The sequence below is a fragment of the Bactrocera tryoni genome, chromosome 5 (genome assembly GCF_016617805.1).
Source record: "Bactrocera tryoni isolate S06 chromosome 5, CSIRO_BtryS06_freeze2, whole genome shotgun sequence".
Classification (NCBI taxonomy): Eukaryota; Metazoa; Arthropoda; class Insecta; order Diptera; family Tephritidae; genus Bactrocera; species Bactrocera tryoni.
The window spans coordinates 11178790-11250878 of NC_052503.1; the positions used below are offsets into that span (position 1 = coordinate 11178790).

Below are 72089 nucleotides of genomic sequence, written 5' to 3' on the forward strand. Positions count from 1 at the left end.
CTACTACGACAAAGGCAAAAATGCATGTCAAGCCGCCAATAAAATTTTTGCAGTGTATGGACCCGATTCAGTTTCCATTTCCAAAGCACAACGATAGTTTCAACGTTTTCGTTCTGGTGTAGAGGTGGTCGAAGATGCGCCACGCTCCGGAAGGCCTGCCGTCGAAAATTGCGATAAAATCGCTGAATTGGTCGAAAGAGACCGGCATAGTAGCAGCCGTAGCATCGGTCAAGAGCTAGGCATGAGTTATCAAAAATTCATTTCAATTTCATTAAAAAAAAAACAAATTCAATAATAATACCGCAAGACTTTTTCGACAACCCATTATATCATGAATTGATGATTTTTATGCCATACTTGGAATATAGACATAAGGACTTTCAAATGTTGAACAAAGGATTGTAGAAAGATAATAATTTTTCTTTAAAAAAAAAAAGTATTAATAAAAAATAAATCATACAAATTTTACAGTTACTAATATACAACCCTAAAATCTGTTCCTTTTTCAAAAAACTCTCGGTCAGAGTTCACAGTTGTCTCCATCTATTTTTCTGTTATCTACCGAAGCATAAGGGAATATGGAAAACTTTAACTTTGGCTGCTTTTAGAGTCTACGATGCCTACAAATTTCCTAGCAACCTTAGAATACCCTATTCAAGGTATAAAAATTACAAAATTCTACAATTTCACAAACTCTATGCATAGTTAAAAAGCCGCATTTCCATAATTTTTCAACAACAAACCTTTATTCAAAGTATAATCTGCAAGCAAACACCTCCCACTTATCGATTTTTTCCTTTCGGTACAAACCCTTGCAGATTATTTTTTATTGAATTTCAGCAATTTTATCATTTTGCCAGTCAATTTAATACAGGCAATTCGATTTCCTTACATAGTGCTCATCGTCACCGAGGATAAATTTGGCAAGCATGTAATATACATAAATAAATACCTATGTCACCCCTTCCGACTCAAACGGAATGAATCAAGCAAAGGCAAACAGATTCCAATCGAATTATGTCAACTCAATTCCACCTCGACGCTGAAGCTCAACGACGCACAGTTGAACTGCCAAATGCCGAGTAGGCTCCCGACGAAGCGTCAATAACTGCCTAACGAAATTGTGTTGTCAGTTTTGAGGCGGGCACACATGTCACTATGTATGTATTATAGAGAAAGTAGCAGACGGAGAAAATTCGTACAACAGGAAGTTGAAAGAAGGTTGAGAAAATATAAAATGCTCAAAAATAATGCCTGGGATGGGCACATAAAAGTAAAAGAACTTACATACAATTGTATATTATGTATATGTATACAGATGTGTCTATAGTTAGCATGCAGGAATCAAATATGACGAAAAGGGTATATGAAGTAAACTTTCGAGCTTGAAATACCTAAGAAATAAGCTGTAGTTTAGTGAATATGTGAATATTTTTGAATGAAAAATGGAGAACGAAACAATTTGTGAAGCGAACTAAGAGCAGAGATTTTTCTTAAGTGCATTTTACTTGATAAAATGAAATAATAGCGTACATGGAGTATTCCAGTCCTCAAGCTAAATCCATTCCTACCACAAAAAAAATTTTTTTAGAAGCAAGCGTACTAATAGATATCTTCTCAATAGTTTTCAGGCCAATTCAAAACCCAAAAGAGAATAATTTTCATTCTTATTGTAACTACCACATTTTGTCTAAGTTTGAGCTTATAAATATAACAGATGTAGATAATAATTTTCTTTCTCCTAACTCTAAGCTTTTTGTTCAGGCTTTTCTTTATTTTTAATCGTTTTATAAATCTAGATAGCCTAAAAACGATTCATGAAAATTTCCTAAATATTCGCAGAAATAAGTTTTGCATAAAACCATAAAAACTTCAACCAAAAAAGTAAAACTAAACACCCAAAAGAGAGTTCAAGTTGGCACTCAGACTTCCTTTTTATACATTTCAAGTGGCGGGGGAAATTTGAAGTGGGATTCAGGCGAGCAAACACTAATGAAATTTTAATCAGTTAGCAAAGGCTGTAAAGTAAAGCTTCAAGCGAAGTGCAGGTAGGCGCACAGAAAGAAAAAAACTGCGAGGCAAACCACCAAGGAACGCCGATTGCAGCCACGCCGCTGAACTTGCGGCAAAGTCTATGAATATATTACTGCATAGTTTTAGGTGCTGTCAGCAGGCAATAGCATGTCATTGGGCAAATAAGCGCAAGTTAACTTAAGTAAAATACCTGCGAGGTTCATTAGCAGCGAGCACTGAATGAGCACAGCCAGCGGCAAACGCCAAAGGTTGAAGAGCAACAACAAACATAATAAGCAGTGAAGATATGGCGGGAATTACAAGGTGAAAGATGAGTAAAGGCTTGCGCGTCGCAGCACAGTTCGTGCGGTGGTTGACGCTTCGGCTGTTAATTAGAAAGTTTCATAGCAGGCGAAGCGCGTGCGCCCGACGTGGCGTATAAGTAACCAGGCATTCATATGCAGAACTTCCCAGCAGGCAGCAGTGAGTATGGAAGTGTGGAATAATTTAATGCCAGCGACTTCAAAGGAAACTAAAAGTATGCAAAGCAGCTTACTCTTACATTGTGTTGTTGCTTTTGTTGTTGTGCTCGCCAAATCGCTGCTATTTATGCCAGCTGCCTTGCATTAAATCACATTTACTGAGTTTAAACGCTCATTCAACGCTGACATTTATCACTTTTTATGAGTGCGCGGAAATTCCTTTTCAACTTTTTTCGGTGTGCTGTGTTGTTTTTCAGCTTAATTTGCTGGCTTATGTTGTCTTCACACATACATTGTATGTATATATGTGTGTAAAAGCACACAAGCGACAGCTGCCGCATAGACCACATACGTTAAATTCTCATTTAATTTTCATAAGCAATTTGTGCCAGACAAAAACAACATAAAATGCTTTATAAATTAATCGCAGACATGCAAATCGTAAGAAAGTGCCGGTCTAAGCTGCGCCTCTCAGTCGGTGCGCCCTCAAACAGCTTTTCTTTAAAGACATTGGTGAAGAAGTGGAGCGAAAAAATGGGTGAGTTTAAGTGCCGAAGCGAGTGACTTAGGCGGCGTAATGCCTGTGGTGTGGTAAACGTAAATTAAGCGAGATCTCTTCGTATGCAAAATATGTGGTTATTATGGCCGGCACTCTAGTTTAAGCCTCGCGTGCCGGAAATTTTGATTATGGATTTTTTTCACCATTAACTTAATGAGAAATTATTTGCTAAAATGGCGTTCAAAATATATTTAAGCAATTTTTAGGTCAAAAAATTTGAAGACTGATTAATTTTATCAAAACGTTAATATTTACGATATTATTGTCAAAGCAATTTTCAAAAAATTTTCAAGTTAGTGGCGTTGATATAACTTAAATCACAAACGAAATCATAAAAAAAACCTAAGTAAAATTTTACGATTATTTACAACATTTAGTAGCTTTAAAATTTCAAAATTAGACGAAGAGATCTGAATTATGTAAAATTCAAAGAATATATTTTTAGAAAATGCCCTTCAGAAATATCTTATTTTACTTAACAGGACTAAAAATACATCAAGCATACATATACAAGCTGAAAAAATATCCTACAAGCAACAAAAATTGCAAACATTTCCTGTAACACTCAATTCGCTGGCACTGCCTGCACCGCTACAACACTCACACACGCACACATATTCTAGCTTAACATTTTTTATTGCTTTGTCGTTCAGCGCTGTGTTTGTTTTGATTTTTTCTAAGCACCTTCCTCCGCATTCACTTCCTTTTGGCGCTTAGCCCTCTTCGCAGGTGGAGTGAATAATGTTTGCTCTGCACGACAAATAATTATTTTTCCACGCGCCGCCGGAAGTCGCGCACAACCAATATCCCCAAACGAGGGAATGAGGCGCCGATCCTAAAGCTTCTGCCAATTTCAATGCCTAAAAGGAGTGTCAGGCGGTGCCAAATAGTGCCACAGCACGCCATTTGCGTACGAAAGCCATTCGTAGTACTTCCTTCGTGCACATGCACACGCACACACAGACACAGCGGCACAGCGTGAATTAAATAATGTCGGCAGCGCTGCTGTGCCGTGACTCCCAAAACTGGACTATTAAATTTTGCAAACTGCGTTCGGCACTACTTGGCCCCGGGCTGCCTTTAGTCATTCTTATGTTTTACTTCGAAACGTTCTGCAATCTTTGTTGCTCGCACTGTTGATATTTGTTGTTGTTGTTAGGGTTTGTCGATGTTTAGGAAATGTTCTAAATGGGTTTTGGCAGCCAAGCAACACAGTGCTGTCGAAAACGTTTTAGGCCATTCTGCATTTTAGCACGTTTCGAAATGAAATCACTCCCACTCTTCCACTGGCTAGGAAGGAAGGAGGAGTGTGTGTAGCAGTGTGAGTGACGCTTTGGTAGCGGTTCATAAGCTCTACACCCACGAACAAAATAAATTATTGGTACGTGTTTATGAAATTTAAGGCATTTTTAGGATTAGTCTAAAAAAAAATCAGGAAATTTTGAGTAAAGGTGATGCAAGGATATTTTTAATAAACTTTCGGATTAAACTTTGAAATGTTGCTGTTGCATCAAATAAATTTAATGGCGTTAGGTTGTATCAATCAATGCAAAGAACTTTTAGTCGATATACCCTGTGATCAAATATGACCCGGACTGAAGTAATTGAATCGCACGCAAACCGAATCGATGAAAATGATTAGTAAAGTATTTTTAGAGGTCTACTCTACCACGAACACAGGTACTTGAGTGGCACAAAACACTCAGAGAAAAACGGGAAGCCATCGAAAACTTGTCTCATATGAGTCAATGGCCCAGCTCTATTCAATATGTTCACGAATATCCAAAAAGTTAATGAAAAAGTAACTAAAATGATCCTGTTGGCATTAGAGAGATAATAGAAAATCTCAATAGCTCTTATGGTGACACACATTTTGTGCCGCTGAAGGCACTGAAAGGCATCCTATGTAGTCTAGGCTTATTACAAGTGTACGGAAAATTAGGTTCAGCGTTGGCTTGCTTGTCTATAAAGATTAGCATTACAAATGCCTGAAAATCTAGTTTTTTTTTGTCAGTCCAAGGAAAATCACTACTCGATGGATTTGGAGAAAAATTAAGATAAGTGTCTTACGATTCACTTGGTACTAATTTCTCGGTTCGAAGAAGATACATAAACATTTGATACTTTTAACTTTTAAATTCTTTTAGGAAATTATTTATAATCATTGACTAATTCTCTGCTGCAACGAATTGATGTCTGAGATGGCTTGTATACGTGACTGAAGTACCGATGCACTCAAAATAATATTCCTGCTAGTGAAAGGACCAAATACATGACGACTTCTGAGAGAGCCCAGGCCGAATTCATAATTCAAGATCTTCAATAGCTAGAGAATGAGGAGTCTAACGACTGATATCAGATATGTATTCGATATCTTAGATAGATATATAGTCAAATTGAAGTTTTGCACTGCGACCTACAGTCTATTATGGCCTATCCCATATACGATATGGTCACCAAGGTCCAGCATTCCGAACAATTTCAGGACACTGCTGAGCGCGACTGAGGTGATGTGATACCTGTCCACGTAGATGGCACTTAGGGCTTTAAGCCTGCTTCTCCAAATTGCTGTGCAATGCAGAATCAGCCATTCTGGAGTTTCCTACCCATGTCACATAACCGGGCAGTTTGCGCAAGTTTGGTACTAAGGAAGAAGATTGATAGTTCATAACCTAAACATTTTCGAACGAAGAAAAAATCGATTACAATATGTATCATCGCCACAAAGTCGAACAATTTTCTGCTCATCAGCAATACTAAAGCCACCTTCTTACCTTTCTGAAGAGAAATCAGAATATTTTGCTACATTAAAGTATAAAAATAAGTTTTTACACCTTTTACACGTCGGTGCCATTTTATGGGCATGTCATTGACTTGCTAATTTTGACCCATAAACGCCAACTCTGTCTCTTGGCTGTAGTCAAATAAGCAGCCATTCTCTCTCAAAACTCCAAACTTCGTTTTAGAGCACTATTACTATGCTCTCCTATTCCCAAAATAGCGCCACACATATCTACACAAACCTAACGTAGCTTTCATGATGCTTTCCAACAACTGTCGTTACTTTTAATGATGTTGATATGAGCTTTTTGACACTTTTTTTTGGTTTTATTGTCAAACAAAGAATTTTTTGTCATTTTAATTGCCTTGTGTCATTAACAACTCGAAACAGAAGTATGTGTATTGTCTCTACACAAAATAATGAAAGCACCCACTCACACACACACACACACACACAAAGTGTGCAAAAACCCGTTGTTTCCGCCGAACATCGTCATTACCCAAACCTCGGCGCTAAGGAGCTGATGGACGGTTTAATAGTGAGCAAGGGAACAATGGCACCTGTCAACATTTCGACACCTACACACAGCACTACAACTACAACACGATAGCAGCAATAACAAGCCAACAAAACATAGTTAGTGTCAAGATAATTGCAATTCCAGCAAAAAACGAACTAAAAGCGCCTAACATCGTATAACAGCGTTTGACGGGATGGACGGGTATAACGAAGAGTGCAGAGGAAGACCACTAAACGCTGGAAATACTTGCTGCTATCACAACATACTTTGCACAGTCACGCAATTTGAAAATTTGTTTAAATACCCGCAGTCATTACTACAAACAAGTCGAGGCGAATGGCATTTCCAGGGTGGGGACACTCTCTAACTTTCCATCATTCAGGCGCGTTGTGGACGCCAACGATTTTTCATTTTATTCTCCCAAAACTAATTTTTCCACCCACAGCACTCTCATTTAATGGCAGCGTTGTGGGTTGATAGTAGAAGTGCGATACTTAGGTTCCCACCTGGGGAGTCATATGAAGGGTGGAAAAGCAAAGGAAAGTGAATTTTGCATTTAGCTAACGCTTCTAAGCTTAATTATTACATAAATATAATTAAATTGTCTTAGTTACTTTTTGTCATAATAATTTAAGTTTCTTAAATTTTCTAAAATACTTTTTAAAAGTCAATATTCATAACACAAATATATAAATTCATTCGTTAGTAAATTAAGTATAAAGCAAAGTCTTTTATAATAGTCCAAGGGCTAACTGCTTCCCGTGGTACCAGATTTAAATCTTCGGTCAGACCTTGTAGCTTTTGCTACTACCATTTGAGCACCCATTCAACTCAATGACTGGTAACATTTGTCGCTTAAACTTCAAATGTCTTTTCATTATAAGGAACCTCATTCAAAGTCTATAATAGTACTAGTTCAAACGGAGTATAATAGAACTATTTTTGACTAGACTACGAGTATACCGAAATTTTGAGGCAACCTAAATAATATAGACATGGGATGACAGTCCATCAAAAACAACAGTCTATTCGATGAAAAATGCCTCAATATTTCCGAGCTTAGGGAACTGTCCTATCGTTGTTGAGACACGCGATAAGAAGAGATTGATTGACTGTCGAAGGGAAAAAGAATAATCGAAACCCATAAGTTACTGATATTAGCGATTTCTATTAGAAACTGACTGGCTTATTCACGGAAGATTATCAGCCACCTTGAGACATTATTCATTAAGCAGTGAAGAAAATATAACAGAAGTAGTTGAGAATGTACGCGAATACCACGTAGAGTCGATTCGGCGGCGTTCGCAGCAACTCGGACTGACATATGAAACGCCTTGACGCCCCTTTTACGTCGAGATCTTAAATAGAAAGCAGCTCGACCTTCCCAAATGGCATCGCTTCACTCAAAGACTCTTGAGAAGTTTCATTTGGGACGAATAGCAACTTGATCAATTACAAGAGCGGCAATTTCATCTAGAAAAAACAACGGTTTGGTAGAATCATTGGTCCATATTTCTTCAAAAATGATGCCGGTGAGAACGTAACCTTCAATGGCGACCATTATGGCGCCATGACAACAAACTATTTGATGCCTGAAAATGCAGCCCGTGATCTTGGCGAAATTTGTTTTCAATAAGACGGCGCGACTTTCCATAAAAGAAGAAGTAGTACTTGCCCTTAACTTTCTTATTCTTGATCTTAAATCTACATATATGGTGCAGTAGTGGATATTGAAAAAATTTAATGAAATGGAATCGAGGGTGTTTAGACAGCGGATGTGAACTCTCAATATAAAAATTTAGAGAAGTTTGGTGATAGCAAAGGAAGGTTAGCTCCTGTTGAGAATAATTGTGGTTTAATAAAGAAAAAAACATTTAAAATAAAGAGCCGCAAGTATTTATTTCGCTTTGGTTGCAAGCAAACAGGTACAATCTTCGCTGTGTATAATGAAATTATTTTCCTATTTTTAAGCTTCAATCGTAAGAGTGTAAATAAAGTTAAATATTTTGCCTCTATAAATAAAGAGCTTACCTTTTAAGCTTGCAATAAATCAGTTAAATACATTCCAAACGATTAAGACACAATCGAATGCAACGTGAGGCAAAGTAATATCGGATTTTCGTTTTCCAAAGGTTCACCAACACTTTCATACACATAAACAGGCATACTCAGAAGAATTTATAGAATCGAGGTAGCCAACAATTGGCGTGTTCGTCAGTGAAACTCAAGCAATTAAAGCTAAATCTCGCATTGGAGCAAGAGCAGCACTACGAAAACGAAATATACAAAACAACATATAAACACAACTACATATGTACATGTGTATGTGTGTATGCATAAATAAATGTTTTGCCTGCACAATCAGCAGGAACTCAAGGCGCGCAAAAGCTATTGCTTGTGGTGTTTTGAGCACATCGATTGAGTTGCCAGAGAAATGCACGTGGTTGTGTGTTTATATATATAAAAAGCTCTGTGTGTGTGTGTGTGTGATGCTCGTCAGCAGTTGCGTGGAGGCATTGCTGGAAGCTGTGCGGAGTTTCCGTTTCATTTGTAATTAATTAAATTACTTCCGTTTGAAGGCTGTCGTGTTGGCAGGCGTCTGTCGGCACTTGCCAAGCTTACCCTTAACCGTTGATTTCCACCATGAACGCTAGTGGACGCGTTTGTTGTTGTTGCACGTTGAATTACTTACGCTAAAATTGTTGCAATTTTTTGTTAATTTTCTCTCCTTTTTTGCACGGCTTCACAACTTCGCCCTTTACCGTTATATTGCCTGGCCTTTAGCCCGGTCATTGGCTCGCACACTTTCGTATGCCGATGTACAAGTCCAATACTCGCTGCCGATCGCTCGTTCCGCCCTTTGACCCGTCAGTCACACACTGATTTCTCTCATCGCCCTTCAAGCGTCGCCCGCCCTCACCCCGCCACCACAGCGCTGCTCGTTAGCTCGTTGTGAAGTAATTAAGAAGACATTTGCGCCGAGTATCCTTTAATCTCTGCCAATTTTTCTATTTTCTCATTTTGCATTTATTTTTCACACAAACTTGCACACATTTTATTTGTTGTTGTATGTTATGTATATTCATTTGTGTGGACTGTGTGTTTTGGCAACAACATTCTTTGTGGTTATTTTCCACCGTTGCATTTTTCGCCTTTAGCCGCATTAACGCTTGAATGAGTTCTGGTTTATTCATAGTGCCGGCCATTTACTCAACCGTTAACAACCGACAGCCGACTCTCTAGCACTACATGCCACACATACACACACACATACATGTGCGCATTCTCCATCGGCTTTGTGCCGGTACATCCTTTGGGACTTGGTGTTAATGATTGCGGCCGTCGCAACTCTTCTTTTATTCACAGCCAGTTTCATTAACTTTGTGGCGGGTTTCGATGGGGTTGCACGACCGTTTACTCACGAACTACAGATGATTATTTGTAAAGAACTATCTTTTTTGCTTTCGAAGTTATTTGCATGTGTTTGTGGGGCTTTTTCCTCCATAAAAAAGTGTATATTACACGCTTACAATCAGATATATGTAAGTATGTTAGTATGTATGTCTGCCGCAAAGCCCTGAAAAGGTTGTGATTTCGTTATTTTGTGCATGACACAGCTGATTAGCTGCCCAATGAGCTGTTCGTCGATTATACCAGGCAACCATTTCGCCAAAAGAGCGTGTATATTTACTTAGGCATATTATATTTGTTATGTGGTGCTCAAAACAAGTTAGTTTACGCAAATATTTATTTTTCGGGTTTCTGTTCTTATTATATCCCAGCCGTTTTGTTGTTTTCTCAGCAGACTTATATACGGATATTGGTATGTGCATAAGTATTAGTATTAGTGACTTACTAGCCTATTTTAAAAATACACACCAGACTATTTAATTTAGTTATTTATAAATATAATATACATATGTAGAATAATATCAATTCAAAGACTTGGAAGCTTGGAATGTTTTGTGGAGTATATGGAAGAGTATTACCATTAAGTCCCAACTGACGGCTTCATTAAAAGTTCAAAACTTTAGTAGATTACATTTCTTACATCAGCCATTACTATTTGTTATGCAAATAAATATTATTTTGGAACTGCCACAGGTGATCTAGTGACTGATGCTAAGAGCATACTAAAATGCTGGAGGGAACACTACTCCAGGCCATTGGCAGGCCATGATGAAGTTCGAATAACAATTACCCGTCTGAAGAACAAATTGCCGGCCGAACAATTCAAAGACGGCAGCGAAGAACTCATAAGGAGCATGCATCAGCTTTTTTGTAGAATATGGTCAGACGAAAGCATGCCGTACGATTGTAATTTAAATGTGCTCTACCAAATTCACAAAAAGGGGGACCCCACAATTTGCACCAACTTCCGTGGGATAAGCTCTCTTAACATTGCATATAAGGTTCTATCGAGCATAAAGATTAAAGCCTACCGTCAACAAACCGATTGGACCTTATTAGTGTGGCTTTAGGCATGGAAAATCAACAGCTGACCGTCGTGAGTGGAATCTTGGAACAAAACCCGTGAAAAGAGAATCGACACATACCACCTTTTTGTCGATTTCAAAGCTGCTTTTGGCAGCACGAAAAGGAGCTGTGTTTTTGGCATTTTGTCTGAATTTGGTATCCCCCCAAAACTAATACGGCTGCGTGAACTAACTCTGGAAGGACCTCTCCGAGCCGTTCGATACCAGACGAGATTTCAAACAAGGCGATACCCTTTCGTGCAACTTCGTCAATCTACTCTTGGAGAAAATAATAATAAAAAGTTAGTTCTGCTTTTTCCAGACTGGATAAGGAAGCAAAACAAATGGGTCTGGTAGTGAACAAGGGTAAGACGAAATATCTCCTGTCATCACACAAAAAAATCGTTGCATTCGCAGTTTGGCTCCTATGTCACTGTTGACAGTCATAACTCCAAGTCGATGGTTTCGTCTATCTTAAAACCAGCATTAACACCAACAACAACATCAGCGTCGACATTCAACGTAGAATAACTCGTGCTGCTTTGGACTCAGTGGTTGGAGAAAGCGGATCCGCTGGTTATGTCATGTCATCCGGATGGTCGGAAACACTTCAGCTCAAAAAGTATTCGACGCAGTACCCGCCGGGGGAAGCAGAGGAGGATGAAAATCTCTTCGTTTGAAAATACCCTTTGGAGAAGGACTTGGCTACGCTTGGAATCTCCAATTGGCGTCAAACATCAAAAAAGAAGAATAAAGAATAATGAGCCAATTATGTTCGAAAATAAGAAAAATATTATAACTTCGGTTATAATACTGGCAATTTTTTCTAGATTGGTGCAACCTTTTATTATGTTCATTTGAAGTTTGATCTTCTCATAGCCATTAGCAATTTTCACCTTTGAAAAAAGTTTAACAAATAGTTTGTTTGCTGTTGAAAAACACTCACTGCATCACTCCATGTCTCACTATAATATAAAACTTTATATTTCACAAAATATGAAGATGATTAGAAATAAAAACAGTTTATAAAACAATTATCTGGTCGCAGTTTATTTTAAGAAACTTCGTTTTTTTTTGACGTGGAAGTCAACATTTGTAACAATATTTTTAATCAATTTACTTATTTTTGTTCTAAAAACTAAAGATTAACTAAGCAGCCTAGTTAAGTTGAGTCGCTATTTTCAAGTTTAGCTACCAAGTACCTAGTGGATATTTACTGGTTGTAGCAGTCTAAGATTAAAGTAGAAAATTTCAAAAATTGTTCTGGTAAAAATTAAATATTTTCTTAATACACTAGGCAGTTGGTTTTCTTTTACTAAAATAATTGAAGAGTAAAATTGAATTAATTTTTTTGGGTCTAATGTTGAAAACCACAACTAACGACACCTTTGTTTTAGCATTAATCTAAAAATATGCACAAATAATTGCCTAAATAAATATTTGTTGCACGAAAAAATTGTGTGAGTGGCAATTAATTGCTCTCACTCTCTACAAAAAAAATTATTAACATAAGTACATACAAATATCACCTTTTAATAAAAACCATTATTTGTTTTTAGTTTGCCAAGAACAATATGCACCGAAATTTACCAACACAGAACGCCTCTCCCAGCGCCACATATCACTTTTGAGCCGGCTCAATTTCTAAAACAAAAGTGTCGCGTGCATCAATGAAGAGCTTGGACCTCACCGATCAAAATCAAAGGTCAGTATGTAAGCTTGTCGTATTTTATTTGAAATTTATTCGCATCAACTTTTCAATTTCACACTACATTGCGTACATAAATACGTTTAACCGCTATGCACTCGCAAAAACAAAATTTAATCAAATAATATCGCTTTTATTTGTCTTTTCGTTTTCATGCATATCGGCTGCCTTTTATACAACAACAACAAAAATAAAAAACAACACATGAAATTGGACCCCAGTCACCCAAAAAAAATTTCAAACAAACAGAAAACAGCTGCTATATACTATAAACGACAACAACAAATAGGCATTGAAACGCCGCAACACACAACAACAAGCATTTCATCAAAACTCAGCAAGAATCAAATGAAATTGGTTAATGTCAAAAAAATTGCGCACTCAACGCTCGCGCAAAAAGCTGACAGTTGACGGCAAAATTAATGAAACGATTTTCGCGCAACAAATACAAAAACAATTGGCTGCCACATACACATTGGCATTGAAACGCAAAATTTACTAAAATATAATTCGACAAAAACACTTGAGCTATTCGAAATGTGCCTCAAAATTGCAAAAACATGTGAAGCCAAAAAGTATGCAACAAAAGTGCAAAAGCGAGTTTCACAACCAAAAACAAAAAACAATTAATTTGAAATTCATAATTTCGCACAAACAAAAACATATAAGTTAACAATTAAAAAAATTGCAACATTTCTGTGCACAATATTTAATGCAAACAAGTATTCAATAATTAATGAAAACAATTTTGCGAAACACTAGAAATATTTTAATTAGCAAACACGCTTAGCACACATTGCTCAACCACTTATTGCAATATTAATGTGCGTAAATATGCCAACAATTTACGCAATTTATTTAAAGCGAATTTGCAATGCCAAGCAATGTGAGAAGCGAGTTCTTTTTTTTTTTTTTTTGGTAGCAGGGCAAGGGAAAACTGAGTTTGAATTAAAATTAATATAGAAAAGGTCTATAAATGCACACAATTTGTTTGGAACGGTAGGTTAGGTCGTAATACCTGGAACTTCTTCTTCTTTATGCCGAGCTAACAACAGCACGTTAGGTCTTTTTCTTTCTCTGCTTACCCCGGCGGATGCTATGTCGAATACTTTCAGAGCTGAAGTGTTTTGTTCCATTCGAACGACATGACCTAGCCAGCGTAGCCACTGCCTCTTAATTCGCTGAACTATGCCGATGTCGTCGTATATGGTCGATTGCGGTATTCGCTTCGATTCCTATGCGCAAAGGACTATAAATCTTTGGCAAAATCTTTCTCTCGAACGCTTCTAAAGCCGACTTATCAGATGATTGCCATACATAAAGATTGTACCTTCTCTATTCAGATATGCAGCTCGAATTATTTTATCCAATTGCAGATTAAAGAAATTGCACGATAGTTAGTCGTTTTGTCTGAAAACTCGTTTGGCTTCGAACGGCTCAGAGAGTTCCTTTCTGATCCTTTCTGGAGCTTTTGCTATTGCTCACATCAGTTTACACAGCCGTATGAGTTTTGTGGGGATACGAAATCCAGGATGCAAAGAGGCAGCTCCTTTTCGTGCTGTCAAAAGCAGCTTTAAAATCGACGAAGAGGTGGAGTGTGTCGATCTTTTCTCACGGTTTTTTTTCCAAGATTTGTTGCATGGAGAATACGTGGTCAGTTGTAGATTTACCATGCCTAAGGCCTTCTTCATGGTCGGCAGTGGAACGTTTGCTCCATCGTCATCGACTGGGGAATCGGGTTCGACCTCTCCTGGCTTTCACTGCCATTCAGCAGGCTGGAGAAGTGCTCCCTCCATAATTTTAGTATGCTCTGGGCATCAGTCACTAGATCATCCCTGAATGATCGCATTGCCGCATCTTTTAGTAGAATTTTCGAGCATTATCCCTGTCGGCCAGCTTATCAATTGCAACGTTGCGAGTTAGGCAGTCTTTTTTCTCTCCGCTGCGACACAACACGTCGTATCAGCTATTCTTTTGCCGTTTGCAGTTCATTACAATGAGCTGCGTTCCACAAAAATAATAAAAAATAGACAAAATTGGGTATTTTGTAATAAATTAAATTTACCTCAAATATTAGCCGTTTTTGGCATGTCTAAGATGTTTGACAACAACACTTTTAAAAATAACCTTATTAAACACGCTGATATTTATGTATTATTTCCTGCAACAGAGCTTTACGTTGACAATAGCAATTTTTAATAAAAAAATTCTTTGATGATTTCGGTGAAATTTTTTACCAAAAGTCCTCCTAGAGAATTTCTTTTAATCTATCGTGGCAGAAACACCTGTAGAACAAGGCCATATAGCCTTAAAACGCCAACTAAGAGACCAGCAGCAAAGTTATTCTCTGTTACGCTTGAATACCCAACTTCAGTTGTGAAAGTATTCAACGCGTTGCCAGCCGTGGCGTGGGATAGAAAGAGAGTGTTTTCTCCAATGTTTAAAGGAACAACTTAAACGGCATCGAAAGTAAGAATTCGATTACTGTATCCAATTAGAGAAACTTGATAAATAATGGAGTTTCAAAGGCTTGTTCGAACAGTTAAAATAACTCAGATGTTAGAGCGTTAATCAAGAAGAAGAAACTAAATACCTCTTATCAAAAATTAGTTTCTATATAATAAATCTGTTCTAAGAACCTATTCTATGAGCTTAGTGGTGTATTTTCACAAACTTAATTTTCATCATCACACAAAATGAGCACCAAAGTTTCATATTTTAATGTTTGATTTGGAAGGTTCTATGGTATGAAGGTTCATGTTAAATATAGACACGTCTTTATAAATTTAATTAACATGGTGTTTTTCTAGTTTAACTGTACTAATTTCCTAATGGATCCCTTTATAGTCAAACACATTGGCAGAGAATTATACTGCTTTACTTTTAAACAGTTAACTTCTTAATGAATTGCCAACACCTTCGTTGGTCTGGAACCCAACTTAGCAACAGTGATTTTTAGGTGCAATTTTCTGAATATTTTTGTCACCATTCATCTTACGTAGATGCTGTTAATCAATAAATAGCTAAATTATATTAAGGATCTAAGCCGTGCCTCCCAAAAATTTTCAAACATTTCACTTTGCAATTGACTTGAAATGTGAGTGCTCGATTGTTTAAAGCATAAATGCCGGTATATAGCTTGTAATCAGTTTTATGTAATATTAGCCATTACAAAATCAGTTATTCATTAAATTTTCCCTTAATATTTCAAATAAATATAGCACTTAGAGTCTAGACTTCACTGCAACTAGTTAATGGAGAGCTGCAGAAGCATTGAATTTGAGCTGACAGCTACATGCTATTACAGCAACGTTACCGCTATTTTCGAAATTTATAAGCAATCACAATGAATCTGGAAATATATTTGAAAAGTGAGGAAAGCTTTTATGCCCCTGGGCCACTCATTTTGGCGCAATCGATTACCACCCTTGTCCACTTAGCGAACAGCTACCACCATTTAAGCATGTTTTGGCAGTGACGACATCACTGTCTCTCCCTTTACTCCCCCTTTACTCACCGTATTACTTTTGTTGTTGGTTTCCCTTTGCGCACTGCAGCACTGGCTTGGCCTTCGATGCGACGCAACGGCTCATTGCCATTGTTGTTTGTGAGTTTTGCGGTTTGCCAACGCTCGCTTCCTTCCGGCTTAACGCTTTGGTTGCCCTTGGAAGCGAGCCATTGTTTTTTGTGCATTTTATTGCTGTTACGGTATATTTGTGTGTGAGTATTTATGTGCGTGTTGTTGTCAGTTTACGCTTGAATTAACTTTGGTAATGTGGCATAAAATGTGGTTGAAGCAACAGCAGGAGCCGGCGGAAATGGGAGCACGTAAAGCGAGAGCTTCCGAAGCTCTGAACGGCAATTGCCAGTTATCAGTTAAACTGTTAAGCCATACAGCATAATTTAAATATTTTTCTTTTTCGCTCAGCAACAATAACAAAAATAACTTGCAACAAATATATATAAAAAAAAAAACAATATTGAATGAAGCAATAATGAAATAAAATGTATCAAAAAGTGGTGTGAAAAAGTTCTATAGTGAAATAAGCACAGCGAAATCATAAAAGCTTAAATCGCCGCAGGTGTCCTTCGGCGCGCCAGGACAACCGCATAATCGACGCATAAACTCATTCAAAATGATTAACAATAATTTGGATTATGAGCGTAATAGCAACACAACGCCAGCGGGTGTCGACATCGATGTCGCACCAGCTGCAACAACAACAACGCCGCCAACCACAATATCGCCAACCACGGCGAACAGCAACAATCGCAATTGCAACAGCAACAGCAATCACGCGAACGTCGACAACGGCAGCTACTTTAATCGTTTCGACAATCGCATTGCCGCCAATTTGGCAGCTGTGCTGACGGGTTCGCGCTTCCGCTCGTCCTCCACATCTTCGCCCACGAAGACACTGCAAAAGACGAAGAATGCGAACATTCTTCGCAGCGCGCAGGGTCTCTCCAATTCAAGTACAAATATGCATGCCGTCGGCAGCGCAGTCACGCCGCGCTACAATGGCGTTTCGACGTTGGGCGGTGGCCGGAAACCACCCGCGCATCTGCAGCTGCATAACGGTGGCAGCGACTCGCGACCCTCATCGCCCCAGCTGCACGGCTCGGTGGGGCGCAATCGACGTCCGTTGCATTTATTCACGCAAGCGAATTTGAAGTGAGTATGCTTTCTTTGTATTGTTTTTTATGTTTAGCTTAAAGCAGCAGTGAAAACGATTCGGCACATTATAAAGATTAGAGCATAATAGCAGAAATGCTGAAGTGGGACGCGCTGAAACGCGCAAATTGTCGGGACACGTGTTCCGTGCATAAAACGCAGTGAATGCGAAATTTTGTTCATAAAATTGTTGGACATGGTGACTCATACCAGTGGCTTTGAAAAAAAGTTTTAGGGTTAGTCTAAGTGCTTAAATTCACTTTTATTGAAGGACAAAATGCCTTACAGATAACAAAAAGGCCATAAATTAGCGTTTTTTGTTTTTTGGTTTAGTTCTATATATTTATATTGTTAACAGAGTACCGAAATTGCGAAAAAATATTAATATTATTGCAAAAAGTATTACGTATTCAATGTTCTTTATGTTTTTGAGATTTTGCCGTAGAACCGCTCCCTAATATATAGAGTTCCTCCTTTGTGAAAATAAGTTTAATCTGTGAAAACCGCGTCCACCTCCCAAAAGACATTATTATTCACAACTAGCAATGGAGAGGTATGGATTTTGTATGGAAAAACTTATAGTAAAGTATAAGGTTGGTTGGCTGGCATTCGTGCTAGCACCAAAATTAGAGCATAGAGTTGTAACCGCTTACTTTTCAATGAAAACTTTCTTAGATTCATTTCATCAACTTTCACGATAATTTCAAAATAGTCACAATCCAAAATATATATTATATGTCTGCTTCATAAAGTTCTTCAGGCACCCATAATGTGACAGTTCGATAAAACCCTCTTTTTCCAATTCTCGAAACAGTCAATAGTATTTTTCCAGTGTAGTCTTCAAGACCTTTTTCCATTCGGTTTTTACCTTCTCGTCGAGGCGTTTCCGCATTGGCCTTTTGAGTTTGATGAATAACAGAAGTACCACAGAGCCACCAATTGAGACGCGTTTGAAAAAAAAAAAATCTTCCAAATGTTTCGAGCTGAACCAAATGGTACTCGAACAGTGTCAGAGAGATCTCTAATGTCAATCGACGATTTTCTATCACTGATATTCTTATAATAGGTAGACGTTGATAGTCCCACTTTGAATTCGCTGTACCACCAAACTCTTACATCCTGTGCCATAGTTTGATTACCAAAATCCTTCCTCAATATTTGCCACATGTCCGTACAAGAATATTCGTTTCGCAAACAAAACTTGATGTAAGCTCTTTGCTCAACAAAATCAGGGATTGAAAATCAGTTTTCGAGAGTCTCGATAATATTAATATCGCTGTCAGAAGCATAACTGTTATCAGAAAAAATTCTTGTAATATTATTAAAAGTTCTTGTAAGCAGAACTCAGTACAACTGTGGTAGTGCGCAATTCCCATCTCGGCAACGGAGAAAGTCAAACAGTACGATACTAATCTGGGCAAAAAATAGTGGGACTTTCTAATTTGAATTTCGGGCGAAAACACATTCGTCGAAATATCTGTTTTCTAGATTGGTATAGTACCAAATGTCACATTAAAATAATCATTATTGGTTAGCATGAGCTTGTCTTTCTGAAGTGGGATGAGTGAAATTATTCAACAAAGAAGTTCCGTCGAATTTTGTGAACGGAATCAAATGTCTGCTGTCTAAACGTTCAAAATGTTGGAAAAGACTTTCGGCGATAATTGTTTGTCGCGAGCAAGTGTTTTTGATTAGTGCAAATTATTCAAAGACCCCGAGAACACGTTGACGATGAACCACATCCATGACAACAACCAACATCAACTGATGATCAACACGTCAATAAAGTAAAGAAATGATGCTTTAGAATCGACGATTAACAAGCAGAGATCTTACTGGCACCATTGGAATATCGAATAGATCAGTGTAAACCATTAGGAAATATCATTTAGGCTTTAGAAAAGTGAAAGCACGATTAATTTCAAAATCGCTCAATTTTTTCGAACAGCGTCACTTTAACGTCTGTGACACAATGCTTTTCGACTACCAATTGTCATGAATTTTATTACTTTTGGATGTTTGCTTACGACACGTAAACAGACGATCAGTCGGCTGAATATCGTGGCAAAGGTGAGCCGAAGCCGAAAAACCTTGGCAAATCGGGTAAAAAATTAAAATTGTGTTGACAGTTTTCTTCGATTATCGAGATGTGGTGCACTATGAATTCCTTCAGACCAGCCAAACTATCAACAGGAGTACTATTTGAGTGTTATACGTCAATTGCGCGAAATTGTTCGTAAAAAGAAGTCGGAAGTATGGAACAAGCACTTTTGGTTTCTGCACCATGATAATACACCGTCGCATTCTGAATTGATTCATCGAGAGTTTTTGACAAATTTTCGCCTATTCAGCAAATTCAAACGACCGCTCCGGGGAAACCGTTTTGAAGCGTTTGAAAACTTTACACGTGAATCGCTACGCGCATTGAAGACTATTTCGGAAATGACTTAAACAACTGTTTCGAGGATTGGAAAAAACTTTGGTACAAATGTATTGGGGCCAAGTTGGATTACTACGAGGAGGACGACATAGATTTTGAAATTAAAATTATGAACAAATTCATACAATTTTTTACTCATAGTAGTATATATTTTCCTTACTTCCATAATTTTTCAAAATCTTTTGGGTTTTATTATAAAGGGTGCCCAAAATTTAATGTAAGATTGGAATGAAATACAGGGTGTTAAAATTAACGTAAAATTTAAATTTCCCGTAATTAGTATAGGAAACTGTTGGCAACTCTAAAAAGACAATTCGACAGCTGCTAAACCGTCAGCTTTAGTTTAGTAAAAATGTAGAGCCCCACGATAGAACAACGTGTCTTTATTATTGAACAATATTTAATTGAAGTTCAGCGGCCGCAGTTCGTAATTTTCATAAAAAATATGGTCGGTATAGTGTTTTACTTCATCAACTATAAATAGATTTAGAAATGACGGCAAATTTAATTATTGCATTAATTTTGTGACACCTTATAAGTATAATATATAATTTTCATAAGTTTTTTGAAATAAAATAACACAGCACTTTTCTTAACTCATAAATGAAGGAATACATATAGGACGGGGAGCATAACTCCTTTGCTTCAATAAATAATTATACAAAACACCACCAACCACTATCAGACCAAACAAAAAGAAATGAAAATTCCAGCAGAATCCTCATTTGTTGGCAAATTTATATACATATCTACAAACAGCTGCACTATCATGAATAATCGCAAGAATTACAAAAGCATTTGCTGCATGCAACAACCCCAACAACCCACAACCATTTAGCACATAAACAATGCTGTCGCACATACATACACACAAACGATAAAAAAACATGCACACACATACATTCTCTTGCAAATAAATACCGAAATGTGCTTTATAGTTTATTGACTGCAGTTGTCAATTGCGATTATCTACGAAATGTGTGCGACAGCCAAAGCCCAATGAGGGACGAAAAGGGCGCACAAAATCACTTATGCACTTTTTAAGCACAGACAAGGCGCACTTATGCATATGCGTCGGTCGCATGTGTGCGCCACCCCACTCATCAACCGGGGGGACGGCAACCGGAAAATACACACCACAAACATTTACGCAATTTCCTGCACACAAGTCGGCCGCAACTGTCATCCACACACACACACCATCCAATAACTCACACCATATCTCACTAGAGCTCCACTATAAATATTTAACTACGCCATTATGCTTAGTCACCAGAAGTCAACATTCCATTTTTCCTTATTTTTCTTTTTTTGTTTTTGTTTTTGTAGTCAGCACCATATGTATTTCACTTGTACTTGTGTCTCGCTGTGTTCGCACTTTACAATAACTAACGGTCTTTTTCGTATATTTTTCTCCCTTTTCTGCATCATTGTGCCCCCATATATGTGTGTGTATGGGATTTCATACTCGATAATGATAATATGTGCATATATACACATATACACGCACACAGCTGCAATGACAACGAGAAAGCCGCGAACACGCCACCCAGCTCGGACGAAGACAACTCACCCACAGAGCTGAATAATTGCAAGCGTTTGGTCGACAAACCGCCCCTGGTAAGTACGGACATGCCAATAAGTACTGTTATAAAATGTAAATATGTATTTGTATGTGAAATCAAAATACAAGGCGACTGCGTAAAGCGGGTGAGAACGGGAAATTCTGCGCGCAAAATATTGACAGCTGAGCAAGTGAAGAATGTGCATTTCTACTATGAAAATATATGTAACAATATGTATATGTATGTGTGTAGTTGAAAAGCGCTCAAAGCGCAAACCTAAAGTGAATTGCAAAAGTTTTGCTTTCCCGCTATTATTTTTGCATATTTTATGCGATATTGACGTTGATAAGGGTGACTGCGCTGCCGCGTCTGGCAGTCGCATTTGGTTGCCTCATCAACTTTATTGCTGATCGATACATTGAAGGCTGCTTTGCGTCGCTATTGTCAAGAGAATGGGTGAAATTTTGTTTGCCGCTGCTTGCTAGTGACTGCTTATGTAAGCAGAAGCATGTCTTGTAAATGTGTGTTAACAAATTTTCAGTCATTTTATTTCGTTTTGGCTCAAAGCAGCTGATTTGGGTTGCATGATTTCAGTGTCACTGCGTTAAGGCCCATTGGGGCAGCAAACTTTAATTTAACTAAAATTGCTTTGGCGCTTTGGCGCACACTCATACAAATTTAAGGTTCGGCTTTAGTTGTGTTTGTGTGTGTGTGTGTGTTCGCGAGTAAATACTTTGCATGAGTGATTAAATTGATTGGCATTGCAAAATTGGCTGTAATGCCCGTGAAGATCCCATCGTGTTTCATTTTAGTATGAAAGTTTTATGAAGTTTTCTTTTAAATTAAGCAATTTGTAAAAAAGTTACTCCGATATTGTGTTTGTTTACTATGAGAAAAGCTGAACTACTGGGTTATATTTAAACTTAAATTTTACAGTCAGAAAAAAATCATTGTAAAATTTTTTTGAAATTTAATAATATATTACGAGTATAATATTGCTCAAAATAAAAGTTTAATTCATCGAAGTTTTTGTTATACCGTACAAGAAAAGAAGTCAACTTCGTTTGAATCGAAGCTGTAAAACATTTTACAGAGAAGTGAGAAGGTTTCAGTTTTAATAGGAAATGATTGTTATCATTCTTTCAACTGAAATGGTAGCTCTTAAATTTCTTCAGATTGCCCTACGTGCCAATTGCGGCAATTTTGCTTCTTTTGCATACCCATGAGCTGGATGAACCCATAGAACGAAGCAATGTCGCTTTGGGAGGTCGAGCGGCTCCAATTCTCGCACAAGCTGTATATTGTACGCTGTCATTTTAAGACTTGGACGTGAAATGCGCTAAATCATTCCCTTCGGCAGTCGGAATTGACTCTCCACAGTCATCGTGTACACTCTCAGCTACAGCCGCCACATATTACTGGACATGGTCTATTCGGTCGAATATTATTCCATAATGAATGCTGGGCTGCAAAATGGGTGATGGCGTTGCGAAGTGTACGCTTAGTTGGCAGATTATGGTGACAACAAGTTGACCGAAGTGAGCGGAACATATTTTTTACAGTACGTGAATTTTCGTTATAAAGTTGAACGACTTGAAAACGTTGTTTAGGCGTAAGTCTTTCCATGATGAAATGCCAAATAATACTGAACGAAACTAACATAACAGCTTGACATGACTCACGCGTGAATTCTCAAAAGAAAGTTATTGAAACACGTACTGTATCGTGCTTTTACCGTGACATTGAGTTATGTGGTAATCTTCAACTCAAGCGTTTAAAAAAGAAAGACACTTCCTCTACACTTTCTTCTACTAAACTGGTTATAAAGGATTTTTTTCATAGCTCCCAAAAACGGGATATTTAAAAATAGCTTTTATTTCTGAAAAATCGTGGCATAAAGCAAATTGTAAAAACTTTCCGATTAATTCCTAAAAATGCACTTGCCAGCTGTATTTTAGTCATATATTTTCAAAACTGAGGTATTTGCTTTACTTAACTTCTTCAAAGAGATACACATGGAATTCGGAATTAACTAAAACATTTTAATTGGCATTTAAGTTTCCTTTTGAACTAATTTTGATTTGAATAATATCCACGCTCTCGAACTGGTATAAAATACATGAGACATTTCTATACACATATACCCGTCAATTATATACTTACTCTGTTTGTTTGTTTCTTTATTATAGATTCTTAGGCTTCTTCTTCTTTTTTTTGAAGATTGTGGAGCAATATTATCTATCAAGCAGTATGTATGTATGTTGCTATTCTACAAAATAACAAACCGTTCTCTCCAAATGAAGTCCTCAATGCACTTGCAGAGGCTTTCATCAAACTTTTTACTTTCTCATGAAGGAGTTTGCAGTTTTGGGCTTATAGACCGAATACTTGACCCTCATGTGTACATTAGATAAATTTCTAACTTTTGAATCATTCCTTAAATAATATACATCCATTGGAAGAATTATATATATACTAGCTGACGCCGCAGCCGTTGTCCTGCGTGAAATTATGTGTTTTGAAATGAAAAGAAAGTTATATTTATGATTTAATTTTTTTTTTTCAATGAAACGCAGCTTGATAAACAACATTTTTTGGTTTCTGTTCCGGTGTACAGAAAAGATGGTTTTCCAAAAAATCATTAAAATCCCGCGGGATTTAAAGTAGGATCGGTCGTTATTATGTTTCGCAATCATCATGCCACGAAACTGTGTAACGGAACCCGACTGATTGTGACGCACCTATCGAACACAAGGGGCAGAATGCTTGATTCTACGAATTCCTTTGAGTTCTAGCGATTTCCCATTTCAGTTCAAACGTATCGTTTCCAGTGAAAATTGCATGTGAGGTGATAATCACCTAAAGATAGTCGCATAGTGTGAGGCATAAATTTGGAAATGTTATGTTTTTCACACGGCCGTGGCGTGCTCACGACTTGGAAAACCATCTTTTCTGTACACCGGAACAGAAACCAAAAAAGACATTGCCGAAGACATTTTACATGGCCTTCGCTAAAAATTGGAAATGGTAGAATTTCGGTTGATACTTCCGGTGGTTCGATATCAATTCCATCTTTCCTTTGTCAATTCACGAAAGATGAACTCATCACAAATGTTCGGACATTGGCCAAATTATCGTAACTACGATTCCTTAAGTGCACGCGCAATGTTAGCTGCCAAAAATACCGATGTTGTTGACTTAAACTGGAAGATTCAAAGTCAAATTCCGGGAGATTTGCGCTCATATAAATCGATCGATCGTCTTGACAATGAAGACGGCGCCGTGAATTATCCAGTGGTATTTCTAAATTATTTGGAATTTGAAGGCTGATATGTTGAAATGATTATCGCGAAAAGTGTGAGCACTTCATTTTCATTCCAGTGATTAACGTGTTCTAGCAATTGTAATTGCTGGCTTACTTGTCCAAACCTTGCACACACCGTACCATTCACAGTACGCCATGACTCAAATAAAGTTGAACCGCGTACATTAATCAATAGCAACCGAAGGTAGAAGCAATCGGCAGAACACATCTGGATTTCAATCTACTGGTTGGCCTTGCTTTCCGCGCAACTATTTCTTCGACGATGCATTCCATGTATAATATCAGGGTATTTCCGAATAAAGCAACGTTCTCGTAAACGGATCACTGACAAAAGTTGAGAAAAAACTCGTCAATGTTAATTTTGTTGCTGGCGGTGTTTCCACTGGCTATAATGCATTCATTGGGTTGAAATACACATTAATATAAACACATAAATAGCATGGCTTGAATGTGGTTAGCATTGTGATTAATGTTTAAAATGAAAAAAGTTGTTGTAGTGACATAACTACAATAGTTGGACATATGCTACCGCGGAGTTTTTTGTAGACATTATAATGTTCTTCAATATTGTTGTACATTATTTTGTTCTATCGCTAATAGTTTCGGCAGCGCATTCGACGAAAGACATTTTAAGACTCATTTTTCTACACCTTCGGTTACATTTACACAATCTTAAGAACTGTTGCATTTGTTTTGTTATCACTGCAACTTTTTTATAAATAGTACATTTCCATATTGCCTAAAATTGACTCAAAGTTAAAACGTACGTAATGGGATACGGGCAAGTGTTACATAGTAGACTAAGATTATGTTTTCTATTTTTTCATACAGTACAAATGCCTAGAATAACCGTCGCGACTCTTTTAAAAAAGGTTCTGTAGATTGGCATAGTACATATTATTTTTAGTCAAAAAGTCAGTTTTGTTCGAAACACAAATACAAAATTAATAAAAGCTAACAATATTGATTCCGTATTACTTTTTACATATGTCAAAGTATTTTAGAGCTCAATACTAATAACCGATTTTAACCAACGTTTTAAATAAAGAAATTAAAATATTTTGTTTTTTTTTTTAATTATATTTTATATATTAAATTATAAAAAAGCTTAGCGTTAGTAAATAGTTTTACATTTTCAAATTTCTTTTGAACACTTGAAATGTAGATAGACTCTGTAATATTTTAAGCAAAGCCCACAAATTGTTTTATATAATTTACATTTGTATGTGGTATTTCTCTACCGGCTTCGTTTCAATTCGAATTTTATAAATATTACTTTATTAAGTTTACATAATGAAATCAGTCAAAATACATTCTTATGAATATTCAAATTCATTTTAACAACTAAATTTTTTCATAATTTTAATTTCCTGGTATTAAAATAGCCATTATATTCAAATTCCTCATAAGTTAGCAAGGGGTCTGCCACCGGAAAACAACAAAAATATGTAGAGAAAAGCTAAAAAGCAAAACAATGTTTTCAAACGCAAACTGCGAAGATATAAATTCCTTGAACTTCATATAATTAACAGCAAAGTGTTTTCGTTTATTTTTGTTTAACTACTTCGACACTGAAAAGTTCCACGGAGACAACTTCATACTTTTGCTTACGCATCTCGCACTTCGCATTGTCGTTTGTGGTGCTTATAACTATGCTAAAAGTATACTTAATTGTCTGCAGACGAGTTAGACAAGAAGTTTTCCCAAATACTTGTGTTTACAAGTGCATCAAATCCTTTGTTATCTTTGCGTCATTAATATATACCCGAAAACAAGTCTGCACATATATATTTACATACTTGAATAACTGAACTTTGGCATATACATATACACAAATAATATAAATATGTGTGTGTGTGTGTGATTCGGAAGACAAGATAAAGCAGAAGTTTTTGCAAATAAGCTAAATATTGCTTTGCGCTCCAGGCCAATGATAAATGCATATGTATTAGTAAATATGTACTTATGTAAGCGAAGGCACAGCCAGATAAGTGAAATAGGTGAGCGTAACGGTGAATGTAACTTATGTGCACGTTTTGGCCAAACTTTTATCATACGCAATTTTGGTTGTATTTACGTATATAAGCATGTATGTATGTAAGTAAAGCTTACTTAGTATTAGTGCTTATGACTTTAGTATAAATATGGCTGGTGCTATCGCGCGTCACGTGTTGGCGCAACATTTGTTTCGACTAAACCAAAACACTTGTAAAAGTTTTACCCAATCACGTGGCGATAAAAGTGCTCATAGCGATTTACCTCAACATACGTAAAATTTAGAGTGTGTTCGAGAACAAGTTTTATAAATATTTATTGTTGTTGTAATTTATATGCCAGCCAACAGCAAAACACTTTTATCGAGTTATATGGGGATATGAAGAATAAAAAAAATATTTCAGTCAAGACTGAGCGTTTGGATTTGAGTCTTCTCTTGCTATTCATTTGTTCTACATCTTAATAAATACACAAATAAATACATTATCATAGCCAATGAGAATTAAGTGACTGATATATCATCAGTCGATTAGTAAAAGCAAATCTTTGGGAAAAGCAACTACTGAAACTAGTTTTTATCTTTATGTTTCGGTTTTAAAATAACAATAATAAAATAGCCGAAGCTTTTCCTAAAAGAGCGAGGTCTTTCTGTCAAAACTTAACCACAAGTCTTTTAGCTGAACAAAGAGTATAAGCTCTAAGATAATAGATAATAACTATTTCCTCTACTAATAGTGCAGCCACGACTACCATATAACAGTTCAACAATAACTAAAGCATGATCTGGCTCTCGAACACGCGAGCATGATAATATCTCCAGCCACAACTCCAGCGATCCACTTATAATCTGACTTACACATGAAAAAAAGACATAATTAGCTTCAGCAAAGCTATGAATATTAGTTTCTGAATATAAGTATTTGAACCATGTTAAGGCTTACACCAGAATAATAATTAAGAATTAATGATTAATTTTCAAAACTTATTTGTAAGCGACTAACCTTCAAACTGAAACATACTTGGAATGCTAACAATCTCGATTGGGGATATGAAAAGTGAGTTAAAGTCAATAAATTATATTTTATATTCTATATGTATATAGAAATGACGTCAACTTAGCGCACAAAATAGTTCTCAGGGCCATTGTCATATAACTTCAAGTGGACAAGTTCAGAGTTAGCAATTTTGCTAAGTTTTGAATTCTATATTACTGTTTACGAACCATCATAAATTCAAAGTAAAATCGTTCACACTGGCAGTCATAGTTTTTAGGTTTAGAATGAGTTTAATAAAATAAAACTATTAAAGTCTAGTGATATTCTATATATGATGTAAGGGATATTTTATTAAATTGATATTTTCTAGTAAAAATATATGCGCTTTCTTTATTGGAATTTTGGAAAACATTTTCTTCGCCGACTCTAAAAACAAAATTTCGAAGAAAATATATACGTATACAGTTTTGACGGCCGACTAAGGTAAGGTTAATCTGGTAGGACAATATAGCACGCTTAGATCAGTTTTGGTCCTTTGCAATACCAGTTGGAGTTCAGTTGGTAGCTCTCCAGTTTATCATACCGTGGGTCGTCCAGATGCTTACAGCGTAGTCTTGCTAAGCCGTGACAAGTACAAAATAAATGCTCCATTGTTTCCATAGCGCGTTGCTTTAGATATTTTATGTAGATTTCTCGATATGTCAGCCCGTTCTGCGGCTGTGTGACGCCACCAGACAGTGACCAGTTAGTTTTCCGATACTTTTACTACAGTCTCTTCTATAGAATGCCAAAAGAAATTGTGTGTGCTTCCAAGCTACCGTTTTGCACATGATCTTTTCAGTTTTGCACCCTGGTAGCTCGTTCCATTGGGTTTTGATTTTTATTACCATGCTTCTGTCGTGGTATAGACAATGCATGGGTATTCCAATGTTTATCACTTTTTCGGATGTTAGCCGTACACCATTCTTGACAATATCGTCCACTATTTCATTAACCTCGATAACTCTTTGGCATGACCTGGCTCAGTAGAAGTGAAGTTGCTTGCTTCTGACAACCCTTTCCACTGCTGCCCAGCTTCTCAAGATACTTCTGGCCGATATGCGATACGAGGTTACTGTCTTGATTGCTGCTTGGCTGTCTACGTAGATGTTAACTGGAATTGCCTGCAGCGGCATTAGGGACCTGCTTCGAGGCTTTCACAATAGAAAAACTCTCAGCTTGAAATATACTTATACTTACTTATGCCAAACGCTGGACAGTATATTCTTGCACCAACTCTATCGTCCACTTTTGAGCCATCCGTTTAGACGTTTAGAGTGTTGCGCATGGCTAACATACCTTTACGTTAGCCATCTTTTTCTATATTTACTTTGAACCTTATTTCCCAGTTGAAAAGTTGGGTCATGTAGTCGGTGTTTGTTCAACCGCTATTACCTACCGAGCTATGCCCGCAAGTTCTATATGTAAATTCTTCTGCCACCAGTAGTCGTCCCACCGATTTTGCTACGCGGTTTTCAGCGACGATGTCCATAGGTGACAGGTTTAGTACCAGTTCAAGAGCTGCCGTTGGAGTTAAAGCTTTAAGTTTTAAAGTGCCCGTTATGCACAGCGCAGCGAGCCTCGGAACTCTTTTCATTGGTTTTCGGGTTTCCGTACGCCTGTACACCATATGTACTACTGCACCGTAGAAATTAAGTTAAAAAATATTTACGATCATATCTCCGAAACTATTTATTTGCCGAAACAACTTCAAATTTTCAAAGATTATCCTCTAATGTAATACATTCTTCATATATATATATAAAAAAAAATTGTTTTTTTTTAAGTTTACAAGCGAATATAACTCCATAATAATGACATTTTGTATATAAGTACACAACACTAGATAAATCGGTATGGTAGAGTCTCGGAATGTGAACAAAGTGCTTGCAATTCAGCAGATGGAGGTAAATTTTTCTCATTTTCATAAAGCAAATTCACAACATGTCACAACATTATCAACGATCTATAAGAAAAACTTAATCATAACATTTTTATTATCTCATATCTATGAATGCCTACAAACCAAAATGTGAAAAAAATTTCTAGAAAACAAAAATAAATTTATTACACGCGTTAAACACAGAAAGAAGAAATAAATGCAGAAAAAGTTAACTGGAACGCAAGACGAAATATTAAAGTTAAGCTGAAATAAACAAAACAGACAATCCGTTTGCCTAATGGTGGCTATAAATCCTGTCATGGGCAGCACTGTGACACATATTATAACGATATAAGGAAATAACTCCAGCTGAGGTCTAAAAATTGCTTTCTTATTGCATTCGTTTCCAAATACACTCGTTCGAAATACATTTGTGTGAGTAGTGACAAACTCTCTGCTCTGTATACACAAGAGACTTACTCGAAGCAAATCGAAAAATGCGAAGCAACTAATCCTGAAAGAAAGTTATGTGAGCACTTCTGCCTACTTCCCCTTGAAGTTTTCAGTTTCGAACGCTTTTGTTATGTCAATAAATCAATTTTCTTTATAAACCCGAAATGTGCGTTTGCAAACAAGCACACACGCCCCCACGCTTCCCACGCACGCATTTTAACCCTTATAAGCAACACATACCTTTATACAAATTTTCGTCTGTGTGGGCGTACGCTGGAATCGTTTACTCACACCAATTACCGACAGTTTCATAACTCGTTTGCACATCGAAAGAAATTTAATATGCCACTACACAAACAACTGACACTGCCACAGCCACTGCCGCTGCAAAGCAAACACACAAATATAAACAAATCAACACACATACGCTCACACGCTAAATCAACGCAATTGCTGGTTGTTTGCTGTAAACTGCTACGGTGTTGTGCAAATAAACAGATACAACCGTTAGATGGCATTCGCCGTTAGCTGTGTATATGCCGTTAAATGTGCGCCTAGCGACAAAACTTCTATTAGCGGCGTGTGCGCAGGGCGTATGTGTGTTGGGCGCGCGGGGGCGTATGAGCAACATGGCCTATGCTCAGCCTTTCGCTGTCATGTCGATGTTGATGTTGATGCTAATGCCAGCGGCAGTCTATTGAACTGTATTGATGTTTGCGAGCATTGTGTTTGTTTGTGCTGTTTGTTTTTGTTTCTTGTTGTTGTAGCTGCGCATGTTGTTGCCGTTGCGGCATGCTTCATTGGCAGCCTTTTTAGCGATACGCAAATTAATTTCCAGAAATAAATACTGAACTCCGCACCGCCACGGTCGCGCCTGTCAAAAGTCAGGCGAGCAGCTAGTTCACATATGTTTGCATGTGTGTGTGTATTCGCAAAATAAGAGCTAAAGTGTGAATCGGTGTGCATGTATGTGTATGTGCTGGTGCAAACGAGCGTGCGCTTGGTTTTTACGCCAAAGCCTTATCAACATTTTCTCGTTTTGATGGCTGCTGTCGTTGGCAACTAAGCTGATTGCCCGCAGTGTTTGACTTCTATACACACACACTTGCATACATGAGCATATTGCATATGGCAGTCGCGTTTGCAACTTTCGTTGCTTAGGGCTTGCAAGTGTGAGTATGGTGTGCGCTGAAGTGTGGTTAGTTTTCCTTGTTTGTCGCTGCAAGAGATTCAATTTCAGATACGTGTGTCTAGTCAAAAGTTCGATACAACCGCGCGCGCGCTTGCATAACTCAAAGTCAAATGGATTATGTGAAGCATGTACCAAGCTGCAGCGATTATAAAACTGATTTCATACAGAAAGGATGCAATGAGAGATAGTGAGTAGTGCGGCTGGGGTTAGGAATTTGCGAATTGTATTGAAAATGTTGATAAACAATTTTAAAGATTTTATTCTTTATATATTATAAGTAATAAGATGTCTGCGTTGCTCTAATGTTTTCTTAAAATTTTCACAGATTTATTTAGTTATTAATTACATTTAAAATAAAATATATTTATACGGAATCCAACATAATTTTTTTCTTTAGAAATTCATCGAACCGTTCCCAAGTTATTCGTATTTATATATATATATATAGCTTCGAGGAAAGTGAATTTGACGTTTTAATAAAATTTTGTAACTATACAACTTATTAACGCTTATTAGCCTCATAAGCAACAGTAAGCCTTAAACGGATCCCGAATATTAAATAATTTATGTAAGTGATCATAAAATGAAATCAAGCGATTAAAAATCACACATTTAAAGCATAATCTTCAGTATTGCACTGCGATTTTTACAACGGATAAAAATGTCGATCAACGAATTTGTCTCAAATTTTGTATTTCTTACTAAATTTCGCGTACGGAATCATTGTGAATGTTGAAAAAGGCTTAGGATGATTCAAAAACACAAGGCCAAGAGTGATACAAAGCCTTCAAACACGGTCGAGAGATCATGTCTCGTTCAAGACGGCATTCCACCTTTTCAACTGATGAAAATATTAAAAAAGTGAAGGATACGGTACTTAAAAATCCTCAAGTAAGTGTTAGAGGGATGGCAAGAGAGATCGACATCTCTGGTGAGTCCGTTCGAACGATTTTAGTGGATATTTTGGGTATGAAACGCGTTCTTGCTCGACTCGTCCTGACAAAACTGAATTTTCTACAAAAAAGGACGATTGTGACCGAATTTAAAGCCAAAAACGCAACGAATTCGATTGATCAATGGTACTTACCAGATTTGGTTCCGTGTGATATTTTCTTGTTCCCTAAGCTGAAATTGCCGCTCCCTTGAACCCGTTTTTAGTCGATCGAAGAGATAAAACAAAATTCGCTGACGAAGTTGAAGAAGCTTATGAAAACTTTTTGCCCGAAAACACATATTTTGCGCATGCTTTTGGGAATTTTCAAATTATTAATAATATAAAAATACAACTCTGCAACATTTGTTCAGTACCTTGTCGAGATCAAAGGATTGCTCATGCAGTAAATAATTTTTTCTCATTTATAAAAATATTCCATATTCTTATATCAAATCAATAAATACTCAAATTCCGAGATATTCGCGATACTTTCTGATCCGTATTTTGGTTAACAGACAGATTTGAGAGAGAAAAGATTACGACAACTTTTAAATTATGCGAAATTGGTTCAGGCCGGTTGATAGCATTGTACCGGTTCTTTTTTCAATGAGGCAATACTTTTTAAGAGTTCGTCATGAGCGCTTTAATTTGCTTTATACTCAATTCGGTTTGACATTTCGTAAATAACAGACCCTCTCCGGAACAAAGTTTGCAAATTGTACAACTTTATAACCAAAATAATAGTCCGGCAGCGCGCGCTGTGTCCAATATTCGGTCGACATTATCGCCAAGAAGAGTCCGTAATTCGAGCAATCATTGATTGGTTTTGTGCCATATCCACTTTACTGGATCCTCAGAGATGCAGTGCAGAGCGCAACGAAGACGCTATTGCTGTTGTGGAGTATAGCATTCAAAAAGACCCAAATAAGTCCGCTCGCCAACGCGAATCACAACTGGTGCTGTGCACATTCACTTTATGAAAAATTTTGTGGAAGGATATTGATAATATGCCGCACGTTAATTCTTGAGTCTAAGCCGAGATAGCCACCGGTTCTCAACAGCAAATTTTGTTCAGCGATCATTTCTGGTTGAATGTATAACATTAATAAACGAAATTGTGGCATTTGTTTGGCTGATAAACCACAAGCCAATATTGCGACGTTGTTACATTGTCAAAAAATCTCTGGTTGGCGTCTGATCGTTGGTTCATATTTTTTCAAAAAATGAAGCCGAACATAATGTTACAGTCAATGGGGAACGCTATAGAGCCAAGATTGCTGAAATGAATTTTGATGTGTCAAACATTTGGTTTCATCACACTTTATTTTAAATAAACCGTTGGAGCAGCTAAAATATTAATTTTGACAAGCTTTAAACTGGTCATGTGCAATTACTAAGATATTTTAAATTACTAAAAAGTTATTTTGAATTTTATTAGCCATATTTCAAATTTAAATAAAATTTATATCGTTCAGTGAATATTTAACGAGTGTATACCATCAAGATTGATAAAAAGACATGAAGAAATAATTATAAATGATAAAATTCTCCAGTACTTTTTCAAGGGTTCCATAGCCATAAGGCTAAACCGAAAGGTTTAGAAACAGAAAATAATCTTTCTCCAAGAATTAAAATATCGGAATCTGCCTTACTTTTGTCATAATTACCATTATAGCCATCATCATTCTAAGCATAGTGTCCTCCTTCATAATGATGGGTATGCGATTTGCTGGACATACTGCTTCATGCAGCTTCAATTTCACCACACCTACGCAATATAAGAGTTGTCACTTCGATATTAACGCCACAGACAGCAACAACAAAAATGCAGTGCAACCGCAAATCAGTCGCTGCATGCACCAATGTAATCAAATCCAGTGCAGAAGCCGACTTTGGTCTACGCCGAGACTGCCCGTCAAAGCACGCAATGCGTAACGGTAATAAAAACCATACAACGCAATGCGCCGCAAGGATCGTAAAGCACAAAATACAAATGCGCGCATCGATGACACTGAACGACACAACAGTTGTTGCAAGGATTTTGCATAAATTTGCGAAAGTGGCTGTCGATGGAGTGGCCTGCAGCCAAGCTGCTAGCTATGTGCGTTGCGTGCGCTTTTCTTTGTGCGCTTTTCGAGTGCAGCAATACACTCACTCACTCATGGGGGCCCCGCAGCATTAAGCCATCAATCAGTGTGGCAGCAATTCGACTGTGCGCCACACAAAATTGGTTGAAGTACGGAATCGCACGCATTTATAATGGATGTAGGATGCGTGTGTGTGTGAGTACACAAAGCAGCAGGCACGTGCGTGACTGTGTAAACAAGTGGGCAAGGGGGTGAGCGGGTTTGTGCTGGAGTAATGGACTAACAGTGACATGTTGCATGAATGACTGCGGCAGCAAAACAAATGCGTTCAACGAGGAAGCTCTGTGCAAAATGTAAAGAAGAAGGATATTTGCGACCAATCGCAAACACACGCAAAGACACGCAGAACCACCTCATCAACATTTCCACTAGAATGTTGTCGGAAATTCCAAATATATAACGAACATTAAAAGTCAGCGCTACAAAATGTGCCTAAACGACCGAAAGCTCTCATGTGTGTGTGTGTGTGTGTGTGTACAGTGAGGTCGACAGCAGCATTTTATATGCATAATTCTGAAAATTGTTGTTTTTGATGTTTTCCTCATTCACAGCCCTCTTAGTATGCGCCAAAAACAAAGTCAGTGCCTAACCAGCAGTGCTTGCCACACAGCGCAGCTGTCAATTTGGTTGATGCGCTGAGTTAGTCACACAGTTATTGTGTGGCATTGGCTTGTATTGGCCGGCCGTTGGTAGCAGTTGACCAAAAGAGGCACTTCATTAAATTTGCATACATTAACAAAATATGCGCCAGTGTGCATGTATATATGTGTGTGTGAGTTGACTGTGTACTCGTTTGAGCCGTTCATTTAAGTGGACGATATGCTGTGTGTTTGCTTGCTGCCCTAAGCATATCTGTGCCTATGCTGATGAGGCCAGTAGGAATTTTTACTGGATTGAACTTTAAAGGTGATGGTTGTACATATATACATATCTTTGATGATTTCTTCGATCATGTAAAAACAGGAATATATGTGAATTTCCTCTGCATCAAAGATTTATGGTAATACTCTTCACTAGCGCATTATTTACAGAAAGTGTGTGATCGACCCAGTTGTATGACAATTCAGGTATATGTTGATCCGATCTACGTACTTTGTTCATGGACTTTGACGATCTTCTTAAACCAAAAAGTTTCCATACGAGAGAGTATGCTTCCTATACGAGTTTGTATGGCAACGGTATGCTATAGCAGTCCAATATGAACAACTTGTTCTGAGATTAAAGCGTTGTCTTAAACAATAATTCATACCAAAATTTCATGAAGAGAGCCACTCAAATGAAACAGTTTTCCATACACGGACTCGACTTAGAGCGATCAGTTTATATGACAGCTATATGCTATTGTGGCCTGATCTGATCAATATATTCTTAGGTTATACCCTTTTCTTGAATAACAATCTGAGCCAAATTTCGTGCAGATATCTTTTCAAGTAAACACATTTTTCACACAAGAACTTAGTTTTCCGGTCAGTTTGTATGACAGCTATATGCTATACGGATCTAGCGATCAGATATTTCGAAAAATGAGGAACTCAGAATCATATCTCAAAAATTGAGATACTAAATCGACTCAGCTCGTCGCGCTGATCATTTATATGTGTGTACTTGTATATATGTACATTAAAGGGCCTTCGTCCTTTCCTTCAAGGCATTACAAACATCGTGGCGAACTAATTATACGTGATTTGTGTATGTCCTCCAAACTCATGACGGCAAAGCTATATAGCAAGCTCCGAGCAAAACGACAGAAAATTCCTGCAAGGCAGCTATGTGGTGCAACAGCTGTGGCAAATGTGTGGCCTAAACACATACCCATCAATATGTTCAGTATGTCTGTGTTTAGGATGAGTATTTGTTGTGCTATTTGAGAGTCAGCGCTGGTTGTTTACCAGTTTTCAATTAGACCATTTTTGGCTTGCGGAGGCATGGCACTTTTTCCGGTGCGTCACCATCCACCCACCCTATTATATCTGCGCAAGTGCTTGCGTCTGCTGCCATAGTGACTAGGTTGTACTTTAGAGCGGTGTATGTGTGTGTGTGTGTGTGTGTGTGAGTGCTGAATTGTATTCGCCTGCTACTATGTTGGTAATGACTCTTGTTTGTTACATAAACAAGAAGCCAAAAATAATTTACCGAAAAATAATTTTACAGACACCAGCTGACAAAGAGAAAATGAAAATGTCAGTACGTCAGTCAGGCAGTCATGCTGTCACACTCACAGTATATGCGTTATTACGGTTGAAGTATGTGGAGCAAATACAAAAGAATGAGAGAAATGTAAGTGCATATAAATGTATATATATATTTTGCATTTCTACTGGAGAGTATTAGGGCATAAGAGCTTTTCAGGGGGCAATTTTAAAAGAAAATATTGCACAAAGTTTTAAATTTTGTTTTATGAAAATTTTATTTAGCAAAACTAAAGTTAATTTTTTGGATTCATAAGCATATCACCAATAAAATTGCTGAAGAATAATTTTAAAATAATAATCGTTTTATTTACACTCAAACCATGAACAAATTGAATATTACTTCAGAGTGAAACTTTTTGGGCACTGTGTTAATAATTTCTCAGGTAAAAATTGTTCTACAAAGGTTTGAAATTGGCAGTTGTTTGTAGGTCGGCGGCAATATGACACTATAGGCTCGAAAATATAATTTTCGAAAATATTTGTTGTTATTAAAATATTTAAAAAACAAAATTTTAATTAATAAACAGAAATTTTCAAATTTGGAAAATGGTTAAAAAATATTTTATTTTCAGTAGAAAATAATTTATTCAATATTTTTCGGCCCCAGCTAATGTGTGTGTACAGCTACTTTTCACAGTATTCGTTCATATAAATTCATGTATTTAAATAAACAGATTAGTATGTCTGCCAGTACTCTAATATGACTAGATATTTATGCTGGATCAGAAATCCTTTTGACATGTTTGAAATACTTGCCGCTTTAATAAAGCACAACCAGAGAAGACACACTTCTACACATACATACTGCTTACACACATAACATATAATGTATCGTCAAATATAAATTTTATGAAACAGACAACAAAATAACTCTCCTTTTAATATACTTGAAAAGCAAAATATTTTGTATGGATAATAGGGTTGCCAAGTAATAAAGTAGTGTTGGAAAAATATTTTAAATTTTTTTCTGACAAAAAAATATTTTTAAGAGTATATTTGTATTTTTCCAAAAGCATGTTTCAGCTTATAAAAAAAATTATAAAAAAATTAAAAACATTTCGAAAAAAAAAATATTTTCATATATATTTTCTTTTTCCAAAAATTTGTATCAGCCTGTGTTTTTTTTTTTTAAATTAGAAGAAGAATTTTCCTCAAATATTTATAGTTGTGGAAATATTTTTGGTATTTTAAAATTAACCTTTGCTTCTTTAAAACATATACACTTGACAACTCTATGCAATATTCCCATTAAATAAGGTTTCTGTTTTCCAGAAATGCCATATAATTTTTATGATTTCAATTTTAGCAAAACATTTCTAACACAAACACTCACTCACTTCACGCTACAACTCCATATGTATGCGTGAGTACCAAATGCAAGTACATTTCTGCTCCGCCCACCGTGGCGTATGAGTAATGAAGCTGAAAATGTAGAGAATATTTTTGCAAATTGTTTTCATTTGTGCAGTCGTGCATAACCTCATGAAAACACTTCGTTTTGCTCGCACACTTGTAAAGACACAAGTACACACACACAAGCAGATGGACAAAATTAAAATATCTAATGGCAGACAGTGAAAAGTGAGCGAAAAAATACTGCTGAACATATGCATGTGTGTGTTTGTGTGAATATCGGTACTAATATACTTGTTTTACTGCTTCAAGTTCAATACCATGAAATTGTAAGTTACACGCCATAAAATGTGAGAGGAAAAGAATTTCACTTTAATGGAAATGAAAGTGAATGTGAAATCCAATTGCTACTGGCATGACAAATGAGGCGTAAAAGCAATGAAAAATCATCGTTACTTTAGAGCACGTGCCTTAAAAAGAGGTTGAGGCTTTTGCATTAAAGAATTTCGTGCGCTTTTATCAAATTTTGAATCAATATTTTGTAACTGTTGTTAATAAATATATGAATTAGATTCATGTCATGTACAGCTTTTATGAAGAATAGTATTGTATAAGCTTGCCATAAATATAAATGCAGTAAAGATTTTGTCCAAAACTCAGAGAATTGCGACATTTAATGTGGAATATATTTGTGTTGGATATATATCATGTGCACAGATATTGATATCATCGGCCTCAACACCCGCGCCGTTAGTTCTGCTTTCTCCAGGCTGGACAAGGAAGCACAGAAAATGGGTCTGGCAGTGAACGAGGGCAAAACGAAATATCTCCTGTCATCAAACAAACAGTCGTCGCACTCGCGACTTGGCTCTCACGTCACTGTTGACAGTCATAACTTTGAAGTTGTAGATAATTTCGTCTATCTTGGAACCAGCGTAAACACCACCAACAATGTCAGCCTGGAAATCCAACGCAGGATTGCTCTTGCCAACAGGTGCTACTTCGGACTGAGTAGGCAATTGAAAAGTAAAGTTCTCTCTCGACGAACAAAAGCTAAACTCTATAAGTCGCTCATAATTCCCGTCCTGCTGTATGGTCCAGAGGCTTGGGCGATGACAACAACCGATGAGTCGACGTTACGAGTTTTCGAGAGAAAAATTCTGCGAAAGATTTATGGTCCTTTGCACATTGGCCACGGCGAATATCGCATTCGATGGAACGATGAGCTGTACGAGATATACGACGACATTGACATAGTTCAGCGAATTAAAAGACAGCGGCTACGCTGGCTAGGTCATATTGTCCGGATGGATGAAAACACTCCAGCTCTGACAGTCTGAAAATTCTCTCTTCAAATCTGTTTTTTTCATATTTTATTATTGAATGTGGTATAACGAAAAATTAAAAGAAATCAGATCTTAATCCAATACTCTGTTTTGTACACGTATTTTAAGAAATATTATATGCAGCTCTTAAAAACTGGTATAGCATTTATATACATACATACATTACTAAATAAAAATTTGCTTACATTCAACAAAACTCCCTGCAACTAGCCAAAAATTAACAAAAATATACATACACTATTACTATTACCTCTTTGCTTACCATATTTAGGTATACAAATCCAAAAACTTATGTTATAATAAAATGTTACCTACATTTTGGCGCTGAAATAAAAAAAAAAAGTATTACAAAGTAAAATTATAAAAGTATAGAAAAAAGAATAATGTGGTAAAGAGAAAATTAGCTGCTGCAAAAAATTTGTGCATAGAGAAAAATCTGTGTGGGAGAAAATATCTGGTCAATGTGGTCATAGGTCCCATAGCAATGGACAAGTTGCTATCAATAGCTTTCCCATTAATAGTTTTTTTTTTGGTTTAGAAGCTCATAAAGGAACATAGTCTCTTGATCCCACCAAAATACAAAGCAGATGCTATATTGATTTGGCTGGTTTGCCAGGTTTCACATAATATTTTTTAACATTTAGGGTTGTCTTAAGGGGTCTATGTTCCAACAAATGTCACAACTCGTTGCAAAAGCGACTTCCTTCTGTAGCATTTGATTAGCAATTTTGACATCCAACTTCGCCTTTTAAATGCTTTTTCTTCGATTTCCTTTGCTTTGAGTGCATCCAGTTGCTGTTAAACGTTTTGAAATGACTGCTGCAGTGAATCAAAAAGGTTCTGTGAGCTCTTTGCGTGTTTAAAAACAATTTTCATCGAATATTGCTATTAGTTTCCCATTTTTAAGGCTTTTGGTAGCCTAGGAGTTCTAGTTTTCCAAATCAAAATCACCAGTTTTATATAGTTTTTATCAACATACGATTACATTTGGCTGAGGTTTTTTTCATATTAAAGTAATGAGTAATAACTACCATCAAAACCCTATTTCAGGCGCAAAATTTGCACTATTTGACAGAATAATATTATTGCTTTTCACACTTCAAATGAATGACATACATATGTATACTAAAAAAGACGCATAGAGGCAGTAGCTTTCCAAGTCATGTCCAGAATAAGGGAATAATCAGCAAGTTACGTCATCTTTCGGCAACCGTATACAATTATATACCCAGAAACAATATTTCCAGATATTATATCAAAAACATTTGGAAGTTATGGAATTGATAAGAAAGTAAAAATTTTGTAAAACAACTGCTTCTAACCGTTTTCTATAGTCCATAAAATGATGCTGGTCTTACCAGTCAAATAATATTCGTACTTATCTTCAAATAGATAACGGACGTACTTTCTTTGCTTCCCAGCAACGTTTTTTTTCTAAAAATAAAAAATAATAATCAACAATTCTTTGAATTGCAAAGTGCCCGCTGAAAAGAGAATAAACCGATTTATTTAACACCAAAATAGTTAGATCCGGTGATACTCACTTTTCGGAACAAAAATGTATGGTAAAGTGCTTGGAAATTAACTTCAGCCGAAAGCATAAGAGCTACCGCCAAAGACACAAAATCATTCATCACTTACTAAATGAAATCATTGCGGATCAGTTGCTATCAACGTTTCATCTAAGTTTCTTGTGACTTGAGTGGAAGCCGCTGACCCCAAAAGGTCCGCTGAGGTAGCTTGTGCGCCAACGGCTGCTCACCCACCCACCTTACACGAGTACTCGAGTGGCGATGCTGAATAAGCTTTAGCGCAAAACTTTCTCTAAAAGCCACTAAATTACTGCATTGTCATGAGGTGCGGCACAGCGCAGTTGTTGTTTGCAACCACAACAACGTAAATAGAAAAACTCATTCGCAAGCATTAACTTATTGTCGTCTTCACTCGTTAAACCCACACCTGACAACAACGAATGAGCATAAGATGCACTGAACAGCAGCGAAGAGGTCGCATATCGGAGTAGCCAACAGGCGAGCGACTGCAGCATGCCACTTAAGTGCGCCAGCAATGACTAAGTCAAATAAATTCTCTTCCCACTTTTTGTTTTCGTTTTCACTTGCGGGCGCCACAGCAGCTTCGCATTGCCGCCAGTGTAGTCTCAGTCACTTCCGCCGAACTGTGACTAAACCGCAGTCGTGTAAAAACAAGTAGACTTGAATTGGAAAGGACACGGCGTACAAAAAATTATCGGTTAAAGTGCCACCGAGCAAGTTCAGGTAAAAGCCACACCGTTAGTCAGCCAACAGCCAACACGAAATGGAGGCAAGATACGCTGTAGTCTGTATGCCGCAAGAGTAGGGGCGGTTTCGTCTGGTTGAGTGGGAAAAACTTTTCGCTATGCATTTATACTACTTCGCACAGTCGTTGCGTCTACCCGCTCCCACTCATGGCAGCCCTGCTACCAGGCGCTCTCGCAGGTATTCGCATTATTATAGCCCACTGCACTGCAGTTTGTTGCTATGGTTTTTGGTAATAAATTTCTATAGCCGGAAATTTATTCGCCCACAAATGTTGGGTTGTGTACGACGACTACCGGTCGACTTCTCACACCTAAAGTCGCGTAGGCAAGGTAACAGCAAGCAAAAAGTTAAAAAAAAATCCGAAAAAATCATTGCATGCATTACGGCGCGTTGAGTGAAACAGAGGAATAATGCGGAAAGGCGATGCAAAAAATGTGCGCAAAACAAAAATCAAAGCATACTTTACGGCGCGTAAGGCTGTACTTAAACTTGAACACTTCAGCGTGCGCATTTTGTTTTGCTTTTTGTTGACTTTGCGGCGCATATTTTAGTTGGCGCTTTCTACATTTTTCCCACCGTACTCGCAACGCTGCCAAACCGTGAAAAAGTGCATTTTTGCGGCTTAACCTGGTGCTTACAAAAGCGCACCGCGCTGCCTGCTCGCAGCTAACTTCAGCCACTACTTCACTACTACAACTGCTGAGCACTTGACTGTACTTGTGCGTCTGCTCTCGTCAGTTAGCGTTAAACTTTGAAGTTCAAGGATAATTTAAAGCGCAGGCAAGCTGAAGAGCCGATTTTGGGCCACACTAGCTTAAGCTGCTTAAATTTTGTGTAACATACTTTAAGGCTGCCTTACGGTTTGTTGATAGCTACAGTATTTACATAATTGTGCATACTTTTAGGTGACTTTTAAATCAATCGAGTACTTGTTGCATACTTTTCGGTGAATTTTAGATCAATATAAGACTAGTTGCATACTTTTATGCGCCTACATAATTTTTGTTGCTCTTTCACTTTTCAGGTCAAGCGTTTAACCATGGGCCTGCTGCGTTCAAATGAGGAGTCACGACCGCTTGTCAGTATTGCCACAAGCACGAGCACAACAAATACAAACACACTGTGCAACGCCCGACTGCACAGCTCGACAAGCAATAAAATCTATTCGAATGGCTATATTAATGAGGAGGCCTTTGAGCCGGAGAAATTTATTGCGAGCAAATTCGGTGATTCGTGCCGCCAATCGCTGACGGCTATACCCATGCTGGACACGGTGAATCTGAACGACAACAGCGAGTTCAATCTGAAGAAACGTTATTTGCGCGAAACAAGTAGTGGTGGGTAGAAAATTTAATAACGGTATTATATTAAGAAATGTTTCTCTTCAAGTACTTTAAAGCAAAATTTAGCAACATTTTTCTATAAACTTTTCTTCTTCTGTGGTAACTTTTAACAAAAATCCGCCGCATTTCCAACCTAATAAGCTTTTCCCTCAATTTTAATTTTTACTGCAGCAAATTCCAGCCCGAAGATTTTCGCCAATCGCCTGCGCAATAACACATTATCGGCCGCCATACGCTCCAGCGCCACCTTCAATTCCACCACAAATACCACAACCACAGCGGATGCCTTAGACGAAAGCGAGGAAGCTGATCTCAAGGACGCCTCTTGGTTTCAAGCTGGCATTTCACGTGACATAGCCGTCGAAGTGCTGTCGAGCAAAAGTCCTGGTGCCTTCTTAGTGCGCAAAAGCACATCCAAGCCGGGTTGTTTCGCCTTAACGCTGCGTGTGCCATCGCCACCTGGACCAAAAACGGCTAACTACATTATACTGCGCACGACGAGAGGTTACAAAATAAAGGTGAGTAGTTAAAAATCGTTAAATTCATTAATTTTTTTTCAAATTTTTATTCTTCAAAATTCTTATGCTCCAAACCACTTCATTTCTCTATTAGGGCTTTCGCAAGGAGTTCTCCACGCTGCAGGCCTTAATAACTCACCATTCCGTTATGCCAGAATTGCTGCCAGTGCCGTTAGCCATGCCCCGCCCAGCAAATATGACCTCATCGCGGCGTAATATCGATGACTTTGACACTTACGATTCACTGCAAATGCTGGTGAAGTACTTACGCGCCAAAACTTTGGAAAATGAGTAGAGTCAAATTGAGTGATAGCGTTTAATCATAAGTAAAGTGGCTATGGTTTGGTCTTACCTGATGTGAAAAAGCACAAAGCAAGCACAAAGTACTATTCGAATTGCGAAAATTGAAGAATAACAAGCTAAAAAATTACCTTACTCGTACATGCATACTCGTTCATCCCAGCTTCGTACTCTTAAACCACACAATTACTTCCGATTACGCGTTGCAGTACTTTAACAAGCTTCATTACCCAGCAATTACAGCAGCTACAACCAAAAACTTTTCACAGTCTAATTTATAATTTCTCATTGCTTTCCCAAAAGCACACAAAATTGTTTCAAATAAATAAATATATATTGTAGATATGTATATGTAGCGACATATTTGCGTATGTAGTAGGTATATAAAAGCAAAAAAAAGAACAAAAACAAAAACAAAATGTCTATAGAAAAATGTGATATCATTAAGTGACACTAGGGGTGACTGCGGCGCACGGGGATCCAGGCCCCAGTTGCGAAACTACTTACATAGTTTACTTAGTCTGTATGTATTTAATGTTAAAGTTGTTTTGTGTATAACTGTTAAGGGCGGCGAACGTACACTATTGCGCATTTATATGTATGTGTGGCTATGTACAAATATTAATTATAATTAATGCATTATTATTTGTCTAAGGAAACGCCATGTTTGCAGCAAACTTTGAAAGGTTTTCTGTTCATTGTAAATATTGTTTATTTTGTGCAAAATCAAAAATGTGAGACATGCAAAATAAATTTGTTTAGTTTTCATAAAAAAGCGTTGGTGTTATTATTTTAGCAAATTGCTGGCGGTGGTTAAAAGGTGAGTACAACTAAGAGCAAAAAATAGTAAGACTTTGTTCATAATTTTAAAACTCTTAATTTATTCTTCAAAATCTCCCCTCAAACTAATCCCTCTTGGCCCCAATACAGTAGTGCCAATCTTTTTTCCAGTCCTCAAAACAGCTGCTGACGCAACTTAAACCGTATTTTCACTTTTTTAAGCACAAATGATCTTTCAAAATGGCTTTCACTGATCCCTCCGATATTCCAACAATGTCAGTAAGATCTCTGCCTGTTAATCGTTGAATCTCAACCACTATTTCGTTAATTTTATTGACGTGTTGATCGTCAGTTGATTTTGATGGCCATCCGGGCCAGGTTCTCAACACCCTTTGAATAATTTTTACCAATCAAATAGACTTGCTCGCGGCAAACAAATATACCGAAGGCTGTTTTCAACATTCTGAACGTTTCGGCGCCAGAAATTTGATTCCGCACACAAAATTTCTTGGAACTTCTTTGATACATAATTCCATTCGTGGTGAAACTCGCGAATGCACCTTATGGATTTCAGAAAGACAAGCGTATACTAAATACTAATGATTATTTTGATGTGACATTTGACACAGATCTCACTGACAGTCATACCAACCTAGAAAAAAATATTTCGACGAATGGGTTTCGCGAAATTTGAATTAAAAAGTCTTCCTATTTTTTATCCATATAGCAAACAACTGGGAATTTGAAAAATGTGTGTTAAAGATCCTTTCCATAATCTTTTCTTTAAATATTAATTTAAATTTGAAAAATGTGTGTTAAAGATCCTTTCCATAATCTTTTCTTTAAATATTACTCTTCGAATCTTTGTTAGGAAAAAAGTCAGTTGTTCACCATTGGTGATAGCACTTCTTCTAGCTTCATTAAGCTTAGCGTTGCTAGGATTTTATTATTTTGTACAAGTCTGAAAGCCATCTCACCGCTGTGGTGTACGAAGTATTTTGTAATGTTTCCTAAAAAAAAAGTGAACTTCGATGACGAAATTTCATCATTTTGAAACAATTCAATGTACGTGTTTGCGTGACAGGTATGTAAGTAGGAGTGTAGTCTTCCTGGGCTAAATTAGCGCCGGATGCGTGATTTTGAACTATTGGTGAACCATTTTAAGACTTTCATAATCGTCCTTTATGATTTCAACATTGTTGCCCAAACCATTTGTTCGCTATACTTTTTGTAGACAACCTTTTCAAGTTTTGATGTCCAATGGGTTACAAATATTCTGTGTCGGGATGGGGATAGAGCTGAAATAGTGAAAGTAGGAAAAAGTCTTCTATTCCTTTCTAGCTTGCTTGCTTTATCGCATGTTCTCAAAAGGGTTGCTGCTGGAAGATATACTCGTAAGTATGTATATATTTATCCTTGACCTACTAAGTAAGTTCTTAGTTCTAGTTTTGTAATGTTTCAGCCATATCTGCTCTGTTCTGAGCTATTTGTCCAAAATTACTATAAAGCTCACTTTACAAGTAGATCGTTCTCTGCAGGTATGGTATTACTCAGTCTCGTATTCGTCTTAAGAGGGTGCTACCTTGACCCGTCTGCTATTTCATAGCCGAAAATGTTTTGTTGTCAGGAAACACGACATTATGGGCAAGTAGCGTTGACCTGCCGGTGAGTTTAAAGCCTCCCACAATAATTGATTAAGCTGGAATTAATCGTGTATGTGATTGATTTCTGTATGCTTTCATATTTGTTCGATAAAACTCCAAATGTCTCTCAATTTGGAGTTTTCGCTTAAATAAAATATGCAAACATTTAGAATACATTTCCAATATTCAAGTAAATCGGTAAAACCGTTCTATACCTTTGCTAACCGACCTGCAAAATATCGTTTTTCAAAATACGTATTAGCATTAATTGGTAAACAAATTTTTCAATTTCATCATTATTTGAGTAAGTCTATTTATATTTGTTAGATTACACAATTTTTTTCGTATTCATGCACTTGAAACCCAGTAGGAAAACATATTCCATAGCATGAAGGTGACCAAGTCACATGTGGAACCACAAAAAATATAACCGAGATGTAACCTCTTTCCATTTCCTTAGGACAAGTTGGTCTGACGGGCCAAAATCACTCTTATTCCGTTATGTCTTTCTAAAAGATGAATTACTACATTTTCGATTACTGCATGTAAGTGTACTTGGACTAGCAAATAATACCTCTATTCGAACACTAAAAGCTAATTGACAGTTATTATTTCAAGCAAAAACGATTGACCTTAAAAATCAGGGAAATAGCACAATGTGGAAAGCATGAAAGTTTCGATTTAAGATTGAAAAAAATTTTATGGATATTTTTAGACACTTTATGTCATTTATATTGTAAATATAACTTGATTTGAATAATAACTAAAACTTAACTTAAGACAATTGTACTTTGGTACTTTAATATAATTTCTTACAAAGCTTAGACTGAGTTATACAATAACATGAAAACAAATACAAACTATAAGTGAAAGATTGGAGCGTTTAGTAAGTATATTATATTTAGGGTCATTTCCTCAATGTTCCGTGAGCCCAGCCTGCTTCTTACGATAAAGAACCTAATTTTTAACCAGAACTTAACTGATTGAGAAAACGGTCCTTAGTGTAGTATTGGACATTAATGTTTACTTTGAAATTTCTTCACAATATACCTTCATCGATTTATTGGCGTCTTAACGAGTATACCCTTACCTAATCTATAACTATTTCAAAATGATATTCTTAACTCCCTAGGAACTGAATATTTAGTATACTAGACTCATAGATATGTATATACTGCTTTGGTTTATAGCTTCAAGTTATTTTACTGTATACATTTCCTACTGGGTCGCGCAGCGAATGTGTTTTTAAATACTCACACACACACTCAAGGAAAAAGCTAATGATAAATATACATTACAAAGCATTGTTGCTTGTTTGCTTCACTGTCGTCTACGCCTCGACAATGAAATCGAAAAACTCTGCTCATTAAGAAAATTGTGTTCATTCAATGTTCAATTAAAAAGTTTTTCCCGCTTACACAACAACAAAAGCAACGCCACACAACTGAAATTTATAATGGCGCAAAAACAAGAATAACAAAAAATCAAAATATGACTGCAGCACACAAAAAACAAAGTGCTGGCAGCAGCATTTAGAGAAGTCGAGGCGCTTATATTAAATGCGACGAAAATCATTTTTATGGTAGGAGAGAAAACAAAAAGCAAATGTAGAATAAATGCCGCACACACACGCACGAGCATAACTCCAATGCTTTGAAATATGTCGCAGCAAAAAAATAAGTAGGCGGCAACAAATGGTGGCTGCGGAGTGTGAGCTGCAATAAGCTGACTCTGTTACTTTTGTATTCGTTGAAGACTCTCTCTCCCTGTTGTCTTTCATTAAGTAGCATTTCAGATTCCCCCTGCGTAGTCTCAGTTCCCTGCTCTACCTTGCTGTTATAATTGATTTCGAGCAGCGCTCAAGGTCTCGGCGGAGACGCAGCGCTCCCGAATTGTTTATTTGCTTTTTAAATATTTAATGAGAAATTGGCAAGAAGGACTTATTTTTTCAATGGCTGTTGTCTGCTGCTAAAAGTTTGCTGTCAGCGTGATGTGAGAGACAAGTAGCGGGCCCCCGAAGATGTCAGGTACTCAAAGCTGTCACAGCTGACTGAAATGTGTCCTTTATTCGTTGACTGCGTCGCATTATGGAAACTCGGCACATTACTTTTCATTGAAATAATTTTCAGTGCTCCGAGTTGGTAGCCTAAAAAACAGCGCTAATTTGTGTGAAAGAAAAAGCAACAACAACAAATACCATATGATATACAAGTAAATGCGACTTTGACGTTGACTTTGACTTTGAGTGCGGTGCAATTTTTTCAACTAATTATTTAAATGTGCCTTTTTGGGTTAAATGCCTGCAAGTTTGGGCCGCGCATTCATGTGTAACGGAGCCGATAATTGCAAAATGTTGGAGTAAAACTTTTGCGTTGTCAATAGCTGACTGCCGAAAGAGGTTGGAGGGGTTACTATACACCATATATACCTAATATAATAATTGCACCCACACACTGAAGCGTCGATGCTCAACACTTTGAGATACGGCTTCAAATGAAATGGAATAAAAGCGATAATATAAAAAGAAGCTAAAAGAAACTTGAGAAAATGGTTTGGAAATTCTTCGTTTAGAACAATTGCTCTTTCATCGAAAAACCCTTTTTGAGAGCAAAGTATTGCCGAAGTAAGTGTTTCAGCTGATATGCAGAACTAAACACATATGAAATCTTGAAAAATTAAACATTGTTTGATATCCTTCAGTTGTTCGTAACATTTTCGCTTACCGAAGTGAAGTTAGAACCATAAAACTAATTTTTTGCAACCTTAAGATCATTTTAGTGTAGTCGTAAGCCTTGTTGTAGATAAAAATTACTTAATTTTTTTCCAAAAATCTAATATAAGACGCTTATATATATTCTAACTGAAATAGTTCAAAACTCGCATTGTAAACCTCCTCTCGCATCCTGCCAGCACATCAATGAAATAAAGAAGTCACGAAAAGTTGAAAAAAAGGCAGACACTCGCAACGTCTTTGAAGAAATTGGCAACTTTTTAATGTAATTTGTTCGCCAACACGCGCGTCAATGACTTAAGCAGCTATCTGCAATAACAAGTGCTACAACAACAGTCAAGCCAAACAACAAACGGTCTGCAGCCCAAGAAACACACAAGCCAACTTACACGCCCAACTCACACCACAACAACATTCATCGCGTACAGCTGTTCGCCGGCGCAAGTTAACTTTATACACGACAGTTGGAAATGTGTACAGAATTACCGCAATTAAAAAGGATTCCAACTAGGACAAGCAGCAAGAGGAAATTACTGGTCAAAGGATACAAATTAAATTCCAACTTTGATTTGATAATACTTTTTCTCTTCGCCGCCTTCCTTCATCCGTGCGCTTTCAGCATTTTTCTTCATTTGATTTTCACGCTTCGTGCCAATTCGTAGAAACCCTTTTCAGTTCTTATTTTCCTCTCGATTTAATTTTCTCTTCGTTAGCTGGCTTTACTACGTGCATGCCGGGGCGCTCGTTGGCAACAAATTAAAATTGGATAATGTCGGTGCATCAACATGAAAAGTTGCAAATTGTGCTGTACTTCGCTACAAAGTAGGTGATTAGGGAAACTAGGCGCAGCACAATGGGTGCGTGAGGCAGAGAGAGAAAGAGCGTAGCATGTAAAGGGTATATACGTTTTCATGGCACGTCCATAACACTTATGGAAATACGAGAAACGCGTAATGCGCACGTTTTAGAAATACGCGAACGTTTCGACGGAATTTGCATTGCAGGTTTGTGTAATAGTTCTTTGGCGGAATCGAAATTTAAATATTTTTTTTTGAAATTTTAAATTTAGCCTGTTTATACTAAACAGAAAATAAGACGGAAGTTACATAAATTTCCACGGGCTCTTCGGAAAGTAAATAGAGGCACCCTCAAGGTTGCATTCATCCCCTTTGCTCTGATTCCTAGTGGTGCAGCTTGCGGAAAGAGGCTACCGAACAGTTACCTCCGCAGGCGACGTAGCCCTTTTGCTAGAAGGATAATTCTTGAACACCGTTTACGATCTAACTCAAGGGTATATAAGTGGGGTTACTAAGTAGGCAGTGAGTAATTAGCCATAAACCAAGAGCTAAAATAAAACTGAAGTAGTGTTTTTTTGCCCGAAGATTCAAAATACCTGAGATTACTCTCTCCTCATTGAGGCTTTATTCTGCATCCTGTGGACAGGCTGAAGTACTTGAGGCTCATCCTTAACAGGAAGCTCTCATTAAAGCCAAACGTCGAGGAGAGAGTGAGAAGGTCCTCGCTTAGAAGAGCCATTGGAAAGATGTGGCAACTCTCACTAAAAGTGGTGTTCTGGCTCTATGAAACCATAGTTAAGCCAATGTTTTATGCGGAACACACTGAAATTCACCACTGCTTCAATTACATTTCTTACAATCCACATCACAGCATCGCTGAATCTTCTCCTGGTGATTCCTTCTCAGCTTACGCACCAGTGTGGAACTTATGGGTGGAGTGAAGTCGTTGTAGTATAGCTTTCTGAGCTTTTTCAGTGATGAATCAAGGTTAAGAAGGAGAATATGAGTTGGAGTCTTCTATCAGGAGCTCCTTATCAGACTATCGAACTACTATAGTGTACTTTAAGCAGAGATGGCTGCCTTCAAAACAGCAGTAGTTGCTCGCAAGTGTAGCTTCCTTCAGAGATGTATGCATTCACTCCGATACCCGAGCAGCCATACTGGTTTTGAGCTCGCTGATTATGCGTTCAAAACTAATAAAGCAGTGCATGATCTCATTAGAATAAGTTGAAATTTTCTTCTATATTGGACTTGTATGGAAACCTGATGGACTTACTACGGAGATCATCCATTCCACAATTTCAGTCAATTGGAAGCATGTCAGTTTTCCGATGTCTGCTTTCGTTCTGGCGTTTGACCTTTTGACCTCCAGTGAGCTCAGTGAATAACCACAATTTTGCTTCTTCGAGATCTTTCAGGCCAAAAGTGAACTGTACGATGTCTTCTGAACTGCTGTATCTATGTACAATCCACTTGAGATAGGACATAAGATACAAGTGGAAAGATTCATCTTAACATCTATGAGTTACATTTTGGGACCACCTAAGGCGGACAGTATTAGCAAAGTACATATAATGTTTCGATTCGGACCATATGGGTCGTAAGTGTCATGTTACATATTTATGACAGATAAAGAATATGTTCATGTAATATGAACTGGTGGTATTAACTTACACGCGATCCAGCTGATTTTTGCCAAAGCTGTATGGACGAAAGCGAAGTGGAATCAGCTTGTCACTTCCTCTTCTATTGCCCGCTTTTGCCAGATTGATATTGAAATACTTCTGTAGAAACCCCTTTAACGAACCCAGCGAAAATTTCAATTAGATGTGCAAAAAAATAATTTTCGACCAAAATTGTAGATTTTTGCAGTATACCTGTGTCACCTATGGCGAGGGCACAATAGACCTAAGGTCGCGGTGCTTTCTTCATTTATCAATCTAATCACCTATGACAACGTCAAACAAATACGGGCGTGTTTGAGTCGTCAAAGACGATGTCCAAGCGAGTAGGCTTTTGCAGAAGATAAGCTGTCAAAAATTTAATCGCCAAGAGTAAGTAATCGCCCAGAAGCGGTCAGCATTGACCAATAGGACGCACCGAGAGTAGTGACCCGACAGTAGCTACGCCAACCACCTAATAGTACGGACCTGAACCCAGGAGATTACTACCTGTTCTTATCTGTGTCGATTGATTTTCATGGTGAAAAATTCGATCCAATAGAAGTTTGTGACACTAGTTCCACTCAGAGCACACTTTTCATAGGAGTTCAGATTCTTATACCTTAGTTAAGCGGCTTTGTTGACCAGTATAAGAAAAATTATTAACTTGTTCTTATAAAAATAAATAAATTTAGTAATCTGTTACCGCTTAGTTTGGCTAAAGTTGCTTTAATATTTTACATCCACAACTATGCTGAATATCTTTCGGTTACAAAGGTATTATTGCGGTAAGTTTTGCTACTAACTTTATTACGTAAGACATAGAATTTACAAGAACTAGCCCAACATACACGCACACACACATATGCACGAAAGCATATTTTGGAAATTTTTAAGCTCCACGTCTTAAGGCATTGTTTGCATTTCGTTGTAAGTACTTCGAGTTTTTGCTGTTTGTTCAGCTTTTGTTGTTGTTTATGTTGCATGCAAGTTTCTGCTCTTTTCGCTAACTCAAGCTATTGTTGTTGTGCTTGCTTGTACACAACAAGTTAGTTTTTTGTAAGTGTCTTCTTTCTGCTTTACTCTCTCTTACTATGCTGTTTGCAGCTCGCATAAATTGTTGTTGTTGTTCATCTTAAGCACTGCAATTTTATGCCGGCACGCAGATTTCAGTCAGATTTAAAACTTTGGCGTAAATTTCGTTGCCAGGTTTTTTTGCTGTTGCCTTGCAGTGCAATGAATGGAAGCTGCGATGAAGCTAATGTGCGCTGAGAGTGGCCAAGAATAGGCGAGGAGCGAAGCGGGTGACGCGAGTGCATACATATTAACGTTGAAGTGCAAAGTAAACGCTGGCGGCGCAAGTATAGAAAAATACTATACGCTGGGGAAAAATGCGAGCGAAAGGCTGGCAAGCAAAACAAAAAACTACAACAATAAGAAAAGAAAGCAGAAAACTGAAGGAAGCACAATAAAGTAGGTACAAAAAAGAAGACGCAAGAAAAGTAGCTGTAAACAAATATTTTGTAGATGCTGGCGCGGTGGCGGAGACGCTGACGTTGAGGCAGCTGGAAGACTTATTACATTGCCACGTTGCCAGGAAGGAAACAACACAAAAGTGGCTTCCGTTAATAAGCGCGCAGTTCATTTCTTTTTTCGCCAGGCATCAGATTGGCTGCTCGCTGCTGCAGTGTCTTACTTTTCGTACTCGCTTACCAACGTCGTTTGTCGCGCTGAGCCTCCGCTCTTCATTGCCAAGGCAGTTGCCAAGGATGCGTTTAAGTGGCAGTAACGGTTTTCATGCAAAAGCTGCTTAAACAAACATGCTACGGCAATGAATGCGCTTGGCGTAGAGGCGTATTAAAGAAAAGCGCGCTATATGTGTGTGTGTAGTTGTTAGAAGGCTTCTGGGTGTGGGTGTAATCTTAAGGAATATATGACATTGTTGCAAGTAGTTGATGTTATGCAACAAACTAAGAAGGCATTGAAAAGAACTTAGTAGATCTACAGAATACAAGCTTAAAAAGTAGATGTGGGACACCTCAGTGTTTTGGCAATGACAATGAATATGAAGAAGGTATTCAACGCATTATGTGGATTTTCGAAATTGTGTATATTCTTGCAAGAGCTCTATTCAGCAGTGACGCATATTAAATTTGAATACACAAATATTCATTATCAAAATGCGTCTTTGGTTATTCTTAATTATTAGCTTCCTATATTTTAATATACACAGTGGTGGTTCGACACATAAGCGGAGTGATAAATTTAATTTGGTAAAATCCTTCTCGAAGAGCCGATATCGAAACTCTCTAACAAGGACAACTGCCGCTTTATAAAAAATGATGAGCTGCATACTTCCCCCAGAAATGTTTTAATATGAAAGCTCATCGTCCACATCATCAAAAGCCCAACAAAAAAAAAACAACCCAGAAACAAGTAAGGAAGAGCTAAGTTCGGGTGTCGCCGAGCATTTTATACTCTCGCATGATAAAGTGATTATCGAGATTTCATTATCCGTCATTTACATATTTTTCAAAAACCGTATTTGTGTAAAGTTTTATTCCGCTATCATCATTGGTTCCTAATGTTTATATTATAAAGAGAAGGCATCAGATGGAATTCAAAATAGCGTTAAATTGGAAGAAGGCGTGGTTGTGAACCGATTTCACCCATATTTCGTACACGTCATCAGGGTGCTAAGAAAATATTATGTACCGAACTTCATTGAAATCGGTCTAGTAGTCCCTGAGATATGGTTTTTGGTCCATAAGTGGGCGACGCCTCGCCCATTTTAAATTAAAAAAAAAAGCCTGGGTGCAGCTTCCTTCTGCCATTTCTTCCGTAAAATTTAGTGTTTCTGACGTTTTTTGTTAGTCGGTTAACGCACTTTTAGTGATTTTCAACATAACCTTTGTATGGGAGGTGGGCGTGGTTATTATCCGATTTCTTCCATTTTTGAACTGTATATGTAAATGCCTGAAGGAAATGACTCCATAGAATTTGGTTGACATAGCTAAAGTAGTTTCTGAGATATGTATAAAAAACTTAGTAGGGGGCGGGGCCACTCCCACTTTTCCAAAAAAATTACGTCCAAATATGTCCCTCCCTAATGCGATCCTTTGCGCTAAATTTCACTATAATATCTTTATTTATGGCTTAGTTATGACACTTTATAGGTTTTCGGTTTTCGCCATTTTGTGGGCGTGGCAGTAGGCCGATTTTGGCCATCTTCGAACTTAACCTTCTTATGGAGCCAAAAAATACGTGTACCAAGTATCATGATATCTCAAGTTTTACTCAAGTTACAGCTTGCACGGACGGACGGACTGACGGGCGGTCGGACAGACAGACATCCGGATTTCAACTCTACTCGTCACCCTGATCACTTTGGTATGTATAACCCTATATCTGACCCTTTCAGTTTTAGGACTTACAAGCAACTTTGTTGCGAGAGTGTAAAAAATTAATATTCAACAGTACTGAAGCGCTATTATGGTGATGTCTTGGGTAATAATATGCGGTCTTCAATAGCAGACTAGCTCTTGATCTGTTAGTTTATATATAAAGCTATAGATGTCCTACAGTTGTTCGATCAAAGAGCTTTTTTCGGACTTTTTATACCAGTTGCTACACAGTATTATAGTTTTGTTCACCTAACGGTTGTACGTATCACCCAAAACTAATGGATATAGATATAGGATTATATATATATAAATGATCAGGGTGACGAGAAAAATTAAAAACCGGTTGACTGTCTGTCTGTGCAAGAGTAAAAATTGAGATATCTCGATGAAATTTGGTTTGTAAGTTCCTTAGTACAAAACAATTTCGAGTCGTAGATAGGCGTAATCGGCCACGCCCACAAATCGCCATTAATCGAAAACTTATATAACTAAGCTCTTAATTAAGATATTAAACTGTGATGCGGTACGGAGAATCCTATTAGCAAGGGCATTTGTGGACAAAATTTTTTGAAAAAGTGGTATTGACCCTACATTAACTTGTTAGAAGTTTAATGCACATATCTCCGAAACCACTCAAGATACAACAGCAAAATTTTCTGAGTACAAATCTCGCTCACTCGCCATATAACGGTACTGTTCAAAAGTACTAATAGCGCGATGCATCAATAACTAAATGCGCCAGAAACGTAAAAATTAACGACGTGTTAGTATGACAGGGGTTTTTAGGGGCTGGGGTAAAAATTGGACAAAGGGCGTGGTACCGCCCACTTTTTGGTGAAATCCCATAACCCGTCATCCGACCCGATTTTGATGAATTGTGGTATATGGCATTTTTCTTTTATTCTTATGTTGTATTGTAAAAATGGACGAAATCGAACAACAACCACGCCTACATCCCACATAGCACAATTTTAAATTCCATTCGATTATTTCAGTTGCCAGTACCCTAACTAAGAAGCAATTAATATAATGGGATAAAACTTTGCATGAATAATTTCTTTAGTGTATGTCTTCTTATGACGAAAAGTTATTGAAATCCAATAGCAATTGTTTAAGATCTTAGGTACTGAATATGTGGACCCCAATACCTATAGTTGATTTTTGATAGAAAATGTCGGTCAATGTGTGATATACAAGGTCTGTCGCAAAAGAAACAGAACTTTTTAAAAATAATTGTTTCTGGTGGCGCCACCTTTTGGTGGTTATATGAAATAAAAAGTTTGATTTCTTGTTGACATTCCGTAAAAATTTTAAGACAATTAGATAACTACAATCTATGTTATCGACGAAAAAGTGACAGCTTTTGGTCGTCGGTCGTAAAATGCATTTTGAGCAAAGAGCAAATATTAAATTTTGGTTTAAACTTGGGAAACCGTTTACTGAAACATTTCAAATGATGAAAAAAGTTTATGGTGATCAGTGCCTATCCCGTAGTAATGTGCATGAGTGGTTTAAGCGATTCCAAGAAGGTCGTGAGGACCTTTGTGACGATCAGAAGTCGGTCGTCTTCAGAAGTCAAAAATAAAGACAATGCTGATTTGTTTTTACGATTCCGAGGGTATTGTACGCCGAGAGTTCGTCCCACCTGGCCAAACGATTAACGCTGTGTTTTACCTTGGTATTATGAAGCGTCTTTTGCCACGCATTCGTCGTGCTCGACCACAATACTGTGAGGCAGGGTCCTGGCGCCTGTTGCACGATAATGCGCCGTGTCGTCGGTCGACGCTTGTCACTAATTTTTTTGACAAAAACTCCATATTAACCATTAATCACTCACCCTACTCACCTGATCTGGCACCCTGTGATTTTTACCTATTTGAAAAACCCATTTGCCCATGAAAGGCCACTGGTTTCAGGACATTTCAGCTATCCAAAAGGCGGCGACCGATATTCTCAAGAGCATTCCGAAAAATGACCTTAAACACTCATTTGTAATGCTAATTGGCCGGGCTAAATGCTTTATCGAAGCACAAGGAAACTACTTTGAATAAAAAAATATAACTTTTGAAAAATATTATTTTTTTGTTGTTTTTTTAACAGTTCTGTTTCTTTTGCGACAGACCTTGTATATAAGTGAAATTAAGAGATAATCTTTCTGTTATAACGGTATGTCTGCATGTCCAAAATGGATTGAATCGGACCAATACCCCATATACTTAATATAAAGATTTTCGAACTTCGGGGTGACATATCGGCCAATATGTGAGTTATCCCAATGAAAATAAGAGAGTGTGTTTTATTCATAAAAGTGTATCTTTATGCCTAAAATAAATAAATTTGAGCGAAAATTTGGATTTTCGAGCATCCGGTTAGCTTTACTCTATATGAGTGGTTTTACACCTTAAAATATTTCCCTGGCTTTGATTCTTGAAAGTTCCAAGAGTATGAAATCTTCGGTTGTAACCGAACTTAGTCCTTCTTACTTGTTATTATATCGTTTTTCCTTCGCCTTGAAACTTATGAAAAGTGGTGTTAAGTTATTTTTCATTTTAGGTGACGATATACACTTCATAGGGTCTCCAACGTTTCCTTTTAGGTACTACAGACATCGTGATGAATTTAATATACCTGAAAAGGAACGATTAGACAGAAGCCGAAATTTTATAAAAATCCCTTTAAAAAAAATATTGACTTTTGGAAAATTAATAAAAACTTTGTATTTGGCTCATTCTTCAATCCATCGAAAATATGGATTACGTTAGTTACTGTTCAGGCTATTAATACCAATACAAGACACCTGAATGAGACCCCGCCGAATCATTGAAAAAGGAAAAGCTGAGAAACTGTGCAACTTTAAAGACCTAGAAGAGGGTTTCGCAAATTCGATAATAGTTTTCAGACTACTACGTTTTGCTAACAATTCTACTGAGCTTATCAGCTGGACAGATAAGAGATGTCTCGAACATAAGTCGGACTAACTTACCACCAATTAATGAATGGTATAGTTTTATTAGTTTTATTTTTATTTCTTTTGTTTAAAAACATGTATTTAAAGTTTCTTCATCATTATGTTTTCATATTTTGACATATTACTTTTTAAATCCCTACATACTATCATCTCAAAAACTCCTACTGAAGTTAAAATTTAAAGCTACAGTTTAAAATTGCTCAACATAACAGCCCTTCAACTTTTTATCGCTCGCCATATGCACGAAACACATTTAAATCGCATTAATTAACATTGATTTTTCGCAGTCGTCATTGTCATGAGCAGCCGCATTTACAAGCGCAATCTCAATGACAATCACAACGGCAACCTTGGCAACCAACACCGTTATTATTAACTCTTTGCAACGTGCATCAACAACACATACACACACCTGCACAAATATGCACATATGTGCATGTAAATGCGCGCAAATATGCTCATTTAATTGCAACAGGCGTACGTGACGTATACGTAACCTATGAAGCGCCAAGCCGCCGCCAATGAATGATCAATAACAAGCACACACACACACACACATGTCTGCTGCACTAAATCAACACGAATGCGAATAAAAAACACATGCTGATGAAAGATAATGCAAATGAAATTAACACGAAACTGCTTAACGAGCTCCACGCCGCCGAACAGCCAACAAAGCGTGTAAAACGGGAGCGGCGGTGTGCGGTACAGAGGGGTAGGGAAAAAATCGCATCGTTGAGTGATGCGTTACAGCGAAATTCAATTCAATTTACGAGATATGCGCGTTGCACACATGCATAATAATCAATAATAAATTTTCATTGCAAAATTCCAACTTTTTTCCAAACAAAAAAAATTTTTGTGCCATTGGTTTTTCTTTTTGCCTGCGCTTTTGCGCTTTTCCACGTATTTCATTTGAGTTGCCATTTCGTTTTTGCTGATTACAGATTTTTATTCGCCACTTAAACGCGCAGCGCGCTGCTGCCGTGTGTGTGCAGGTGTGCAAACGTTGGCTGCGTTGCGCTCAGTTCTCTGTATACGAGCCGGCAGGCATGCACACACACACGGCTACGTAGTATGTGTGCATATGGCACATGTTTACATTGCTCGTACACACACTGCGAGGCATGTGCAGGTCGGCGTTTGCACTCATAATATCGCTCGTGGTACGTGCAAAAGCAGTTCAGCTGCAATGCAGTGCAATCGAGCGCCCCCTTCGGCCGTGCCTCCTTGCTGCTGTCGCCCACAGCAGGATGAGGATGACGCTGCTGCTGCTGCTGCTATTGATGGCAATGACGTGTATGAAAATCTTATGAATTTTTTAAGATTCAATGTCGCATTCGCTGATGTGTAAAGTTCGTCGATAAGAGCAAAGCGGTGAGACAGTGCCAGCGCATATTGCGATTTATGTGGAGAATTAAGGTAAAAATCGATGAAACTGAAATGCTTTTCAATCGCACTCATCATTTTTGTGAAGAAAAAGAATTGAGTTATTGAGTTTAAATTTAAAAAATATATATGTATATACTAAAATATTGAGAACGAGATTTGATTAAGAAATGTTACTACAGCTTCTTCAAATACGCATTAAATTATGTTCATTATTTAAAAAAAAACTTTAGTTTTTACACTTGTGAAGTTCTGTATAATTCACGGCATCACTAGATAACTCCTACTTTCTATGTACTAAGATCAGTAAATTAAAGCTTCCTTCTGTTTGTGAGTAAAATCGATTAACTACGACGAACGATCTGGATTAACAGCACAATTTGATCACTGTAGTCAAGAAGTGTCTTCATAGTGAATAATAAACTGATTCGTATATTTTTGGATTATTGGTTTCACAACTAAAATTTTTGTAAAGATATGTGCTACAAAGTTGCCACCTTTACATAAATTCAAAATCACAAAAATGTACAAAATAATTAAACAATAAAAATAAGCTTTGCTAGAGAAAGCATACAGTTTAAAATATTTTAATCAAGGCTGCCATCTTTTTTAACAAACTTGTCAAAGAACTTGTCTCTAATTTTGTATTACTAATCAATCTGGAAAAGTTTTATAGTGATACAGTTTTATCAAAGACGCAAGCAAGAATGGTGCAAAGAATTCAAATATGAAATTCTATCTTTCGACCTCTTAAACTGAAGAGAATGTTAAAAAAATTAAAAGATATGGTGCTTAAAAAGCGTCAAGCTATGGTAGAGAAATGGCAAGAGAGTTCGACATGTCATGCGAGTCCAAATGAGTTTGGTGGATATTTTGGGTATGAAACGCGTTTTTGCTGCACTCGACCCGATAAAGCAAAATTTTTTCGAAAAGGGTACCATAAACAGGTCTCTTCGAACATGCTTGATCGTGTGAATTCCAATGCCGCATTCATGGACAGCATTATAACTGCCGATGAGACATGGGCTTATGAGTCTGCCATGCAAACAAGTCAACAATCAACACAATGGAGGGGAAAAAACCAGCCGAAACCAAAAAAACCACCCGAAAGCTACTCAAAAATCAATGTGATGCTCATTGTCATTGTTGTTTTTTCGATATTCGTGGTTCGGTGCACCATGAATTTGTTCCTGAGAAACAGACGGCCAATATGTAGTTCTCCTTGAACATATTGAGGCGTTTGCGTAAGAACATCCGTCTAAAACGGCCGGAATTGTGGTAGAACAATTCATGGAGTTTACACGATGATCATGCATTGATAAGTGCTTAAGAAAAGTGTTTCGTGAACTGGAAAAGTCAATTTCTTTGAAGGTGACAAAATAAATATTTGAGAATACTTATTATTTTGCGTTTTATTAACAATTTCCGGGTACTTTTTTGTCACAATGTATATTATTAATAAGCGCTGCAAGAAAAATCAGAACAAAATAAATAAGGAAAACATATTCTCAAACGGATTTATAATCAGGCGTTCCTTCTGACGAAGGATGACGGAACGTCAATATTAATACTAACAGGTGACACCAACTATATTATTATAAATTACCTCTTTACTGTTTTTTTTCAACCATGATATTTGAAAACCTAAATTTAAAAAAAAAGTTCCGAAAACAACAACAAATTTTGTGAAATTTTGCAAAAAAATTTTAAAATTATCGTTTACGATTGAACTTAGAACTTTGACCTTCAATAGTTTTTGAGAGGGACCACTTAATGAAACATCATCTTAGACATCATTGTAGATCGTTAAATTTGCTGCAAGAAAAATTGTTATCTTCTCTATACCACAATTTATACAAATGCATTAAGCAACCTAACAAAATAAGAAAATATAACTCTGTTATTTATATAGCACAACGAAAATCACAATACCACCTCTGGTTATTAATATTAAGAATTCATGCTCTACCATAACTTTTTTCGTTACTTCGGACGCCATCTGAAATAAAAAATTGGCAAACCATACTAAAGTCTATTTTCGGTTTCTTAACATTGTAATCTCGAGATAGCAGTAATTTGTCTCTCCTTACTGTAAACACATGTTAAAGCAACTGAACTTATATCGCCAATACTTCAAGTGAAAACTGGGGGAGTAACTCGAAGAATAGATTAATGTTTCTAGAACTATGGATCGCCACAAACCCATTGAACATTGTTAACAATATAACAAAAGTCAGGCAATATGCAAGCTAATTTTTTATATTAATTTTTTCTGCATTTCAGGTTTATTCTGGAAATAAACAATATCCAACTATAGTCTAAATTAATCAATCTTCATACATCACTTAATAAACTGCATTTACTTTGCAGTCAGGATTTTATTTGTCGACAATTTTCTTTCAAATATAAAAAACACATACACACAAACACACTCAGTTAAAACATGAACTTGACCAACATTGACCGCCGTCAATACTAATTGAGCGCCTGCGATATCATCAAATATGGGAAATTGCTTGCAGCACTGCGTCGCTTTGGCCAAGACAATGATTGTTGCAACGCAACAGAGTAATGACAGCAGCGGTGGCAATTTGATAATCTCAATTACCACTGTGGGCTCATTTGGCCATATTGTGGCCGTGCGCTCATTGCAAGCATTGCTGTGGCTCATGTACACTGTTGTCATTGTTGTATTTGCAATTGTTGCGGTCAATTTTGTGGCGCCAACTGATGAACAAGCGAATGTGCATCGTCTATGTGTATGCTGGTTCATACCCGTTTAAGTGAGTGTCGGTATTTGGATGCACACGAACTTCAGGCCATTTGGTGCATTTTGAATATTAGATGCACATGCGTAGTTAGCGTTTGAAAATTCTTAGATAAGAAATTTATTGGAATTTAACTATTTTATTTATAGAATCAATAAGTTTGAAACTTAAAATTTTTCATAGCACATGAGAGAGGCCTCAAAGAGGCCTTTCTAGGATTCTAATACCTTAAGGCAGACACTCTCTAAGCCTTACCGCTTAATATAGATGGGATTTGATTTCGCAGAGTAAGAGTGTAAGCATTATAATTTCAAATATCCACTATTGGATTTCCTACTTGGTCACTTGGCATAACTGTATGTCTGGCTATGTGATATTGTGTCCAAAGCTTTTCCGAGCACAATACGGATTACTCGCAAATCCATTGCTTGGCCTATGTGCAATCGAGTTAAAAAGGAATGGATGGTATGCGTGTGTATTTGCAAGTCATTCCTGCCATAACGGAACATTTTAAAAAAATTACATTTCGATTCATATGTATTTAGCTAAATCTCAATGTAAGCATTCTGAAACTAACGAGTTCACAAAATAGTCATAACATTTCTAGTCTGGTCACAATATGCTGGATACTACGGCAGGAATGAGACTATGCTTATTAACTTATTAAATAATATAAATCGTAGAAAATTATTTATGTGTCATAGCGCATGCTTAGGAATCTGGCAACACTGACTTTAATTAAAATTCTCAAACTATGAATTTTTAATATTTAAGAAAAAAAATTCTGAAACTTTAAATATTAATTTTACTATTTTCATATAGATCCAATATTAATCAACAGCCATTTGCTCATTCTGTGTGGTTCTCACATACTCAAACACCAACACACACACAACCACAATGTGCTGCCGCTGACAAAAGCCAATATTTGCCATACAAAATGCCGTAGCAAAGTTGCACTTGTTTCCGCAGCAGTGTTTAACATGCTTGACTTCGTGATATTCATTTTTCTAGCTTTTCTCATTCAGATTTTTCATATTTTTTGCACTTGTAAAGCTGCACTAAATCCCGATGCCATTGTTGCTCATCGTAAACTGTTACATAGGAATTTTTTAACAGCCATGAGCTGACTCAACTCGGCTTTCGATTTGCTTGCCTTTGTTATGCAGATTTTTCACGCACAACCAACACAAACTCGCACACCCACACACTGAAATGGAATACCGGATGTAAGCCCTGTCTCTGCTGCGATGAATTATCTGTGTATATAGTATGTGTTTGTACGTGTGTGTGTGTGACTGAGTCTATTTTAGTTACAATGATATTGCAAAGTGGACAAAATACATGCTGCACATACGCACAGTTATATCTATACACATTTTTATACCCATACATCCATCCATGCATACATGCACATGTACAGTTTATACTTGTATGTGAGCGTCTATCCCCTGCTAAGTTATATTGTATTCAGTGGCTTAGTAGCTTTATTAATATTTATCAGGCGGACTTAAGCAAGTGTCAACGAAAGTGCGGTGGCCACAAAAGAGATAATGTCACATGGGTTTACTATAAAAGAAATATATGTACATTTTTCGGTGTGAAGAGTATAAAAGAAACTTTAAAATTGTTGAAGACACTCCATCTATGGTAAAAGTGCTGAGGAAATATTTAAAGTGGCTTAGCTATTTCAGATTAAATGAGGTAGAAATATTACAAAAAGTAGGAAGGAATAAATTAAGAGTATAGAATTAAATGGAATTAGTCAAATTTTGGTATTTTTAAATGAGTAAAATAAATCAAGAAAAAAACTAAAAGATGATTCAGTGCAATACTTAATACTAGTAGAAGTAGTAAATAGTTTAAGAAAAAATTAAAATAAATTCGTAGTAGATTAAAATCTATTGTAAACGAGTCGATAAAATAACAACAATTAAAGAAAAAATAATTTACTGGCAATCTGTCGTTGAAAAAAGGAAGGACAGGGTCGTGGCTAAATTTTTAAGACTTAGGAACAGTGTATTCCTATCTGGTGAAGTGGGGCTCAAAATAAAATTTTTTGATAAATATGATGTGAAGATAATAATATTTTATATATAACATTCGATTAAAAGTAACTAAGAATAGACATCGAAGAGGTTAGGTTAGGTTAAATTAATCTGGTAGGTCAATAAGCCACGCATAGACCAGTTTTGGTCATTTGCGAAACGAGAAGGAGTTCACTTGATAAGTTCAAATTAGAAGTCATACTTTAGGATGCCTGCGCTAGAAGTGAATTTGAACAGACTCTATCTCCTCCAGTGTATCATACTGTGGGGACTCCAAATGCTAACAGCGTAGTCTTGCCAATGCGGGACAAGTGCACAGGAGATGCTGCATTGTTTCTATGGTGCCTTGCTCTAGACATATCCTGCAGTATTCTTGATCTGTCAACCCCATCCTGCGGGCGTGTGTCGTCACCAGATAGTGACCAGTTAGTATTTTGAACATATTTCTGCAGTCTTTTCTTTCAAGTGCCAATAGGATTTTTGTGTACTTCCAATCTACGGTTTTGCGTATTTTTTTGCAGTTTTGCACCAGGTAGCTCGTTCCATAGAGTTTTGATTTTCTTTACCATGCTTTACCAATGTATTGCACTTTTTCGAATGTTAGCCGTACACCATTCTTGACAATCTCGTCTCGTTCATTGCCCTCGACGCCTTTGTGGTCTGACACCCAGTAGAAGTGAAGTTGCGTACTTATCCATTTTCTGGGTTACTGCCTTGATTGCTGCTTGGCTGTCTGCGTCCATGTCGAATTGCCTGCAAGTACATTAGAGGCCGGCTTCGCGGCTTTCGCAATAGCAAAGACCTCTGTGTGAAATATACTGCCGTGGTCCGGCAACTTAAAAGGTTACCTTATGGCTAACTCTGCGCAGTATATTCCCGCACCAATTCCATCGTCAATTTTCGAGACATCCGAATAGCTGTATAGGGTATTGCGCTAGCTTTATTCCAGCCATATTTTTCTATATTTACTTTGAACCTTCTTTCCCAGTTGAAAAGTTGGGTTTTGTAGTCGGTGTTTGCCCAACCGCCATTACCCATCGTGTTATGCCCGAAGGTTCGATATGCAAATTCTCTTGCAACCAGTAGTCGTTCCGCCGATTTTGCTGCGAAGAGTTCAACATGTGGCAGATTTAGTGCCAGTTAAAGTGTCGCCGTTGGAGTTCCTCCTAAAGATTCCGATATGCAGAGCGCAGCGAGCCTCTAAACCGTTTCCATTGACTTCCGATAGGTGGATTTCCGTACGCCTGAGAGAGGGAGAGCCCCAGGTTGTGCCGAGCATCTACCCACTAGTATATTAATAATTGCTGAGTTTCCGCACTCTTTCTTCCACGTTGTGCTTCAACGACAGTTTGCTGTTCAAGACTACCCCAAGGTACTTGGTCCAGAGAAAGGAATTTTGTGCTTTCTTGTGAACACAAGCAGATTTTTTTTTTCTCTGGGTTCAACTCCCGATCCGCTTGCAATGCCCTGTTTTGGATTGTACTGAGAGTGGTGGTCATAATACTGCTAATGGATTGTAGACACCTACTCGTTATTAAAATGGCAATGTCGTCCGCATATGCCAGTTAGGGGCTTTGTCTTCCAAGTTCCTTAGCAGTTTATGCACCACTAATTTCCATAGAAGCGGAGATAGCACCCCACCTTGGAGAGTACCTCCACATACAGATAGATTCCGTAGAGTCGTTGTTGAAAGTTCCAAGGAATGCCCCAAGAGCGTATCCCTTATATTCAAGAGCCCATTCGATATTAAATACCAATGTATGGAGTGCAGTCTCTACTGATCTGCCCTTTGTAAATGCGTTTTGAGTTTTGGTCAAGCTTCTAGGAGACGCTGCGACATAAATTTGCGCGTCCCAGATATACTCTAGCATTTTCAGCCGGAAGGAAGTTAAGCTTATAAGCCTAAGCTCTTTTGAGTAGGTTAGGTTGTTTCGACCTGCCTTCTGTATGAAAACCACCCTAGCCTCTCTCCATGAGTGTGGCACATAGCTGTACTTCATGCATCCCTTAAAAATCGCTTTTAGCCATGGCATGGACAGAGCGCATTATGTAGCATTGCTGGAATGATTCCGTCTATACCGGGAGTTTTATATAATATTCTATTTTTTTCTCCTTAAAGATGAGTTCGGGAACGTTTACCGCACTACTCCCTTCGTCGTTAAGACCTACCGCGTCCTTACAGCCTGGAAAGTGCACACTGACTAGGTCTTCCAATGAGTCCTGGCAGTTGATCTTTCGGCGAGGCGGGGCTTTTGAATAATAGTTTTCTAAGTCTCGCCATCTCGTTGGTCTTTTCAAATCCACTATAAAAGATCTAAATTTTACCGAAATACGAAATACGAATTCATACCTTATACAGTAATACCATATATGAATAACTTCACGAAAGCCTCCTCAGACTCCAAACTCTGCACCTGCTTAGTAATTTATATATTCTGAGAGCATTGCCTAGGCCAATTGCACACAAATTGTCGGCATTTATATCTTTTGCGACATATCTTCTCAGCTCACCTGACGCAAGCAATAAATGCTGCATATACATATGTTTTCCTATTTTTACGGACAGAAGGCAAGAGCATATTAAATTTATCGCTCACTCTCACTTCCTCAATTACGCTCACACAGCGACAATTTATGCTTATTTATATGTATCCGTGGTTGCTATTGGCCTTAGTGGCGATAAATTAAAGGATTCCGGTTGGATAGCACATGAATGCCGGCGCTCGTTCACACATACGTTTATCGCACGCACACGCACATACACACACATACACAAATGAACATAACCGATAACTTAACGAGGCAATAACAATTTATCGCTTTCGAAAGCGAATTTTTCAGAAGAAGCTAAAGCGGACAGGTACTTAAATAAGTGAATGGATCTGTATATACGTGTATGTATATATGCTGAAGTATAGCATAAAGCTGCAGCTAGCTTACAGTTGTTCTACCAAACACATATTGTTTGAATTAGTTCGGAAAAGATAGGTTATGGAACAATCGAATAAAGTACTTCAAAGGTAGAAAATAGCCATCTTTGCTTTAGTCATTTCCGCCTGCTATATCTTTGGTCCTTCCTTAATTTTTCGGTGAACTCGAATCATCTACATTTTCCACCAACCACAGTGTTACCATTTTCCATGACTTCCGTATACCGCACAAACCAACGACATTAGCCAAGGTGAACAGCTGTCTTCTGCCTTCCACAACCTGCCATCTGCCATTTGGCAATGGGCAATGACCATGGCCGTGACAATAAAATCGTTTCGCGCAATTGGAGCTCGCAGTTCGCTATCAGCACGCTGCCAATAAATTTGAGTGCTTATGTGCACACATACATACGCCTCCGTTGCCACCGCAAATTCTCAATGAGCTCACAGCATGAGCAATATATCCAGCGAGCATTTCAAATTGCTCACGTCGCTGCATTTGATACCCTCACATTGGCCACTTTGTACCTTTCAACACCTCCAACTTCGCTTATTTGCTGCCTGCTTTGTATGTGTGTGTTCTTTAATGGTAACAGGCACAATGTCACAGCTAAGGGGATTTCATATAAATTATTGCCAAACCATTTTAAGTGTCATTTCAAATAAACGAGCGCCGGAGTTAGCTAATGAACGAATACATCGGACCATATTAACTCTTCCTAGACATTCGAAATTGTTACATGAAGGTTCTGTATTTATGTAGTACATATGTATGTATATAAGAGCACTTAGTAGTTGGTGATTTTCAATTGGCGAAGTGTCCAAGCTGAAATGATTAAAATGAGCAATTAATAATCGAATTCAATATTCTGCAAATTCATTGCTTCTAAGTGGCAGTCTCTACTTGTTTAGCACCAGTATTAATGTTTGCAAATATGTATCGGAACATATTTTTAGACTACCTTTAACGAAATTTTAAAATGTTGCCAAGCAGGCTGCAGGATAGTCCTAGAAAATAAATAAAATTGGCGCTAAATAACATGAAAATCGTGGTCGGTACTTAAAAGACAAAATCACACCCACTATATTGTCATTTCACCATAAAAAAAGTATTTTTTTAGACAAGCAGATAAAAAACGGATACAATTTAATATTTATATTTTTATAATTATTTAATTCAAGTCGAGAGTTTTACTTTTTGATCACCTTTTGCCACCTTTTTGATCACCTTTTTGATCACCTTTTGATCACCGAATGTCAAGGCGCAAATAAGCAACTTCACATAACCCAACAAATCCAGCGGCGGTAAATTGCCCGATCTCGAAGGCCACGCCACAGACCCAGAACGCGAGATAACGCGGTCACTAATACTTTCTTTCAACAAATTGATTATTTTATAAGCTGGATGGTATGTAGTGCCGTCTGGTTGGAATCAAAATCGTCCATATCAACACCCTTCAATCCATGCCCGAAAAGGTGATTAATCACGTCTCATGGCACTATAGTGTTCCTCATTAACTGTAACTTTGGGGCCAGCATCAGTTTTGAACAAATATAGACAAATGATTCCCTCTGTCTAAAGATCACATCAAATAATTATTTTTTGAGGATGTTAGGCGTTTAAAAAAAATATTTTAGATTATCATCAGTCCATATGTGACAATTTTGCTTATTCACATTTCCATTCAATAAAAATTGAGCCCAATATTGAAAAAGTCAGTCTTCCTTGTGAAAATCGGGATCGTTGGCCCTCTCATTCAGGACTCACTGACCAAACGTGCAGTTCGCTTGATGGTCGTTCGGCTTCAATTCTTGCACAAGTTGGACTTTATAAGCCAAAAAATCAAGATCCTCAAAACCTTCCATAAAATAGATGGACACAGCTACAGTTTTTACGAGAGATGGCTGGTCAACACCTTGTACAGTAGACATGGGGCGAAACTGATCCATAGTTGCTTGAATTAACGAGCCTGCTGGGCGAACCATTATTTTGGCAATAAATTTGCACGATTTGCAAACGTTGTTTTGGAGTAAGTCTATTCATTATAAAATGATCAGCCGAACTGAGCATAAGACGTCAAGCAACACCTGTCTAAAAAAGCAATTTTGCAAAAAGTATTGCCTCATTGAAAAGCAAATGCCTAGAAAGTAACCGTTACATAAGCCATTTTACAGAAATATTTAAATCAAACAAAATCCATCAAAACATTTTTCTATAATTAGAGCCTTTCGCCATCGTTTGTCATTTCAGCTTAGCTTAAATTTATGAGACTAACTGAGATTCTTCAACTATATAATTTTATCTAACACGGTTTTTAAACAACTATGCAAAGTAGTCGTAGTTATTCTCTATAGCACAGACAAAGCAAAACTTGAAAATATTCTCCTACAATTTCCTTACACTTATTCCAAAATCCCCCCAAAAATGTCAATATAAGTATATTTAAAAGGTCAAATTAATGAGATGCTTTATTACTCTTATTATTTTCATTATACCACTCACTCTCCTCAAATATAAAAGCCAACCATGAGATAAATGCTAATTATAATGTAGTCTTCATCAAAGAAGTCCGCACAACTCTTTACCAAATGATTATCCTTGCGCCACCTTTGCACATAAAAGTCAAAGAAAAACTTAAATTTCATCGCACACCAAGAGCCAGAGAGCCAGGGAGCTAGTCAAACACAATAATCACAGACCACATAAAATCAGGTCAGCAGTTACGCAAAAGCCGTCAAAAGTTTTGTACGCAAAACCGCCACCACACCAAGCACAAGCAACCGAACTTCGGTACACACGAGTGTGTGTGTGCAGCAGCAGTTCAGCCAGCATTTCGTATTGCTTTAAGGATTGCTGCTATAAAGACGTAGTGACGGAAGTGCGTGCTGTTGTTGGTGCTGTTTGTGTGCGAGGTGAGAAATTGAAATTTCCATTAGAACAATGGACGAACACACTTGTACGAGTACTTTAAAATGGTTTTCGGTAAGGTGAAGTGTTGGCAAATGCCAGCAAAACTTTTCCACTTTCACGCCTCCGGCGGCGAAGACAGCACAGACGGCGGACGGGCGGCAATTCCGCCGGAGCGCTGTGGTGCCCCGAGTGAGCACAAAGACGTGGCGCAATTACACAGAAGAAGTAACATCGAATGCCTGGAACGCCACACAATGCGAAGGCTCTTCAAGTTGGAATCATTGAATGCGTGAAAACACTGCAAACTTTGGTGAGTGCTGTGCTGCAGCCTGAAATAGCACATAGAACAACGTTGAGCGCGTGTATTGGTGAGTGGCCCACGCAGTTGCAGATTGGCAGGGCAAACGTAAAACAACAATTCACCGTTGGCTTAACGGCTGAGCAATGTGCGGCGGAAATGGTGAAAAGCTTTGGCGAGATTGCATGGTAGTGGTGGGGTGGGGCGTCAAGCCGTAGAAAGGCAACACTTGCGAAAATTTATCGCCTGCCCACTGGTGAACGGAAATTAAGAGCGGCAGGTCGTTACTAGTCCTGGATAAGCGCTGGCATTTCCTGTGTGAATTGTTTGTTTTTACCTTCTGCTTTGCCTTTTGGCTGTGCCACAAGTAGCTGATCGAAAATTTTAGTCACGTTTACGCAGTAGCAGCCAACATGCGAAAAAATTGTTGAGATTTGTCTTGGCTTTGTAGAAGGTATGTTTTCGGCGTATTGGTGCTCAATTAAAATGAAATCGGTTTTGAAAACTGCAAATTGTGGGATTTTCCTGAGTTGTATGTAACTAAAACAACTTTTGAAGTTTACGAAATGTGAAATGAACTGTTTTAAATTCTATCGTAAAGATTATAAAGTATTTCAAATGAAATTTTTGTTAAGAAGTGGATATACCGATTATCTTTTTGTCGCTGTTAGAAGCAGCCAAGTGTCACTGCTATCTTGACAATCTTGGGTCTAGCATCTAATCTAACCAAGTGGCACAATTCTCGATTTTCGATACTCCAAAAAATTGGTTTCTATTTAAGGAAACGTCGGTGACCTTATAAAATATGTGCATATATATATACCGTATATATATGATCAGCGTGACGAGCTGAGTAGATTACGCATGTCCGTCTGTCTGCCTGTTCGTGTGCCTGACTGTCTGTTAGTACGTGGTCTGGTCGCTTAATTTTTAAGATATCGTTCTGAAAATTTTCCCATGTACTTTTCTTCCTATAGCATATAGCTATCATACAAAATTATCGATCAAAATCAAAGCCAAACTTTTGGATGAATTATTGCCTAAAGCATTACAGTAATATCTGAATCAATTTTTTATATCAAACTACATAGCATTTAGCTGACATACAAACCAACCAATCAAAATCTTATTCTTCTTCCAATAGCGTTCTTTTGACAGATCACTCGTGAGGCGTGTCAAGCTGTTATGTTCATTTTTTTGTTTTGTATTGCTTGTCATTTCATCATGAAAAGACTTACGCCTGAACAACTTTTTCAAGTCTGTAAAGAATGTGTTTTGCGCTTTCAATTTAAGGTCAACATAATCGGTCTACTGAGCATACTATTCCCAACATCATCACCAATCTTGAGACTCACAATTCACTATTGGATAATATTCGACCGAGGCTGAGAGCGTGTACAGACCGTAGGGAGTCGAATCGGCGCCGTTCACAGTAACTCGGACTGACGTATGGAACGGCTTGGAGCATTTTACGACGAGATCTTTAAATGAAAGCGTACAAACTAACCAAGCGACATCGCTTCGCTCTATGGGTTCTTGAAAAATTGCAAGAAGATCTGACGTTTTCGAGAGAAATTTTGTTCAGCGATGAGGCCCATTTGAACTCAACAGATGAATCATCAGAGATGTAGCCGCGACAAACATTTAAAAGAAATAATCTTAAAAAATAAATGCCATATTTCGCATATGAATGATAATAAACATTTTCCCATTATTTGTTTGTTTTGTGTGTTTCTGTGTTTTTTCTTTAAAAAATTTGGGAACCTCGAAATGAGTTACCCTTTGTATATGTATGTATCAATGTACAAATTTTATGAACTGAGCTTTATTAATTACAACTTGAAAAACAATTGGCTTACTGATGCCTTAAGTGCGGCTATTTGCAATCTCGCACCCCTCTTTTCCTCAATTTAACTAACCAAACCGGATAGAGTTTGTGAAGGCGAAGTGAACTTACCTCTATGGAGGAAAATGCATAGTCTATAAGACCACAGAGCAATAACTATTGTTATCGAATAACAAAATCAGCTTCGAACGATTTGACCTTACCGATTGAGCTTGATAGAATCAATATTGGTTAATCTGAACTCATGTAATTAAAAAGAGATGAAGCTCACTAGCCCTCTTACAATTTACTTTTGAAATTTTATTTCAGAAGGAACTTGCAACTCCGCATGCAAGGGCCTTGATTTATTTATTTCGAATAATATTTAATACTATTTTTTTTA

At 37.4% G+C, this 72089-nt stretch overlaps 1 protein-coding gene across 1 annotated transcript; it reads left to right on the forward strand.

The window, feature by feature from the left end:
• Positions 1-16331: 16331 nt before the first annotated feature.
• Positions 16332-44295, forward strand: LOC120778189 (tensin-1). The gene is made up of 5 exons (XM_040109927.1): positions 16332-17214; positions 21169-21274; positions 42397-42709; positions 42887-43233; positions 43328-44295. The coding sequence occupies exons 1-5, from the start codon at positions 16676-16678 to the stop codon at positions 43526-43528; spliced, it is 1506 nt and encodes a 501-aa protein (XP_039965861.1). The 5' UTR covers positions 16332-16675; the 3' UTR covers positions 43529-44295.
• The last annotated feature ends 27794 nt before the right edge of the window (positions 44296-72089 follow it).

What these genes read in the sequence shown, in the direction of transcription:
- LOC120778189 (XM_040109927.1), top strand. Translation starts at nt 16,676, where the DNA reads ATGATTAACAATAATTTGGATTATGAGCGTAATAGCAACACAACGCCA. An exon ending in TTCACGCAAGCGAATTTGAA is followed by an intron (nt 17,215 to 21,168) that starts GTGAGTATGCTT and finishes ACACGCACACAG; the next exon opens with CTGCAATGACAACGAGAAAG. An exon ending in CGAGAGGTTACAAAATAAAG is followed by an intron (nt 43,234 to 43,327) that starts GTGAGTAGTTAA and finishes TTTCTCTATTAG; the next exon opens with GGCTTTCGCAAGGAGTTCTC.